This window comes from Protopterus annectens, chromosome 8.part0 (genome assembly GCF_019279795.1).
Source record: "Protopterus annectens isolate FY-2018-M chromosome 8.part0, PAN1.0, whole genome shotgun sequence".
Classification (NCBI taxonomy): Eukaryota; Metazoa; Chordata; order Ceratodontiformes; family Protopteridae; genus Protopterus; species Protopterus annectens.
In genome coordinates this window covers 1,594,910,434-1,594,982,522 of record NC_056741.1, presented here as the reverse complement: position 1 = coordinate 1,594,982,522, position 72,089 = coordinate 1,594,910,434, and positions in this window count along the sequence as shown.

Below are 72,089 nucleotides of genomic sequence, written 5' to 3'. Positions count from 1 at the left end.
CCAGGGAGGTCCTACACATCTTCCACATTCATGTGTATGCCTCCGCTGCTTTCCTTTCTTCCACATTCATGTGTATGCCTCCATGGCTTTCCATTCTTCCACATTCATGTGTATGCCTCTGTGGCTTTCCTTTCTTTCACATTCATGTGTATGCCTCCATGGCTTTTCTTCAGAGCATAGCCACATTGATCTCCTAGCCATTTCTGACATTCTCCAATTCTCCTGTAGAGGCCAGCAGTCCAGAATGTCAAATCTCCTCTGTCCTCCCATGTTTTGCAAGACAGCATCATCCACTCACTCCCTGCTGTGGTCTTTTAACACCAAAACCACTAAATGAACACAAGTTATCTAGGTTGAGGCCAGATCATTATCACTGTGCACCACAGGGCTAGGGCTGCTGTCACAAATGCTGACAAGCCTTTAAATCAATGAATATCCCTGGAGTCTGAATCTTGTATTTGGATGAATGCCACCAGGCAGGAATATAGATATAGTCTGTGTAACATAAACATGGCAGGTGTTTTTCTGCCTGTGTTGTTTTGATTTTTACCAACTTAATGTTGAACAAAAATATTTTGGAGCAATAAAGGATGTTGATTGGTGTGTGTGCAATATTGTGTTTTAATGAGGGCTGTAGAATTTGATAGAGTGAAGTACTTCTATCAGGACAGAGAAAGTTAAACTTTTTAGGTGGAAAACATCAGATCAAGTGCAAAAACAGACAAAATGGTACTGAAGTTGTAGCCCAAAGTGTTAATGTTAGAAGGTGGAAGGACTCTTCAGTACTATTTTGTCTGTTTTTGTACTGGATCTGATAGGCTGATTTTGCTTAAGAGTGGCTTGCATGAATACTTAAGATCACACTGTAAGGGTGGGAGTTAGGGTTGGAGAGGGTACTGAGTGCAGATGGTAACTCTGAATCTACCAACCTGTTTTTGTTAAGAAGTAGGTAAAAGACAATGATTTTCAAAGTATGTGGTTATAGCAAGATATATGTTTATTGTTATGGATTAGTACAAAAACATAATAAAATGAAAATGTGGTCTAGATAAAATGGCGCTTTAGAAGCATGGTGCATGTGCAGCTGAGCCCATCACCATCTCCAGTGGTGCTATGGACAGGATTGTGCTCATATTAGCCAAGCCAAATCATTATTAAAGTATAGAAAGCTTGTTTCTGTGTGAAATGCTGCATGTCTGAGTGCTGCAGCATTACAGAAAATGAATTAGTCTGTATGATACTTTAGAATATAGAGCCCATATGGCTATGGAGCAGATGCACACAACATCTGCATGCAAACCATTATTACATTTAATACAGTTACTGATGTTTGAAGCTACTGGTTTTTATATCTGCATTATATCTGTCAAACTGGTGCCAAATGTGGCTGATATAGAGGGGTATTTTATATGCTAATAGCTGTTTAAGTAGGATAGAGATGACAGCTATTTGTACTCACTCATTGTAACCATGCTTTTGGGATGTCTAAGTAATTGAGCAATGTATGAACAACATGTGAACAGGGACCAGAGACTAATGAAGACTGCAAACAAACTAAGACATCAGCATGAAGGAAAAACCTGACGGATGTAGACAGGTGCTAAGGGAAAGTATACCATTAATTGAAAAGTTATAGAATCTTCACAGAACAGTCCCCTAAGAAATAATACTTAGGTAGGCAGCAGATGAACTGAAATAAGTAATTGACTGTAGTATTATGAGTGGAAATGGTTGACTACAGATTGCAAGATAATGTACTTTTTTCTTAGTTAGAGGCCTACGGAAGGACATATGTTCAGGAAAATAGACCTGTTAACTGTGTAAACTATTTATGACAGCAGCCTTGCTGTAAAGATGAACAGAGGTGTACAGGAGAGGTATAGGACGTTATGGATGACAAACTTAAAGGTGTGGCAGAACATTTAAAAAAGATGGTTGATAAAGACTGTATTATAGCATGTGGTCTGAACTCAGCTGTGTAATGAAATCAGTAGCTGCTGAAATGCACTTTTTCTCAAAGCCGTTGTTTGTTCTACAGTGAATACTTGTCAGCTCTTAATTTTATCAGTCATTAATTATCTGTCACCTGATTAGTCCCTCTCAGTATTCCATTAATATTCATCAGTCATGAATTGTCTATCTCCTAACGTGTCCCAGTCAATATGTTAGAGCCATTTAGCAAGCATTGCAGATTATGGATTATCATAGATTTGTGCTGTCAGGTGATATTGCTATGATAATTTTGAAGTAAAAGCTACAAAAGATGTTTCATATGCCTTACCTGTAGAAGACAAAAAGCACAGTGCCACAGTAGCACACTTGAATAACATACTGCATATTTAGAAAGCAAGAGAGAATACTGTAGTCAACAAAAAAGAATGAAATATTGATGGTTAAAAATACACACAAAAAATTAGAAAATCTTTCAGAAATCATATATGATTACAAAAATGGGCCCCATAAAGAATGTATCCTTTGTTTCCTTGCTGCGTTGCAAACAAACTTCTCAGGCTTTGCTGCTTAGTTTATATACTGAAGAGGCTTACCTTACACAGGTGATGTATTATACTTTACAATGATTTCAAACACCACGTTCAGAAAATGCTGGTTTAGCTCGCATTATAAATTATATAATGAATGAAATGTGAGCTTCCTGTGACCAGCAGACATAGATTTGACATCAACATTGTCCTCTTATACATTGTTCATTACAGAACAAATGCCTTAAATGAAGCAGAGCTATTTTTGACCTGAATTGCTAGGTAAAATAATGTAAATAAAATGGATATTCATAACAAAAGGCAACTACTTTAAGCATGATTTAATGAACCCTGAGAGCAGTGTTGTCACAACCAACTCAAAGCTCCCATAGCCATGAAAACGATGCTCATGTCTGCTGGGCCCTAATTAGTTACAAAAGACTGGGCACGGTTAATTAATTAATCAATTAACAGTGATTGAAATACTGCAGATATGCTCAAGTAAATACACTGAAATCATAACTCTGCTGTAAACATTATCAGCCTTGGATATGTGACATGACTACATATATATATATATTTTTTTACAGACCTGTTTAGACTAAGTAGTTTATTTGCTGCTGGCATCTTCCTTGTGAATCTACTGTGGGCATCTCTGCATGCAAGAGTTATAAAAAAATTATAGCAGATCCACAAATAAAAGTAAAAAAATAATTCAGATTTAATATGCATGATCCTGCAGATAACTTGGTATTAAACAAGTCACCCAGAAAATATGTCTCATTCATAAAATGGAATACAAATGCACCCATGTAAATGGAAATGCTTAACAGAGTGTTACTATTTTAAAAAGGTGTTGATGTCAAGATTCCTGTAGGTAGTTTGACCTGACAGAGCTTAAACAAAGGGTAGCTGCACACCAAACCTCTCCTTCTCACCCACCTATACCCAGAGGTCTAGTTCTGCTGCCTGCCAAAATCAAGAAAAAATATGTATTATTCACTAAAACTCCAAAAGCTAATTTTCTCACCAATCTGTGCTTCCAGTCTTTATTAAAAATTTATATCCTTCATTTTTCAGCTTGTAATATTCATTTATATGTCCTTTTCCAAAGGCATAATGCTGAGTATAACTGCTATCATCTTCCTTCTAACTAAACCCCCCAGTCCTTCCCTTTCAGCACCTTGCTGCCCCTGTCTTATCCTCACTGACAAACATCTTTGAAAAACTTGTATACAAGTAAAACCTTCTCTTTAAAGCACGGCAATCTAACAAAGAAGATCAAGGGACTCCAGCATGTGCCTCACACACAGACTGACTAAAGTCCCCTGTCACTTTATTCAGTATTGTATAGACTTCTTAGGGGAGATTTATGCCTGGTTACAGAGCAATCTCTGATCCAAACCTAATGAATTTGCTGCACATCCATAAATCAAACGGGACTGTAGCTACCCATTCCAGGGACATAAATATGGCCTGCAACTTGAATAGGACATGTTGGAGGGATAGATTTGTCTCCCAGTGACTACTGCTTTTTTGGAATAGGCTGCCAATTCATGTCATGCAGAGCACCTCTATGACACTGTAAAAAAGGAACCTGGATGAGTGGATGGTGAACTGTAAATTGTTACCAAGGATAGCACCCACAGTTCTCCTGGACATGGGCAGTCATTACTAAATACAATCCTGGGTATTGACTAGTGTATCATTGGTATTACAATGGAATGAAACAGCTAGGCTTGAAATGACCTCCTGGTTGCTAGCCTAGTAACCTCCTATGATCCTATGACAACATGGCTTTCATCACAGCTTTAATACTTCCACTGCTCTTTTATCAGATCGCTAGCACCATATTCATGAACACTGACAAAAGTCTCATCACCACTGTTATTTTGTAGATTAAAACATGACTTTTTGTTTACACCCTCCTAAATCATCTTGGTTCATTTTGGTCCTCCCTGACTTTATTAGATGGTTCAGAAACTATCTTCAAATTAACCACTTCTAGTTTGTGTAGATAATGTGTCTGGTACAGTTGCCCAGAGTATTTAAAAGCCATAGAATTGTATTTGTGCATTTATCAGTTGTTAACCAGCTAAGTAGGATACTTCATAGACTGTTTTTTTGCCCACAATATTAAATGTACTGGATGGATATATGGATAGATAGATAGATAGATAGATAGATAGATAGATAGATAGATAGATAGATAGATAGATAGATAGATAGATAGATAAATAGATAGATAGACAGAAAGTTTAGTCATTCAACCAACCATTTACATAGTACCTCATACAGACAATGGGAGATGTGGTTTGAACACTGAAGCTGTGGGACAAAGATCTTAGCACTAAGCTACCATGATACCCAAAGCTACCATGATACCCAAAGTTATTCTTATAAATACATGTAAACTTCCTTGTTACCTTGACTGACTAGGACTCCGTATAGTAAACATAAGACTATTTGTAGTCTAGCTGGCTTACCTGTCTATGACGTCACTGATGAGTAGAGCTCTTCTTTGACTGGTAATGACTGGCTGGCCACCTAGAGGTAAGACTACTCTACAGGCAGCTTTCTAGTGGCTGCTTTCTTTATCCGTACTTTACCTAGAACTGTACCCTACCTTCAGGGGTTCTCTTCCCGATCATACTGTAGATTAGAACTTCAGCCGCAAAATGCCTCCAAGTGATCTCACAGGTACCTTTATCTTAGCACATATTATCCACAAGGGATTTTGTTTCCAGGATAGGCAGTACCCTCACAGTTATATGTATGTATTACAGGGGCATTTTATGGCTGTTTGAGCCTCTGACTGACTTTGTCATCCACTTGGAATGCTGCCAGCCCTGCCTTTTTCCCATTTTCTCTGCTACATCTGGCTGGCTGGCTTCCTCCCTGTTACTATAATGTTAGCTTCATCGCATCATGCTATGCTACATACATATGCAAAGCTTCATGATGTTTACAACCACGTGTCTTATCCACCTTAATTGACAGGTCTTTCAGATAATGGATAATTCAAAATCAGCTCAGTTTCTCCTGACAGCAGCATATATAGAATCGTGTTTCATTCTGAAGTACTACCACCTTTTTACAGCTAAAGTGCATCCCTAAAAGAGCTATAATAATATTTTACTTAACATAGTTGGCTTGCCTGTTATGAAAGTTTCCTACTCTTAAGGCCAACAAAGGCCTCTTGTCTATACTACAGTATAGTGGATAAACCATGTCTTACTGAACCATATTTACCAGCAAGCAACATGGCTGTAATTTCTAATCAAAAACGTTTTTTAATTAAACTGCTTCAGAGTATGCAACTTTTATCATCTGTGTCTATTTTAATGAAAAACTCCCCAGCTATATTGCTTCATGATATGTAACAATATGCCTTCCGTAACTATACAGCATTTCTGTTTGTTCTAAAAACATGTCAACTGACTACATCCCAGTATATTATAAAGTGTTCATAATTATTATAGAAGTTGTGCCTGTTCAAAACATGGTTGTGTTTCCTTGTTATATCACAGTATTAATTTTATGGCATGTTTGTTTTGTCATTTGTTGAGGATAATAGCGGAAAAAGGTCCTTTGACCAGTTCACTACCCATTTAACAAACATTCACGGCCATGTGATGACATCGCACCAGTTTCTGATCAGTGAATGCAGTTGAGTATGACTGGTCATGTGATCAAGTATAAGAAGATCAGTGCTACAACCCAGGAACGCATATCCAAAAGTGTTCACTGAAGGACTTCCTCCCCTGGACAGTTGTACATCCATTAGCAGCTGATGAGTGTAAGCTCAGTCCCTTCAAAACCAGTTAACAGTTATTACATGGGTGGTCCCAGAGGTCATCAAACCTGTGAACGTGGCAGTGGGAGGATGCATTACTGACTACTTCTCTGTCTTCAGTCTTTTCTATAACTTTTAACAGAGATCAAGCAAAGCAGCTTCCTGACGATCCTTGTACTGGCTGCCCCCACTACAGCTACTCTACCTCTGTTAAGGGATGCCTGAAGCTTTTCTCTCCCTCTTTGGTGAAATGTCAGGTTCAAGCTCTGGCATTTTTACAAGACAAAACATTGTGCTCTGCCTGCTTTCCTGGGCAGCCAGAGTATCTTCTGTGATGGTGTGACTGGTAGTATGTCACTGCACACTCTCCTGAATGCCTTGTACTTTTTGATTTTGTGACATGATTTTGTCGCATCCTGCTATGCATGCTAAGACTGAGATCTAAACTCTGAAAGCTGCAAGGCAGTACTAGGAAATGTGGTTCATTTTTTGTCAATGTAGTGATGCCGTAGCAGATACCAATGGGAAATGTGTGCTCTGAGTAAAAAAGATGGAGGACATTGAAGTTCTATAATTAAAAAAAAAAAAAACATGCTCAAGGAGATCCTAGCATTTAGTCACCATCGGTACGAGATCTGTGATGATGTCTAGTCTTGTTGTCACAAATAGGAAAGTGTGATTGATATGTTTTGGTCTTGGCCTAGGGCCAAATTCCTTATGGACAAGATTTGTTTGCAGTCTAAAATTGTTATAGGCCAAGCAGAGTTCTTCACCACAGATATGTTCAATGTTTGTGGTGTGAAATACATACTAAATGCATTTATTTCAGCTGTTATCAGTGGATTGCTCCTGAAATCATACAAGAGCACACTCAGCAATTAATATACTAACAGGTATAAAGAAGCAACTGATTTCCATAGGGCAGAACTCCATCTGCTAATATTAAAACTAAGGGGTCTACATTCAGTCATCGAATGAGAAGTCCATTGAAGCTCTGTTCATCGGACATAAAACACTGAACGTTCAGTTCAGCGAATGTTCAGTCATCAAATATTTTACCCAGGGAAAAGAGACAGTGGACCAACATGCATATCAAAACACACACCAAAGTATATCAAACCCACCCAGGTGGGGGGGGCTACACCCCCCCACATCCCCCAATATGGGGGATTATGCCCATCATACCCCACTTAAATGTACCAACTCTGAGATCGCACTACAGTGGGGAAAAGGGCAAACTTCCTAATGCTGACCAGCCAACTCCATTCCCTAGGTAAAATATTCAATGACTGAACATTTGCTGAAGTAAACATTCAATGTTTTAAGTTCGATGAACAGAGGTTTGATAGATTTCTCATATGATGACTGAACATAGACCCAAAGTACGTTTAAAACTACTGTCTTTAGAAAATGCTGTTACCCTGCCACTGAAGTTAAATGTTGAATGTCTTATGTTGATTTACTGACTAAAAATTGCACATATTTTGATATTTCTTTTGTTTTAATCAGTACAGGTGCAGTTCCTGTGGGGAGTGTTTCATTAATAGAACTGTTAAGTATATTCAAGGTAATACTAGAGACTGGAAATACTGGTATAAAGTTAAAATGATGTGATAAGGATCTGGTTTATTCATAAATCTATGCATCATTGTTACAGGGTACCATATTTCTGTAATGTCTGAAGTTACTATTAAAAACAACAAAGCTAAACATAAATTAAAAGAAAGGGTGCTGCTGCTTTATAAATCAATTAGTTGGACATGGGTAAAGAGTTGTGGGGATGCCTCCCAACACCCATATGAATAAGAAATCAAGTCTATATTTTTTCTCTTGATAATAAGCTTAAATGTGTAAATGTGAAATACGAGTTCTGACATCAGCTTTACTCATTTCTTCTTAATCACTTATTTATGAAGGGTTTAACAGTATCGAATAGTTACATTTAGTGATCAGGAAATAGATGAGAACTAGGATATTACATTTGAATTATTAACCACTCTCAGGATTCACAAGACATTTGCTACAACTGCGTATACCAGAAACTGTGCAGTGGCCCACAATTTTACCCTACTGATGTGATCATGGTTCAAAAAATGGGATTGTATTTTTCTCAGCATATGACCATAACGCCACTGAACAACTTATGGGCTGTGCTATGCTCTCACTGAATGCTGCACATGGAAAAGAGAAACTAACATTACAGGATGGGTCCTGGATAACAGGCAGAGGTGTGTGTGTGTGTGTGTGTGTGTGTGTGTGTGTGTGTGTGTGTGTGTGTGTGTGTGTGTGTGTGTGTGTGTGTGTGTGTGTGTGTGTGTGTGCATGGGTCTACTTCACATTACCTAAATCTCATTTGATGGAATTTCATTTGACTGAGACCAAATCACTTAATTTTCAAAATACTGAAAACTCATTTGATTGAATCTCATTTCACTGAATTGTAAGCCATAGACATGATGGGGTTTTCCCTTCACCTGTGACTTGTTTCTGATAAAATGAATTTCTGTAACTTACAGTGCTGACTGTCAGAATACCGATAGTCATGTAGAAGGTAGTGCTGTAATGTTTCTAAATGTAGGTTTGTTTCTTTACATTTTGATGTGAAGTATTTAAAGTAATATGGCGGATGTGTTGTGTGTTCCCAGCAGTGGTGGCAGCGTGTAGAGTACTGTAAGGCAAGTACAAGGTATATGCCATTTTCCCAACTGTAGTGTGATCCTGGAGTTAGTATATATAGTTGAGGGGGAGCACAGCCCCCCACTTTGGGGGGTGTGGGGGGCTGTAGCTCCCACCTAGTTTGGTTTTATATTTTCTGGTTTCTGTTAAGAGGGTAAGTAAGTACTTTTTAAATTCTGGAAAGAGGTAGTCATTAGTGTTGTAAGTGTGTATGTCTTTGGTTTAAAATTTAGACTTTTGAAATTTAGCATTGTAAGCTTTCATTAAAATGAGATTCAGTCAAATGAGTTTTCAGTATTTTGAAAATTAGGTGATTTGGTCTCAGTTAAATGAAAGTCAGTCAAATGAGATTTAGGTGATGTGAAGTAGACCTGTGTGTATATATATATATATATATATATATATATATATATATATATATATATATATATATATATGGGTCCCTATGAGTTGATCGACAACTCAAAACAGCGACAGTGACTTCACCGAAAAGTCACATCGCCGACATCGCAAAACACGGAGGTTTACCGAGTAACGGATGCAAATTCGCTACTCATGCCTACCATGGTTTGTTAAGTGTGGCAGTGTCATGCAACCATGGTAGGCATGAGTACCGGATTTGCATCCATTACTCGGTAAACCTCCGTGTTTTGCGATGTCGGCGATGTGACTTGTTGAAGTCACTGTCGCTGTTTTGAGTTTATCGATCAACTCATAGAGACCCATATATATATATATATATATATATATATATATATATATATATATATATATATGTGTGTATACACACACACACACACACACACACACACACACACACACACACACACACACACACACACACACACACACACACACACACACACACACACACACACACGACTTCTGGTGTGACCTAATGATAACACACTGCTCATAGTCTTCACTCTGATAGGCTTTAAGAATTTCAGTAGTAAAAGGTGCATCTCACAGACATATTGGTAATGGTAATATGGAATCTCCCTCTGTGTCACCCCCTCCCCCTTTGCATTTTACAGGTCTGTTTCTCTGTGTCACGTCTGCTTTGTATAGGCATAGAGATGGCAATCTAACAGGCAGTTTGACATCATAGCAGTGTGCAACACATTCAACATTGTGGTCAGCATGAGTACAGAATGCACAGCATACGCAGCTAGTGTGTCTGATAGAGCGCACTGGCATCGCTGCTAGAATTATACTACTCCAGCATTCATAAGTGAATAGTTTATAGGTGGGCCACTGACTAATCCTTTCTCAGACTAGTGTGGCACTTCTGTGGGCAATGTAACAACAAGGCACTGGCAGTTCTCATACCACCATAATGTTATCAAATGCAGCAAGAGCAATTTGTAAAATATTGCATGCTGCACAGAATTCCAGGCTGCAGTTGATAAAAATCATACACCAGTAAGTTCATTATTAGGTTGCTCTGTGTGCCACAAAAAAATTGCAATATCATTTTTATTTGTGTCCCTCACCTAATGTCATTCTTTTGGGCATTTTAGCAGGACATACTTTAGACAAATGCCTGGTAGTATAGTAATAAAGCTCAGTGGCTTATGCAGCAGGACAATACTTGGGGTATCTTGGGAGTGCAGAGTATACCCAGCTCTACAGAAATGTATGCTGGTGTCAGTGTGAAGAATTATAGATTTGTAAGTGCGTGACTGCGAACATATATGAGCCATCTCTGTGGAGCTTCAGATGGTTACTGATGATATGCCCATAACATGGATGGTACACTCCCTTAGGCATTTTGGAGACAGCTTTTATGCCAGGCAGCTATTTCATTACTTCAGTGCCCTACTGAAATGTTGGCAATCATAACACTAAATGCTGGCACACTAAAAATGTAGGAGAAGAGAAAATATTGTACATTACTCTTCTCCTTTAAATTTCTTTTTGCAGGGGGCAAGCCCCCCTCCACACATGTCATGTGGGAGGCAAGACACCCACAAACTGAGACTTATATAGCTCAACTTCAAGATCACCAACATACCTTGGGGAAATGGGAATATTCTAGGAAATGGCCATCTCAGACTTCATATATACAAGTCCAGTTTTTATTTCAGCCATTCAGTCTCCATATTTCTGGACTCCCTCATGCAAGTACCATCATTTCAAATGGTTACATGTTAGGGGCTGTATATATACATCTGGGACAGCTGTTTGGTCTGTCCCCTGCCATACCATGTTCGCATGCTCCAGAGTACCCCCCACCTTAGTCTTACATAATCCGCACTGGTGGATGATGTACTGCTGTTCATGCATGCGGTCTACTTTATTCCCATATATCATGCTTAGCAGTTTTAACTTTGATTTACAGTAACATAGCATTTGTCCATTCAGTGATTTTAGCTTTCTCTGCATTGCACACAGGCTTTTGCAGTGATTTTCCCAGCACATAATGACTCCTTGTGATGTATCATGTCTATAAATCTCAAACAATAAGTATATTATAAATTATGTTGTGCAATAAATCCTAAAACCAAGAGTTATAAATAAAAAAATCCAGAATTTAGGTGCACAGATGTTTATTAACACTAAATATTGCCTGCCTGTTGCTGGACAGGTTTTCTGTTACTTAAAAATGCCCTGCTTGGTTCTTCTTTTTCTGCTGAATTGAAAAATGTAGATAGTAAAGAAGAATGTCCTTATCCCAGATCAAGTACATCCCATTCAGCAGTTGTACATCATTAACAGGATTTGTATTATCTTTCCACTTCTTATTCACATTTTACACCAGTTTTTTTTAATGTAATTAACATTTTAGATGGATACCTAGATCGCTCCATTTCTTTATTGCCTTCCTTCTACAGACTAGTGCTAAAGGTGTTGCTGAAATCCAAATGCGCCACATTCAATTAGTTCCACAGCTGAAGAAATCCATCAGGACTGCCTGCCCTGGCTCTCCCCCACCGAGTCGTAAAACAAGTCAAATCTTCCTTCATTTCTGTGTCTACAGGATTGAAGATATAATGCAGTCATTTGTCTTCCATTAACTAAGATGAATCTCACCTACTAGACAGCATCTGCTGACCTCCCTTCCCATTGTCACTCCTTTATTGAGAGACATTGTTCTTTTTCACCTTACCAGAAAGTTTCCACCAGCATGCTGTTGCATGCAGCTATCAGTATAGTGTGTATTATCTGCTGGTATTTGTTTCATATCCCTGGCTGTATCATTGTGGGCCATATCTTTTTATCTTATTATATACATTTGTTTACTATGTTTACCAGGTGAATGGACTGGTCTGCTGACCTTTTTCAGCCATGACCTAAGCTCAAAGACTGAAAAATATTTCAAGTCTGTCTAATAAAAAATATTTTGTACAGATGAGTACATAATTTCAGGACATAATCATAAGATTCAATGCAGATAGGATAAAATGAAAAGATCTAAACAGAGTTCATTGAGAGAAAGAGAGAATATATATATATATATATATATATATATATATATATATATATATATATATACATACATACACATGGGTCTATGTCAGATGATCAACTTTTTGGAAATTCAAAAAAGTATTGAAGAGACCATATGATCGAGTTTCCAAAAACGCGAACATCAACCCCCCCCCCCCCCCACAAAAAAATCTACTTTTTTTTACATTTTTGCAGGGGGGACAAGCACCCCCTGCGCACACACCCCCTGCAAATTATATATACCAACTCCAGGATTGCAGTACAGTGAGGAAAAGGTGAATTTCTCAATCCTCACTGTACCGGGATCTCCATTCAAAGGTTTCGAGTTTTCAAAACTTTTCCATTAAAAGCACACTGAGATGACAGTCACTCTGGGGCTGGTTTCTCCCTCTTTCTCCGGATCCACAATAAGACTCCCCACTGACACAGCTATAGATTTGAGTGGCCAAGCCAAGACCTCCAACACTCTCGCTGTCCAACCAGTGCTTTGTGTCCCTGCCCAAGTAGCTGACACACACACACTTTGAGGTTTGATTTATACACACACACACCTGGGAAAGGCTGGCACAAGTTTACTAGCTATGCCCCCTTCTGCCCAGACTGTAAGGTAATTATTACTGCCACCAGCCATCTCCTTATCAGCTACTTTAAGGCCCTTAACAAAGGGTGTCCAGTTTAACTGTGTAAGGACTGAATGTTTTCAGGACTGTTGCTTTAACATCAGTGGTCATGAAGACTTTTGAGAGGCTTGAGTTAGCTCACTTGAAGAATATTACAGGAAGAATATTGGACCCCCTTCAGCTTGCTTATCGAGAGAACCTGTCAGTGGATGATGCAGTTAACATGGGCCTGTGCTATATCTTGCAATGTCTTGACAACCCATGGACATATGCAAGGATTCTGTTTGTGGACCTCAGCTCTGCATTTAATACAATTATTCCAGAACTTTTTCACTTGACACTCTTCCAGCTTTCTGTTCCTGCTTCCAGTTGTCAATGATCACCAGTTTTCTAACCAATAGGAAACAGCAGGTGAAACTGGGGAAATTTACATCTAGCTATTGTACGATCAGTACAGGTGCCCCCAGGGGATGTGTGCTCTCCCCACTGCTATTCTTCCTCTACACTAATGGCTGCACCTCTAAGGACCCCTCTGTCCAACTTATTAAATTTGCAGACGATACAACTATCATTGTGCTCATCAGGAATGGTGATGAGTCTGCATACAAATGAGAGGTTGAGCCGCTGGTCCTTTGGTGTAGTCAGAATAATTTGGAACTGAACACTCTTAAAACTGTGGAGATGACAGTGGACTTTTGGAGTGGTACTACAATATTTTCCCCCCTTTTTATATTTAATACTACTGTGTCAATTGTGGAATCCTTCAAATTTTTGGAATCTATAATCTCCCATGAATTGAAATGGGAGACCAGTGTAGGGTCCATCATAAAAAAGGCACAACAGCAAATGTACAACTGAGGAACTTCAACCTCCCACAGGAGCTGTTGATTCACTTCTACACAGCAGTCAATGAGTTTGGATCTCTGTCTAATCATGACAAAAATAGGTTACATTAAATAGGTCTGCCGAAAATGTCATTGGTGCTAGTTTGCCCTCCTTACAGGACCAGTCAAGGTGAACCCTAACCAAAGGTATTTGGAATAGGGTCCCTCCTAAAGCTCTGACTGGAGTAGACTGCCCAAGTAAGTAGTGCTCCTCTTTAATCATTGCAGGCTTCACAATGGTTATTTCAGAGGCTGTCTCTCTTAGCAGTGGCCTGTTTCCCATCTACTAAGATAGGATATAACCTCTTGTGGTAGTTTGGTACCCTTGTTGTCTCCAGACAACTTACTGCTGGCATTCTGTATTTCCCACTTACTGGCTCTCCCACCTTTTGTTCCCCACCTTGCCTCTGTGGACATCTATATGCTAATTGGCCCCGCTGGTTAAAATTTAAAACATTTAACCCTAGACCCTGGCCGTGTACCTGAACTAGTGGCTTCCCCCGCTACTGGCAGACTCTGTTGGTGCGGTCTGGGCTGCACACCACAGGACTCCTTAGACTCATGAGAAGCACTGGTTATCCCTTTCCTGTGCAGCGATGCCCTGTTTGCTAGGTATAGCTCATCTGCTGTGTTACATTCTCTATCGGCCAACCAGATTTTCATGTCCTCAGGCAAAGTGCTAGGTGCTTGTTCCCTCACCAAATGGTCTGCCAGCCCTTCAAAAGTGGTGACCTGACACTCACTCACCCATCTATGAAAGTAAGTGCTTAACTCAGCTATATATTCACACACACTTTCATCTGCCTTGCGTTTGTGCTCACGAAACTTTTTCCTATAAGCTTCAGGTGTTAACTTAAAACACTATAATAAAAAATGTTAACAGTATTGTAATTTAAGCAATCAGTATCAGACAATTCAGAAATAGGCGTTGCAGCTTTACCATGGAGTAAAGGGGTCAGGAACTGAACCCATAGCCCTTTGTCAACATTATACTGCTTACATACCCTTTCAAACATATGAATAAAACTATCAAAATTATCACCCTTTGTAAATTATGGAAGAAATTTACTGACTTTTGCTGCTTCTGGGTTTAAGTTATTCCCTTCCACATTACCTCCATGACCCTGATGAAGAGTCAGCATCTCCTTTTCATGTTGCCTCTGCCTCTCATTTTCTTCATCTTCCAGATGTCTCAGTCTCTCTGCTGATTCTAATGCCATCTGTTTCTCCTTTTCTTCAGCCCCCAAATGCTGCAGTCTCTCTGCTGATTCTAGTTCTAACCGTTTGGCCTCCAGTTCAAGTCTCTTTAACTCCAGATGGATTTTTAAGTCCTATGTGGAAAGGTTGAACTGCCCATTTTTTTAGAGTTGTACATCCCCAAGGCCAGTCTGGTTGTCCTCCTGGTTGCTGGTCTGTGATGCAGCTGTGACTAATGCTGCAATAATTTCTGCTTTAGTCAGGTTGGCATACACCAGTCCTTTGGCTTGGCACATCTCAGCCAACTGGCTCCTTATCAGCTTGCTATACTGCTTTGCTGGCATCCTCGCCTGCTCACCATGACTAACTAAGCTAACAAAAAATAAAACTATTGTGATGTGAAACTCTGAATGTGCACTGTGTGGCTAATTGAAAGTAGAAACACCTTATTCAGTGATCACTGTTGACAGGCTACAGGAGTTCAATAACCGCACCACTGAATCCTAATATGTGATGTGGTGATCCTACCACTGCCAACCAATAAATGTGATGCCCCACCACTGACCCAGTAATCAAGGAGCCTCAATCTTCACCACTGGCAACAGTGGGAAAAGTACATTGGGAGGATGACAGGTACACACACAGTATCTCCAGATGTAGCTCTCTGCATCAAGTGCAATTTCCCTTAAGAGCACACAGAGACCACAGTCAGTCTGGAGATGGTTTCTCCCTCTTTCTCTAGATCCCCAGTAAGACTTCCCACTGGCTCAGCTATAGAGTTGAGATCTCATTTGAGTGGTCAAGCCAAGACCTCCAACACTCTCTCTGTCCAACCAGTGCTTCATGTCTCTGCCCAAGTAGCTGATACACACACACTTTGAGGTTTGATTTATACACACACACACACACACACACACACACACACACACACACACACACACACACACACACACACACAGACACATGCACCCACAAACACATGGGAAAAGCTGGCACAGGTTTACTAGCTATGCCCCCTTCTGCTCATACTATAAGGTAGTTATCACTGCCACCAGCCAGCTCCTTATCAGCTACTTTAAGGCCATTAAAAAATGGTGTCCAATCTTACTTTGTAATATTAATATTAACACAAATGGTAGTTTGACCAAAAGCAAGGCTATTAGGAGTAGCCCATACAGTGTCACCAAATAAATATGCAAGTACTGTCAGAGCTTAAATATATGTAGACAGATCAGCCACAATGAAACGTTTAAATGTATTTAATAATAAATATTAAAAGAACAAGAAAATACTCAGTATATATTTACAGTGATAGTAGAGTTCAAAATCACATGAAATATTTAAAACAACATTACAGGATAGCCTCAAATAAAGAAAGAAAAAATATCTAAAATAAACTTTGCTATATTCCTGACTATATCTAAGAGAATTATACTGCTCCCTAGACTCATTTACTCATGGCAAGCCAGATGTGTGGTGAATGGATCTTGATGTTGTCAGGTCAAAGACAGAATACAGAATGCAGAGTCTTTCTGAGAGTTCTTAAATTAATATCTCAAATATTAATGCTGGGATAGCTTGCAAAATGACATCATTTCTTGTCACCTGACTCTATCCCAGGTAACCTCAAATATGCTGAAAGCTAGCAGAATTTAGCATTTACTTGTGAAAATACACACAAGGGCTTTGCCCTCAGATCTTTGCAGATCTGGGAAGTTAGAAAACAATAAAACACTTCCAAGACAGTACAGAAAACTTCTCAACACAGACATTGTGTATGTTGCTGCACTGAAACTGAAAAATAATGGGCCAGATTTATGAAAGCTTGCACGGAGTGCAAGAAGAGTGTAGGAGCTCATGCTGGCAATATGTCTGCCGTGTGATCCAGGTACAGATGGCAGGGGCGTGCACAAGAGCTGCTAAAGCTACTCTTGCACGGACAGTATCATGGTATGCAAATTAACACATTTTCTAGTGAAAGCCATGCAAATGAGGTAAATTTGCGATCCAGGAAACACTAACATGTCCGTGGCAGATTAGTGTTAGCTGCAGAAATGTACTCCGTTGGTAACGGAGTACCGTCCTGCAAATAGCTAAATGGAGCTATGACAGCTCCAAATAAAGGATGCATACAGTTGAGGAAGTATGCCAATGGCCAAATATAAGGCCATTGGCATTTATAAATGTTTAAAAATATAAAAATCTAACTTTTTTCCCGATCTCTGATGTTTAAGCATAGTGCAGCACCGCGAAAACGTGCAGCGTTTATAAAAAAAGAAAATAATTAAAAAAAAGCCAAAAATAGGCATTTTCACTAAAAAGCTTATTTTGCCATGCAGGTGAAGGGCAGGCTGAAGACAACATGGCCACTGAGTAGTGGTTGCTAAGGGGGAGAAGCTCAGTGTCACAGATGTAACCATGCATTAGTAGGCAATCCTATGCAAATGAGGATAAGGATAGTGATTCCCAATTTTCCCCAGCATGTGAGCCATGTCCCAAGAGTGTAAGAGTAGGAGTAGGTGAGTAGTAGAGTAGAATATAGGTGACATCATGAAGGGGTATGTCAGACAGGCTGTAAGCTAATTGGAGCACAGTGACTTATGTTTGCTTTGAGTTGCTCAGGATTGCAAGAGGCGTGCCTACAATTGTCTTATTTGAAAACCTCAAACCAAAGGTGCACAATGTTAAAAGATAGGAAACTCCTTGCAAACATGCTCACAGTGCATGCACACATGTGCGCATGTTTGCGCTTGTTTACATGGCACTTCCCCCCAGGCAGAAACAGAAAGGCAAGAGGAAGGAAAAGAAGTAGTAGGAAGTTAACCAAGGAGAACTAGCAGAGCTGCCGGGTGAAATATATCAGAATCAGCCAATTACACAGGCAGCAGACTAGCCCAACCCAGACCAGCACTTTAAACTCTGCAAACAGCATCCCCCACCCTGTTTTTTTTTTCCCAAGAACTCTGCAACACTGCAGTATACAAAGAGGGAAAGCTTAAAAAGCTTAAGTCAGTGAAAATGTTAGGGGCTGTTCTTGCTATCATAAACCAACATGTGCAAGGTGCTGAGGGTGTTGATGTTGTGAATGCTGCTGAGCAACCCACAGTGAGGAGATGGAGAAGAGTGTACAGACCCAGGGTAACCTACCAAGGGCTACATGAGCTGGAGATAGTGGAGCGCTACAGGGTGGACAGAGACCTCCTACAGCAAATTGCTGAGTTGTGCTGGCCACGCCTCACACACAGAACCAACAGAGGGGAACCCATCCCAGTGGATACTAAGGTATGTGTTGGCCTAAGAATACTAGCTACAGGTACCTTCCAAAGACCAACTGGTGATATGATGGGGATTTCACATGCATCAGCATCCAGGTTACTCCACCAGTTCCAGGATGCCATGTCAGCACATGTCGGTGACCATGTATATTTCCCCAATTCCCGTGAGGCATTGGCCAGCAATATGCATCTTTTCCACCAAATAGCAGAGTACCCTGAGGTAGTAGGTGCAGTAGACTGCACGCACATATGCCTCAAAGCACCACCCTGTGAGCAGGGTAGGGTCTACATCAACCACAAGGGCTTCCTCTCCATCAACTGCCAGGTCATGTGCGATGCCTAGGACATAATAATGAATGTGTGTGTGCTGGATGCCCTGGAAGCTATCATGATTCCCACATCCGGCATCTGACGTAGCTGTACCAGAGATTTGCCAATGGGGACATCCCTGATGGTCACCTAGTTGGGGATGCTGGATACGCACTGGAGCCATGGCTGATGATACCCATCAGAAATGCACACACACCTGAACAAGAACTCCATAATGAGGCACACGCACAAACAAGAAACATAATTGAGCGTGTGTTTGGGATGCTCAAGTCATGGTTCTGGTGCCTGGACACATCTGGTGGAGCCTTGCAGTACTCACCAACTACGTGTACCCAAATTATTATGGTATGTGCCATGCTACACAATATGATCCTGTGAAAACAGCTGCAGCAGGAACAGCATGGGGCAAGGCCAAACAGCCCTCCACCATTGCCAAGGCCTGCACAGGCACAGCGTGACTCAGAGGAGGAACAACCTGAGCCTGCCCCAGTAGGCAGAAGGAGGTGTGCCCAGTATGCCCTGGCAAAAAGGCAACACATAGCACATACACTGACTCAGTAGGAACCCTGGAAATGGCACCTCTCCCTGACTCACACATACAGTAAAAGGGATGCCTAACTTGACACTACCTGTTTTCAAACATGTATAGGTAGTGTACTATGTGCATCCAGCATAGGCAGCCCTGCATCACCACCTGAGGCATGAGTGCCCTATTTTAAGCAATATAAAGCAATGCTAAGCACATTTTACCAGTATTGAGCATATTTAAATACAATTGCGTGTAGCTGCACACCACGTTAACCAGCGCAATGTCGGGCAACGTCGGGCAATGTTGGGCAATGCTGGGCAATGTTGGGTAAACACGGTCACACCTGCTTTACTGTTCCTTAACCAGTCAGATCTGCCCAGCAGGAAAATAAAAATCAGTGACAGAGCTTGAACTCAGGACACTGTGGACTATAGTCACAATACTGAACCACTAAGCCATGACAGCATTTCACTGGCACAGACATAACTTAAGTCACTCACACATATCAGTTGGGGGGCTCACATATCTAACAGTCAGAGCCAGCAGGACAATTGTAGACAAATGCAAACACAAACAAATGCTATATCATGCCCTCTGAAGAGGCATATGAGTAACCTCCCCCCAGGCCTATGCAGACAGATAACAGCAGGCCAGGCAGTGTGATGTGGGTTGGGTAGGCTATGAAGTCATAAACTAATATGCGTGTAATTGGAAGCTAAGGTCTGTAGCACAGTGGTATGCCTCAAGCCAGTATGATAGGCAATAGTACAGACTGAAATGGAGTACCTGACATAGCAGTGTAGGCCTAGCAAATGTGTATAAGTGTCAGGTGTACCCCTCATCCTATGTACACCCACAGTAACAATCAGGTGTGCACCCCTGGGTAGAAATGTACAAATAATAGCTGTTCCCCCTGTTTGTAGAAATGTTGATAAGTCTATGCAAATTGACTCATGGAAGCCCTGCAGGCACAGCCTGTCGATGTACAACAAAAAGGTGAGCCCTGAAGTAAAAACCAACTTGAATTTTCACACACATATATAGTATATATATGCCCATAGTGGGCATGCTCACACACTTAAACAAATTTAGCAGATGTCAGTCAACAACATACTGAAAGGTCATACTGGGCATGCTCACACACTTAGGCCATGTCTGAGTACAGCAGTGGGCCACACATATCTGGCAGTTGCAATTCTTACTCCAGACACATGTCACTATTCACCAATCCTGCCTTGCACACACAGTGATATGCAAACAGACCCATATAATATATTGGACCCCTGTCATAATCAAACTATGTAATACAAGTACTTAAGTTGTTCAAAGAAAGTGAAAATCCAAAGAAGATCGATAAATCTCCAATCAGTATCATCAAGAAACAATGAGCACTCCTAACATTATCCAAGCCATGTTCTGGCAAAAATATTGCCAAAGAGTCCATAGAGAACCATGAAGCTTTCTTTAGCTATGTCATAAATATCAATATAAACTCATAAATGTTCTGAGTCAGTGCAAAGTGTAAATGAATACTGTACATGATTGACATTGCCAACATCTTGTCAGACAGGTTCATACATATTTACCCCCCTCTCACTGACAAAAGGGCCCATTACCATACCTGGAGATTGTGAAAAGCCAGAAATCACATATACAATAGTTAAACAGCTCTATCCAAACCTAAAAACACTGTGTCTATGGGATGACATGGTGTCCCTGGCTGTGTCATATGTGAACTCCAAAACAAACAGACCCTGCACCTGAACAGTCTGTTGAGACTCTCCCTCTGTACAGGATATGAAACTGTTGAATGGGTTACAGCAACATTTGGCACACTCCACAAGTGTTTGTGCACAACAGACCATGGGAACTATTGTCTTATAAGCCTAATAAGCCTGATCTGCAAGGCCATGGAGTCCATCATTATGAAACTCATAAACAGAGTTATTGGGAGCCTACAAACACCCAACACTACCCATTTTGGTTTGGTCAGGGGCAGAGCATGGTCCCTAAACCTGCTAGACAGTTTTCAAGGCAGTTACCCAGGACATACATCAATGAAATGAGCTCCACACAGCCTACATAGACCTTGAAAAGCCCTTTTCCAACATGCCACACACGTCGTATCTACAAAATCAACAACCTGTGCATAAACACGTATGTCATCTGATGGATTGCCAACTGGGGCACAGACAGATCCCACAAGGTAAGAATTGTAGTCTCCCTGTTGGACTGTAAGCTGGTAACAACTGCTGTCCCCCGTGGTTCAGTCCTGGCACCCCTCCTGTCTGGTGTATACTTTTCAGAAATACAGTCAAACACACGAGGGCTATGGTTAGCGAAGTTTGTCGATGACTGCAAAAAGGTTGTCATAATCGATGTTTGGGACAACAGAGACATCCTTAAAAAGGGTCTCAGTCAGACAGATGTGGTGTCAAAATTATGGCCTCGAGCTACAGTCATACAAATACCACATATGTGCCAACACCCTAAATATGGAGGTAATAATAAGGGATCTATGGACACATGTGGATAGTCATCTCTACTTCCAGAAACACATTCACAAAGTGGTTAGAAAATCATGCTATGTGTTCCCACAAATTGCCAATGTCTTTGCATGTAGGTCAAAGGAGGTTCCCTCTACTCATCAGTCATCAGACCCATCAGAGAGTATCACGGCACACTTGCGATGAATCTGACTAGGCACCTTCAGCAGCTGGAAAGACCACTGAAGTACCTCAACAAGAGGATTACTGGCCTCAAATAGTTGCCCCATGCAACAAGACTGAAGTAACTCAATCTGTACTCTGTTGCATGCTGTCTACTCAGGTGATCTCTGCCCAACAGACAGGTTCATGTCCAATGCAGAACTGATGTACATGCTCTATCTGAAGTAAACCCAAGCTCACTGTGCCACATGCTCTAGGGATATAATCATCACAACAATAAATAGAACATGTTGGATGGATACATTACTAACTCACAGACTTCCCTTGCTTTGGAACAGGCTCCCAACCTACATTAAGCTGAGTCCCTCACTGACACTATTCCAGAGGAGCCTTGATGAGTGTATGTGAAACTGAACTGTCACACCATGGATCACTTGATCAGCTCTATTACACAGAGGCATAGGGAACTAACCCCATGTGTGGTGATAGCTGCACACTCTGGCCATACTAATATATACCTTCAGGCAGGTAACCTATTACCTACCTATGTACCTATATATATGTAGGGGAAATACAGTATAATAAGCCAAAGATGGATGGGCAGAGATGTGTGTAAGAGGGTGACCATGACAGGGAGCCATCCAGGACTGTCCCACCCAGCACACATCCCAATGGCACAAAAGACATGAGGTGCACATCTCACCCACTGTACATAATAGCCACCAGTATCTGTAAGCATTAGAGTGTATGTGGTGCATGTGTCTGCTGTACAACATGACTGTACAATGAAGTACACATCTACTATCTGTAGACATGTACCTGTCACATGGAAAATACTGCCAGTGGAAAATACGGCCCAAACAGCAGAATCCTTTGTAAACGCATTCTATGGACACCTTCAGGAATGCATGGATCATGCAATCCCAAATAAAACCAAGACCCAATCCCCCAAAGGCAGGCGTCCTGTCTGGTGGACCCCAGCCATAAATAAACTATACAATAGAAGAAGGAAGCTACTACATGATAGAGCAAAATCCCTAAAAGGGAAGGCATCTCTGATCAGTATAAGCAAAAAACTACGGTCCCTCATAAAATCATCTAAGGCCAGCTTCGAGAGAAAAATTGCACAGGACACTAAAGATAATCACAAGGCTTTCTTTAGTTATGTTAGGAACCTGGGTGGTAACTCCCAGATATGCTCAGAGTTAGTCCAAAATGACAAAGACTACACTGAACCCACAGACATTGTCAACATACTGGCTGACAGGTTCAGTGCAAACTCGCCCCCCTCCCCCCCAAAAGAGCAAATATCTATCTCAGAAGAGTGCTGCCCCCCTGACATCTCAGATGCTCAGGTAAGAGCCACCCTCTCCAAAGCAAAAAACACAGCATCAATGGGACTAGACGGAGTTCCGGGCTGCGTCCTACATGAACTCCAAGAAGAGCTGAACCCCAACATAAAGCTACAGTTCAACCTCAGCCTTACTACAGGATATGTACCCAAAGAATGGTGTACAGCAACAGTGGTCCCTCTCCACAAAGGTGGTGCCTCAACAGACCCTGGTAACTATCGCCCCATAAGCCTGACTAGCTTGGTCTGCAAAGCTATGGAGAGGATCATCATGGAACTCATAAATAAAGATATTGGGGACCTACAGACACTGGATCCTTCCCAATTTGGCTTTGTTAAGGGTAGATCCTACCTCTTAAACCTGGTCAATTTCTTTGAATCAGTCACCAAGGCCATTGACGAGGGGAAGGTGGTACACACAGCCTACCTGGACCTTGTAAAAGCCTTTGATACAATACTCCACTCGGGCATCATAGATAAGCTCTCCAGCTTAAATATAAACCTCTATGTCATTAGATGGGTTGCAAACTGGCTCAAGGACAGAACACACATGGTCAGAATTGCTGGAGCCATGTCAGATTCCAAACCAGTCACAAGCAGCATCCCACAAGGCTCAGTCCTGGGACCTCTCTTGTTTGGTATATATTTCTTGGAGGTACAGGCCAACATGGGTGGACTATGGCTGACCAAGTTCGCAGATGACTGCAAACTTGGTGCCATAATCGACTCTCCAGCTGACACAAGCATCCTCCAAAAAGGTCTCATAGAGACAGACAACTGGTGCCAGAGCCATGACCTCAAGCTCAATGCCAAAAAGTGTATAGTCATCCCCTTTGGCAAAAACAAAGTGCCCACAAATTACCACACAGGTGGTAATCCGTTAAGTACGGAAGAAGTAATTAGGGACCCAGGGACCCAAGTTGATAGCAATCTCTCATTTGACAATCACGTGGCCAAAGTGGTTAGAAAAACCTTCTATATAGCCCACCTTATCATGATGGGATTCACATCTAGATCAAGGGAGGTCATCATGCCTCTTTACTCATCCCTCATCAGGCCCATAATTGAATACAATGCCCCATTCAGGATGTACCTTACCCGACACCTGCAGCAACTAGAAAGAACCCAAAAGTGCCTCACCAAGAGGATCAAAGGGCTCAAACAGATGCCATATGCTGCTCAGTTAAAGAAACTCCAGCTCTACTCAGTTGCATACCACCTACTTAGAGGCGATCTGTGCCTGACGTATAAGGCCATGTCCAACCCGGAATTGATGGACATGCTTTACCTCAGAAAATCCAAATCCCTTCGAGCTACACGCTCGAGGGACTTGAACCTCAGCACAGAAATAAGTAGAACATGCTGGAGGGACAGATTCATAACCCAGAGGCTCCCTTCACTCTGGAATAGAATCCCAGTCCAAGTTAGGCAGAGTCCCTCACTGACTCTCTTCAAGAGGAATCTTCACGAGTGGATGGGAGATCATAGGTTTACCCCGGGGATCACTTCTGTGTCACTGTTAGACAGAGGCACAGTAAACTAACCTTGAAAAAAGGCATAGTAAAACTAATTTAAAATGGGTGGTGAAAGTCAAACACTCTGGCTAGGCTTACAAATGCCCCAGGGCAGTTAGCCTAGTATGAACCTATGAACCTATGAACATAGGTTCATAGGTATGTAGTAGACTATCTTCACGAAGGCATATATTAGCCTAGGCAAGTTGTGTAGCTTTCACCACCCCATTGGTTAGTCTCCTAAGCCCTAGTTTTAATAGTTAGTACCCTAAGCCCCTTTCTAGTGGGGCTGCTGATGTGTTGCCTGGCGTGAATTGTCTGTTTCCCATCCACTCATCAAGGTTCCTACTGAAGAGTGTCAGCGAGGGGCTCTGCTTGATGTACATTGGGACTCTGTTCCACAGTAAGGCAAGTGTCTGGGATGGTACTCTATCCTACCAGCATGTTGTATTCATTGTTGTGATGAGGTTCATATCCCTGGAGAGTGTAGTGCGACTCAATTTTGTTATCCGTAGATTGAGCATGTTCAACAGTTATGTGTTGGACATGGCTCTGTATGTTAGGCAGAGTGTGCCTCTAAGTAGGCAGTACGCAACAGAGAACATATTTAGTTTTACCAGTTGTGTTGTGTAACACAACTGTTTGAGGCCAGTAATCCTCTTGGTGAGGTACCTTTGTGGTCTCTCCAGCTGCTGGATATGCTTAGTTGAGTACATCCAAAATGGTGCATTGTACTCAATGATGGGTCTGATGACTTAAGAGTAGAGGGCCACCACTACCTATTTTGATCCTGATGCAAACCCTTTGTTGATTAGGTGGGCCACATAGGATTTCCTAATCACTTTGGCAACATGGTTGTCAAAGGAAAGATGACTATCTACTTGTGTTCCCAGATCCCTTATTACCTTGCCAGTTTTTAGGGGGTAACACCTATGTGATAGTTTGTGGGTACCTTGTTTTTCCCAAAGGGAATTACTATGCATTCTTTCACATTGCGCTTGAGGCCATGATTCTGACACCACACATCTGTCTCATAGTGTCCCTTCTGGGGAATATTTGTGTCATCTATTATGGCAAACACTTTACTGTTCCCAGCAAACTTAGTCAACCACAACCCTCCCGTGTTGGCATGTACTTTTGAGAAGTCTATACCAAAGAGGAGGATTTATGCCCAGGTTGGTGAGTTCATCTATGATACCTGACTGGGGAATGATGTCAAAGGCCTTAGCGAGGTATAGGTAGGCTGTGTGGAGCTCCTTTCAATCATCTGTAGCCTGGGTAACTGTCTCAAAAAAATCCACCCAGTTCAGGAGGCGTGATCTGCATTTGATGAAGCCAAACTGGCTGCGCTCAACTGTGTGAAGGTTCCCAATGTCTTTATTGTTGACTTCCATTATGATTGGCTCCATTGCCTTGCAGATCAGACTTATCAGACTCATAGAGTGTGAATGCCAAGGGTCTTTTGTGGCCTTACCCCTGTGGAGTGGGAAGAACATTGCTGTGCAGCATTCTATGGGTACATATCCTGTAGAGAGGCTGTAGAGAGAGGTGTAGGTATCCTTGATGAATATGGATACATCCCCACCCTATGTGCTATGATCCAGGTTCTGATGCTGGAAGGTATGGAATGAGTAGTATCCTGGTAGTGCTGGTGTGCTCTCCGGAGCCTTGAACTAGGTTTCTGTTACTGCACAGATATCAATATTCTCCATACTGAGAAGTGCCTCGAGTGTGTGCATTTGGAGGCTGAGACTTCTTGCAATGAGTAGCATTTAGCTCACTTTGTGGTTATTTGTGTTGGTTACGGGGTTTGGTTTGTCCTGAGTGACCGGTGCTCCACACCTGAAGTTAACACCTCATTGGTCCGATCCAACCATAAGCTAATTACCCTACATATCCACATTATGCCCCCACCCCACCCCCATTAAGGAAACCATGTTAAAAAATTTCTCCAAAGCCAACTTCATGCTTCTTAAGACAGAAGTGGTGAACTTCATGACGCCTATGCAGATGGACAATACAGTTACGACTACTGAATCCTACGCAGTTGCACTTTATAAGCACTTACATGAGTACATGGATTGTGCTATCCCAGACAGAACCAATACACTATCCTCCAAAAAAGGAAGCCAATCTGGTAGTCCCCTGCCATAAACAAACTGTACAACAGAAGGAAGAAACTGTTGCAAAAGAGAATAAAATCCCATGAGTGGAAGAGCTCCCTGGTCAGCCTCAGTAAGAAGCTGTGATCCATGATAAAATCCTCCAAAGCTAGTTACGATAACAAAATCGCTACTGATTCTAAAGACAACCACAAAGCATTCTATAGCTATGTCAAGAATCTCAATGGCAATACTCAGATCTGCTCTGAGTTACAGTACAGTGGCACTAAATATACAGACCCAACTGATATTGTCAACATCCTGGCAGATAGGTTCAGTGCTAACTTTACCCCTGTCTCACCCATTAAAGAGCCCATCTCTATACTGGAAGAATGCAAAGTTCCTGTAATCACAGGTAAAATCCACACTCTCCAAAGTCAGGAACACAGCATTCATGGGACCAGACAACATCCCAGGCTGCATTCTACATGAACTACAGAGCAAACTGGCACCATACCTAAGTACCATGTTCAATCATAGCCCCACCTCAGGCTTTGTGCCTGCTGAATGGTGCACAGTGACGGTTATCCCACTACACAATGGGGGAGCCACCATGGACCCCGGGAACTAACGCCCCATTAGCCTGATGAGCCTGGTCTGCAAGGCCATGGAACTTATCATCATGGAATGTATAAACAAAGACATTGGTAATCTCCAAACTCTAGACCCCAACCAGTTTTGGTTTGTAAAAGGCAGATCATGTCTCCTAAACCTGATAGACTTCTTTGAAGCAGTCACCAAAGCTGTAGACAAGGGTAAGGTGGTTCACACAGCCTATCTAGATCTTGCCAAGGCTTTCAACACCATCCCCCACTCTGGAATTATAGATAAACTCACTAAACTAGGTATAAATCCCTATGTCACAAGATGGGTTGCCAACTGGCTCACTGACAGAACCCACACTGTGAAAGTAGCAGACTCCAAATCCAACTTCAGATCAGTGACAAGTGGAGTGCCACAGGGTTCAGTCCTGGGTCTTGTCCTGTTTGGTATCTACTTCTCTGAAGTACAGGCTAACACAGAAGGTCTTTGGCTAATGAAGTTCGCAGATGACTGCAAACTAGGAGCCATAATCGAAACTACTAACGATGTGGGCATCCTACAAAAGGGCCTTACTGAGACAGATGCCTGGTGTCAAAGCCATGGCCTCAAGCTCAATGCCAAAAAGTGCATTGTCATCCCCTTTGGTAAAAACTCTGTACCCATGAACTACAACATAGGCGGTAGTATACTTAACACTGAAAGTGTGATAAGAGATCTTGGGACACAGGTGGACAGTAGTCTCTCCTTTGATAATCACATTGCCACAGTAGTCAGGAAATCCTTCTACGTGGCACACCTAATCACAAAAGGTTTCTCTTGCAGAAAAAAAAGAGGTCATTGTTCTCCTCTACTCATCACTCATTAGATCCATTATAGAGTACAATGCCCCTTTTGGTATGTACCTCACAAGACATCTACAACAACTGGAAAGGCCACAGAAATACCTCACAAAGAGGATTACCAGCCTCAAACACATGCCGTACTGTCTCAAAAAACTCCAGCTTTACTCCGTCGCATATCGCCTACTCAGAGGTGATCTCTGCCTAACATACAAAGCTATGTCAAACCCAGAGCTGTTGGACATGCTCCACTTAAAGAAATCCCAATCCCTCCGAGATACACGCTGTAGGGACCTAAACCTTGTCACCACAATAAACAGAACATGCCGGAGGGATAGATTCCTGTCCCAGAGACTTCCCATACTCCAGAATAAACTACCTATATATATCAAACAAAGCTCCTCATTAGCACTCTTCAAGAAAAATCTTGATGATTGGATGGGAAATAGGAAATTCACCCCGGGGATCACTTCTGTGTCTCTGCTCGACAGTGGCACAGGAAAATAAATTTCTAGGGTGGCAAAAGCCAGGGTACCTATTTGGCTGGGCTTGTATAGGCCCCATGGCTGATAGCCTAGTACCTACCTATGAACCTATGAACCTTTGAGCCTTGCCTAAAAAAGGTAATATGGGGACAGCAAGAGCCTTGGCCAGTATTCAGAAACATAGGGGTGACAGGTGCAAACCATCTGTAGTGAAGCAACGAGACTTGTCTATCATGTCATCACAGGCAGACAGAGACTGGATCCCTTTTGAATGACACCAGAAGCTCAGCCAATTGTTGAAGTTTATCATCTTTCTGTTATATTGCAGTATCATGTAGGTGAAGGTAAGATGCTACTCAAGGTCAGGGTCCTACCAGCCTGGGCTATATGATCATAGAGCTACTATATATCTCTTGTCATATTGTCCTGGGAGGTATGTCTCAAATCATTCACACTGACATGTACAAAAACATGTCATATATGTACCTGTTCTGGAGTGATGTAAGTGCTTGTGTTATGTGGCGGATCATAGCACCTGACAGACAACTGACAATAACCTTCCCCTTGTCCAGACGTGTGAGTGGAACATCTGTGTGCCTGACTATGGAGTCACTTATTACTAGTGTGTTGGGTATGTTGTTTTGCCTTAGTTTTGCCTATGTGTTGTGAGGCACACTGCTTTGGTGTATTATGTGTTTTCTGGCGTGTGCTTGGAGGTGCATGTTCCGTGCTTGTCTGCTTAGGAGGACACTCTCTCTTTTTCAGATTAATATTTGTATTCTCCGAGTATGGTAATATGTATTTATATGTGTGTTTTGCTGGTGCTTATATTGTAGGTCTATGTGAGACTGTTGGTGTTGTGGTTGTATGACCCTACTCCTCTTGACTGTATTGTCTAGTATTGGGTTGATAGAGCTTAGCCACCGGTTTGACCCTGTGTGTGCCAGCATGTGGTGCATCAACCCATATATGATATGGTCATGGCCTATGCATACAATACACTCACAATACACCTAGTATGATAAGCCTGCTGAGGTTAGCAAATGTGAAAAAACCTTTGGGCAAACTGTCAACAAGTAATGTCTGTATTGCACCCTGTAACTCCATATTGCTTGCTGAAGTGTAAAGACGTACTTAGTTTGAATTAAGAACCCTGCACTTGCCAACTTTTTGGAGACTATTCACACCCCTTAAAAGTGGTATACTCATCTTTGTCAAGTCTGATGATGTCACCATCCTACAAATATACCTGTGGAAAAGTGAAAAACCAGTAATGTGGATAGCATGTTGTGTAAATGCATACTGCCATAGTATCAAAATGTAATTAGACAGGGATTTGCTTCCTGTACTTGCCAACTGAGTGTGTGTGTCTCCTTGGGGAAGAGAAAACTTTTTGGAGACTGCTCACACCTCTTAAAAGTGGTATACTCATCTTTGTCAAGTCTGGTGATGTCACCATCCTACAAATATACCTGTGGAAAATTACAATCCCAGTAATGTGTATAGTGTGTAGTGGAAATGCATACTGCTGTAATACCATAATGTAATTAGGTAGGGGTTTGATTCCTGCACTTGCCAACTGTGTGAGTGTGTGCGCCTCCCTAGAGAGGAGCAGCCTTTTTGAAGACTACTCACACCTCTTAAAAGTGGTATACTCATCTTTGTCAAGTCTGATGATGTCACCATCCTACAAATATACCTGTGGAAAAATAAAAACACCGTAATGTGTATAGCATGTTGTGTAAATGCGTACTGCTGTAGTGTCATAATATAATTAGGTAGGAGTTTGATTCTTGCACTTGCTAACTGTGTGTGTCTCCCTGCGGAGGCGCAACCTTTTTGGAGACTACTCACACCCCTTAAAAGTGGTATACTCATCTTTGTGAATTCTGATGATGTCACCATCCTACAAATATACCTGTGGAAAAGCAAAATGCCAATAATGTGTATAGTGAGTTGTGTAAATACATACTGCTGTAGTATCATAATGTAGCTAGGTAGGGGTTTGATTCCTGCACTTGCTAGTTGTGAGTGTGTGTGTCTCCCTAAGGAAGAGCAGCATTTTGGAGATTACTCACACCCCTTAAAAGTGGTATACTCATCTTTGTCAAGTCTGATGATGTCACCATCCTACAAATACACCTATGGAAAAGGGAAACCCCAGGAATGTGTATAGCGCGTCGTGTAAATGTGTACTATTGCATTATCATAATGTAATTAGGTAGGGGTTTGATTCATCCACTTGCGAGCTGTGTGTGTCTCCCGGGGGAGGAGCAACCTTTTTGGAGACTACTCACACCCCTTAAAAGTGGTATACTCATCTTTGTCAAGTCTGATGATGTCACCATCCTACAAATATACCTGTGGAAAAGTGAAAAACCAGTAATGTGGATAGCATGTTGTGTAAATGCATACTGCCATAGTATCAAAATGTAATTAGACAGGGATTTGCTTCCTGTACTTGCCAACTGAGTGTGTGTGTCTCCTTGGGGAAGAGAAAACTTTTTGGAGACTGCTCACACCTCTTAAAAGTGGTATACTCATCTTTGTCAAGTCTGGTGATGTCACCATCCTACAAATATACCTGTGGAAAATTACAATCCCAGTAATGTGTATAGTGTGTAGTGGAAATGCACACTGCTGTAATACCATAATGTAATTAGGTAGGGGTTTGATTCCTGCACTTGCCAACTGTGTGAGTGTGTGCGCCTCCCTAGAGAGGAGCAGCCTTTTTAAAGACTACTCACACCCCTTAAAAGTGGTATACTCATCTTTGTCAAGTCTGATGATGTCACCATCCTACAAACATACCTGTGGAAAAATAAAAACGCTGTAATGTGTATAGCATGTTGTGTAAATGCGTACTGCTGTAGTGTCATAATAAAATTAAGTAGGAGTTTGATTCTTGCACTTGCTAACTGTGTGTGTCTCTCTGCGGAGGCGCAACCTTTTTGGAGACTACTCACACCCCTTAAAAGTGGTATACTCATTTTTGTGAATTCTGATGATGTCACCATCCTACAAATATACCTGTGGAAAAGCAAAATGTCAATAATGTGTATAGTGAGTTGTGTAAATACGTACTGCTGTAGTATCATAATGTAGCTAGGTAGGGGTTTGATTCCTGCACTTGCTAGCTGTGAGTGTGTGTGTGTCTCCCTAAGGAAGAGCAGCATTTTGGAGATTACTCACACCCCTTAAAAGTGGTATACTCATCTTTGTCAAGTCTGATGATGTCACCATCCTACAAATACACCTATGGAAAAGGGAAACCCCAGGAATGTGTATAGCGTGTCGTGTAAATGTGTACTATTGCATTATCATAATGTAATTAGGTAGGGGTTTGATTCATCCACTTGCGAGCTGTGTGTGTCTCCCTGGGGAGGAGCAACCTTTTTGGAGACTACTCACACCCCTTAAAAGTGGTATACTCATCTTTGTCATGTCTGATGATGTCACCATCCTACAAATATACCTGTGGAAAGGTGAAATCCCAGTAATATGTATAGCATGTCGTGTAAATGCATACTACTGTAATATCATAATGTAGTTAGGAAGGAGTTTGAATATTGCACTTGCTGACTGTGTGTGTGTTCCAGGTGTGTGACACCATTGGTCAATATAGAGTGGGTTTTGCTTTTTCTAGTGTATGACATATCACAATGACAACTGTATGTGCATTACACATGTAAGGTAGCTGTGGGGCAAAGCCATATACATACATGTGACCTAAATTATTTCATAGGTGGGTACTCTGCTTTCTCCATGAAAGCATCTGTTATCTTTGCCAGAGCATGCTGGCACTTTCCAGACCTTAGGTCACTTCTGTATGCTCGTGACAAGCTTAGCCATTGCAGTGATCCCTGGGCTACGTCTTCTGTTTCATATCCACTCATCATGGTTTCTACTGAAGAGTGTTAGTGAGGGTTTATGCTTGAGGTATATCTGAATCCTAGAAACTAAAAACGGATCGTAGCAGTAATAAGAAGCAGGAACAATAATGGCAGTAACCAGGACAGTCTTTATTCCAGTAGTTTGAAGCGCTTTTCGTCTGCCAGCATCTGCAGACTTCTTCAGACAATAAAAATACTTACAACTGAGAAGCTTAAATAATACTAAGCTAATCAAGAGTAACCAATCAAGTAAAAGCAACCTAATATAAACAATTAAAATTAATTGACTTGGTCATACTATTAAAATCTAGTGGTAATTCAAAACAAAGCAACCTTACTAAGTAACATACCATAAACCCTAGCCTCCCTGACTGATTAAACAGAACAGAATGAACACTGCAAGTAAAAAATACAAGAAAACTGTGTTTATCCTAAAAACAAGATTCTAAAGCTGTAAAGACAACTAATCATCTCAGACAAATAATTATCTAGTCAGATTTTTAAGTTTTAAAAGGCTGCTAATAGAGCAGCTGTCATTCAACCCTGGTATTACATATGCATTTAATCTAATTTGCCAACGTAACTCTGACAATTCCAACAGTAGGTGTAAGGGGGCCCCCCTCTTTCTCTCGGTTATTGGATCTATCACCATAAATCTAAAATAATGGTCATTTTTCTGGCTGATATGTTTGGCAAGAGCGTTTTCCAGTTTACCTTTATTAATGGCATATTGATGTTCATAAATACGCTCTTTTAGTTTACGCTCTGTCTTGCCAATATAAAATCCTTCACTTTTTTGACATTGGGCAAGGTATACCACCATCCTAGAGTTGCAGGTGCATCTACAGTGTAGATCAAACCTAGTGTGATTAATAATGAATCTATTAGATTCATTAATATGTCTGCACTGGTTACAGTTTTGGCATTTAAACATACCAGGCGTTCGTGTTAGATTGCTTTCAGGTAGTTCTAATAGTGCTTTCAAATTTTTACCTCTCCTGAATGTAACCCCAGGATTCTCACCTACTTTGCCCATCACTGTGCTATTGGAACGAAAAATGTTCCAATTCTTGTTAATGATGTCCAAGATGAGGTAACTGTTAATACTATATGTCAAAATTAGTCTATTTTTGAAACAAGTATCTAATTCTAGACTTTCAACATGTGTAGGTTCAACAGCGTTATGCGTTACAGAATGTGGGGCAACACTAAGAATGGGTTGATAAATGCCATTCCTTCTCTTATTGGTCACCTCCTTAACCAAACATTCCAGCAATCTAGGTGGATACCCTCTATGTGTGAACATGTTCTTTAGTCTCTCACATTCAGCCATAAAATCCTCATCCAAACTTACCATCCGAGCTGCTCTAACGAGTTGCCCCTTAACTACTGACCTTTTTTGGTGGTTAGGGTGGCAACTACTAAAGTGAAAAAAGAATTAGAGTGGGTAGGCTTCCTATAAATTGTAGCCACATAACCATTCAACTCCTCATTTTTTGCTAACCAGATGTCTAAGTATGCAATGGCATCAGTCCCGAAGTTTGAGGTAAAGGATAGAAAATCCGTAGACATGTTGAAAAAGTCTAGGATAAGCTTAGCGTCATCTTCGTTGCCCTCCAATAAAATGAAAATGTCGTCCAGATAACGAGTATAATACCTGATCTTGGACATAAGAGCATTATTGCTCAAGACTTTCTCCTTTTCCCAATGTGCCATGACAATGTTAGCCAAACTGGCCCCACAGGGTGACCCCATGGCCACACCTGTTTTTTGAAGATAAAAATTATCACCTAACATAAAGTAGTTATTAAATAAAACCATATCAATAAGTTCTACTACGAGTGAAATTTCATCTGGTGGGGCATCCTTACTGGTAAGAAAAAAGGCCACCCATTCTATCGCGGTTTCTAAAGGAATGCAGGTGTACAAGTCCTTGACATCTATTGTCAAGAAGTTATAGTTGTTATTAAATGTACACTCTCCAACTTTAGCTAAGAATGACCACGAATCTTTGCAGATTTGTTCTTCATCCTGCAAATATTTCTGTAAAATGGTGTCAACAAATTTGGCACATGGGTAGGTGAGGGAACCTCTTCCATCGACTAGTGGTCGCATTGGAGGGTTGGAGAGATCCTTGTGGATCTTAGGGATCCCAAAAAGACAAGGAAATCTCGGAAAAAGGGTGGTTAAATATTTGTGTTGTTCTTGATTTAGCCTACCTTCAAAGTGCATCTCATCTAAGTTGTTTTGAATATTGCGATAAGCTTTACTGACATCGGACTTAGAGCTAGCACAATATGCCTCATCGGCAAGTAAATCTAACATTCTGTCAAAATAGTCAACCTTATCAAAAACTACAACTCCCCCTCCTTTGTCGGGTTTACAGATACGTAAGCTATGCAGTTTCACAAATTCTAGCAATGATTTTTCCTCCTTACATATATCATTAGTTCCGACATGGGACAACCTGTCCCTTAAATCCAATTCGCACATGTTTTCGAAACAGTGAATTAATGGATGTAGGGGGGGTTGAACAAACTGGGGAGCCTAATGGAGTTGACGTGTATATTGTTACTAGATACATTGTTGCTTCCATTGTTAGGATAAAAAATCATGTTGAAATTCAACTTGCGTGTGAACAATTTAATGTCTATAATAGTCCCCACTAAGTCCGTCTTACGTTGAGGGACATAAGTATGCCCTTTTGACAGAAAGTCAGCCAGTTCTCCGGGTATAGGCACAGAAGAAAAATTGTATATTCTGAAGTCTCCTATATGGTTAGTGGAAATAACAGGTCTAGAATTCTGGTCACCAAAAGTATAGGGACTTCTAACCAAGGAGTCAACCGGGGGAGAAACCGAGTTCATCAAGGGGTGGATAAGGGTAGTACCAAAGTCAGCATGCACAAGGCCTGTCTCTAAATAGGAGGAGAGGGCATTGTTGCTGACAGTACTAAATGTTACAGTCTCTGTTGGTTGCGTTTCTGTTGGTAACCCTTGTGTAATGGCTGGTAATTGTTCCTTTTCTTCGGTATAGCACCTTGGTGATTGGCATGGTGAAAAACCTGCTGCTGATCTGAGTGCAAGGAGGTGTTGTTGGTGTTAGATTGTAACCTCCGGTTTTGGAGCCTCTCACTTCTCCTCACAACTTGTTCAGGTTGTGTAACTTCAAAAGTGTCCAAGGCTCGTAAGTTGTTATCTAAAGGTGCCCTAGAATCAGGACTTGTAGAGCCATGAACATTAGTGGTGTTAGATTGCCAAACTTGTGACTGTGCAGGGGGAGGATACGCCACCCCTTGTTCATAAGCTTTAAGGTCACGCTCTAATTTTTTAATTTTATTTGACTTCAGTTTATTAAGGTACTGTTCGATGCTACTAAAGCATCTATTATAGTCATATTTGTACCTTGGGAATTCCTCATGTGCATTGATAAGCTTGTCCAACTCAGTAATTTCTAAAATTAGTTGCTCTACCCAAATTGAATAATGCTTGATCATCACATGTAGGAGTTCGAAACCATGATGGTCGAACAACTTCACCAAATCTTTATGGAAGTCAGAGTTAGGAATTAGGCCAGTTGGGTATTGAAAGTGTCTAAGGCCCTTAGGTATCACCTTACTTTCGATACATTCCTTAAAATAGGATATTTCCAATTTAAGCTTTTTGATTTTGAGAAGCAATTTGTCAAACAGTTTCAGTTTATCAGATAATGAATTATTATTTACCTCTTGTTCATCACCCTGGTTGGTATGCCTAATGTCCGCTGTACCATCGCTGTGTCTCAGGAACACAAAATCCTCAGTTAACCAAGAACCTAGAATGGGAGCTCCGTTACAGGAGTTCCTGATAAGCTGAGCGTTGGCATTCTCATAAGGTTGTTGCAACACAGGGTCGTTCTGTGTATCACTATGAGCGGCCAGACTTTGTAAACATTCCCCGGAAGTTGAAATAGCCCCTCGGTTGATGAAATTGTTCGTTTCAGAGCGAGGAAGAGGGACTGTAGAAGTTAAAGCAGGCAGACCATTGTGTGTTGGTATAAAGTCACTTGTTGAGTCTCGGACGTTCAAAACATCGCGTCCGTTAGTTAAACCAAGTGGAACGTTAGTCTCTTGGAGTGGTGCTACGCCCCCTGGCGTTAGTTCAGCTGGGAGGATTCTAAGGTTGCTTAACGAAGGGAGAATGAGATTTTTCATCTCCTGCTGTTGACTATCAAGTTTCTCTAACCTCGCACAAAGCGAGTCCATACGTTCAAATAAAGAATGAAACAAACCATCCTGGGCTGCCGAGAGTGGTGTAGCTGGTGCCGGATAGGCACTATTGCAGCTCCTGAGTAATGCTGGCACAGCATTAGGGGAGAAGTCATCACTGCTACGAGATCCGGTAGCCATAAACTCCAAAAATAGTAAAAAGCACAAACCAAGAAACTAAAAACGGATCGTAGCAGTAATAAGAAGCAGGAACAATAATGGCAGTAACCAGGACAGTCTTTATTCCAGTAGTTTGAAGCGCTTTTCGTCTGCCAGCATCTGCAGACTTCTTCAGACAATAAAAATACTTACAACTGAGAAGCTTAAATAATACTAAGCTAATCAAGAGTAACCAATCAAGTAAAAGCAACCTAATATAAACAATTAAAATTAATTGACTTGGTCATACTATTAAAATCTAGTGGTAATTCAAAACAAAGCAACCTTACTAAGTAACATACCATAAACCCTAGCCTCCCTGACTGATTAAACAGAACAGAATGAACACTGCAAGTAAAAAATACAAGAAAACTGTGTTTATCCTAAAAACAAGATTCTAAAGCTGTAAAGACAACTAATCATCTCAGACAAATAATTATCTAGTCAGATTTTTAAGTTTTAAAAGGCTGCTAATAGAGCAGCTGTCATTCAACCCTGGTATTACATTCAACCCTGGTATTATTATTATTTGTCTGAGATGATTAGTTGTCTTTACAGCTTTAGAATCTTGGTTTTAGGATAAACACAGTTTTCTTGTATTTTTTACTTGCAGTGTTCATTCTGTTCTGTTTAATCAGTCAGGGAGGCTAGGGTTTATGGTATGTTACTTAGTAAGGTTGCTTTGTTTTGAATTACCACTAGATTTTAATAGTATGACCTAGTCAATTAATTTTAATTGTTTATATTAGGTTGCTTTTACTTGATTGGTTACTCTTGATTAGCTTAGTATTCTTTAAGCTTCTCAGTTGTAAGTATTTTTATTGTCTGAAGAAGTCTGCAGATGCTGGCAGACGAAAAGCGCTTTAAACTACTGGAATAAAGACTATCCTGGTTACTGCCATTATTGTTCCTGCTTCTTATTACTGCTACGATCCGTTTTTAGTTTCTTGGTTTGTGCTTTTTACTATTTTTGGAGTTTATGGCTACCGGATCTCGTAGCAGTGATGACTTCTCCCCTAATGCTGTGCCAGCATTACTCAGGAGCTGCAATAGTGCCTATCCGGCACCAGCTACACCACTCTCGGCAGCCCAGGATGGTTTGTTTCATTCTTTATTTGTACGTATGGACTCGCTTTGTGCGAGGTTAGAGAAACTTGATAGTCAACAGCAGGAGATGAAAAATCTCATTCTCCCTTAAGCAACCTTAGAATCCTCCCAGCTGAACTAACGCCAGAGGGCGTAGCACCACTCCAAGAGACTAACGCTCCACTTGGTTTAACTAACGGACGCGATGTTTTGAACGTCCGAGACTCAACAAGTGACTTTATACCAACACACAATGGTCTGCCTGCTTTAACTTCTACAGTCCCTCTTCCTCGCTCTGAAACGAACAATTTCATCAACCGAGGGCTATTTCAACTTCCGGGGAATGTTTACAAAGTCTGGCCGCTCATAGTGATACACAGAACGACCCTGTGTTGCAACAACCTTATGAGAATGCCAACGCTCAGCTTATCAGGAACTCCTGTAACGGAGCTCCCATTCTAGGTTCTTGGTTAACTGAGGATTTTGTGTTCCTGAGACACAGCGATGGTACAGCGGACATTGGGCATACCAACCAGGGTGATGAACAAGAGGTAAATAATAATTCATTATCTGATAAACTGAAACTGTTTGACAAATTGCTTCTCAAAATCAAAAAGCTTAAATTGGAAATATCCTATTTTAAGGAATGTATCGAAAGTAAGGTGATACCTAAGGACCTTAGACACTTTCAATACCCAACTGGCCTAATTCCTAACTCTGACTTCCATAAAGATTTGGTGAAGTTGTTCGACCAGCATGGTTTCGAACTCCTACATGTAATGATCAAGCATTATTCAATTTGGGTAGAGCAACTAATTTTAGAAATTACTGAGTTGGACAAGCTTATCAATGCACATGAGGAATTCCCAAGGTACAAATATGACTATAATAGATGCTTTAGTAGCATCGAACAGTACCTTAATAAACTGAAGTCAAATAAAATTTAAAAATTAGAGCGTGACCTTAAAGCTTATGAACAAGGGGTGGCGTATCCTCCCCCTGCACAGTCACAAGTTTGGCAATCTAACACCACTAATGTTCATGGCTCTACAAGTCCTGATTCTAGGGCACCTTTAGATAACAACTTACGAGCCTTGGACACTTTTGAAGTTACACAACCTGAACAAGTTGTGAGGAGAAGTGAGAGGCTCCAAAACCAGAGGTTACAATCTAACACCAACAACACCTCCTTGCACTCAGATCAGCAGCAGGTTTTTCACCATGCCAATCACCAAGGTGCTATACCGAAGAAAAGGAACAATTACCAGCCATTACACAAGGGTTACCAACAGAAACGCAACCAACAGAGACTGTAACATTTAGTACTGTCAGCAACAATGCCCTCTCCTCCTATTTAGAGACAGGCCTTGTGCATGCTGACTTTGGTACTGCCCTTATCCACCCCTTGATGAACTCGGTTTCTCCCCCGGTTGACTCCTTGGTTAGAAGTCCCTATACTTTTGGTGACCAGAATTCTAGACCTGTTATTTCCACTAACCATATAGGAGACTTCAGAATATACAATTTTTCTTCTGTGCCTATACCCGGAGAACTGGCTGACTTTCTGTCAAAAGGGCATACTTATGTCCCTCAACGTAAGACGGACTTAGTGGGGACTATTATAGACATTAAATTGTTCACACGCAAGTTGAATTTCAACATGATTTTTGATCCTAACAATGGAAGCAACAATGTATCTAGTAACAATATACACATCAACTCCATTAGGCTCCCCAGTTTGTTCAACCCCCCTACATCCATTAATTCACTGTTTCGAAAACATGTGCAAATTGGATTTAAGGGACAGGTTGTCCCATGTCGGAACTAATGATATATGTAAGGAGGAAAAATCATTGCTAGAATTTGTGAAACTGCATAGCTTACGTATCTGTAAACCCGACAAAGGAGGGGGAGTTGTAGTTTTTGATAAGGTTGACTATTTTGACAGAATGTTAGATTTACTTGCCGAAGAGGCTTATTGTGCTAGCTCTAAGTCCGATGTCAGTAAAGCTTATCGCAATATTCAAAACAACTTAGATGAGATGCACTTTGAAGGTAGGCTAAATCAAGAACAACACAAATATTTAACCACCCTTTTTCCGAGATTTCCTTGTCTTTTTGGGATCCCTAAGATCCACAAGGATCTCACCAACCCTCCAATGCGACCACTAGTCGATGGAAGAGGTTACCCCACCTACCCATGTGCCAAATTTGTTGACACCATTTTACAGAAATATTTGCAGGATGAAGAACAAATCTGCAAATATTCGTGGTCATTCTTAGCTAAAGTTGGAGAGTGTACATTTAATAACAACTATAACTTCTTGACAATAGATGTCAAGGACTTGTACACCTGCATTCCTTTAGAAACGGCGATAGAATGGGTGGCCTTTTTTCTTACCAGTAAGGATGCCCCACCAGATGAAATTTCACTCGTAGTAGAACTTATTGATATGGTTTTATTTAATAACTACTTTATGTTAGGTGATAATTTTTATTTTCAAAAAACAGGTGTGGCCATGGGGTCACCCTGTGGGGCCAGTTTGGCTAACATTGTCATGGCACATTGGGAAAAGGAGAAAGTCTTGAGCAATAATGCTCTTATGTCCAAGATCAGGTATTATACTCGTTATCTGGACGACATTTTCATTTTATTGGAGGGCAACGAAGATGACGCTAAGCTTATCCTAGACTTTTTCAACATGTCTACGGATTTTCTATCCTTTACCTCAAACTTCGGGACTGATGCCATTGCATACTTAGACATCTGGTTAGCAAAAAATGAGGAGTTGAATGGTTATGTGGCTACAATTTATAGGAAGCCTACCCACTCTAATTCTTTTCTTCACTTTAGTAGTTGTCACCCTAACCACCAAAAAAGGTCAGTAGTTAAGGGGCAACTCGTTAGAGCAGCTCGGATGGTAAGTTTGGATGAGGATTTTATGGCTGAATGTGAGAGACTAAAGAACATGTTCACACATAGAGGGTATCCACCTAGATTGCTGGAATGTTTGGTTAAGGAGGTGACCAATAAGAGAAGGAATGGCATTTATCAACCCATTCTTAGTGTTGCCCCACATTCTGTAACGCATAACGCTGTTGAACCTACACATGTTGAAAGTCTAGAATTAGATACTTGTTTCAAAAATAGACTAATTTTGACATATAGTATTAACAGTTACCTCATCTTGGACATCATTAACAAGAATTGGAACATTTTTCGTTCCAATAGCACAGTGATGGGCAAAGTAGGTGAGAATCCTGGGGTTACATTCAGGAGAGGTAAAAATTTGAAAGCACTATTAGAACTACCTGAAAGCAATCTAACACGAATGCCTGGTATGTTTAAATGCCAAAACTGTAACCAGTGCAGACATATTAATGAATCTAATAGATTCATTATTAATCACACTAGGTTTGATCTACACTGTAGATGCACCTGCAACTTTAGGATGGTGGTATATCTTGCCCAATGTCAAAAATGTGAAGGATTTTATATTGGCAAGACAGAGCGTAAACTAAAAGAGCATATTTATGAACATCAATACGCCATTAGTAAAGGTAAACTGGAAAACGCTCTTGCCAAACATATCAGCCAGAAAAATGACCATTATTTTAGATTTATGGTGATAGATCAAATAACCGAGAGAAAGAGGGGGGCCCCCTTACACCTACTGTTGGAATTGTCAGAGTTACGTTGGCAAATTAGATTAAATGCATATGTAATACCAGGGTTGAATGACAGCTGCTCTATTAGCAGCCTTTTAAAACTTAAAAATCTGACTAGATAATTATTTGTCTGAGATGATTAGTTGTCTTTACAGCTTTAGAATCTTGTTTTTAGGATAAACACAGTTTTCTTGTATTTTTTACTTGCAGTGTTCATTCTGTTCTGTTTAATCAGTCAGGGAGGCTAGGGTTTATGGTATGTTACTTTGTAAGGTTGCTTTGTTTTGAATTACCACTAGATTTTAATAGTATGACCAAGTCAATTAATTTTAATTGTTTATATTAGGTTGCTTTTACTTGATTGGTTACTCTTGATTAGCTTAGTATTATTTAAGCTTCTCAGTTGTAAGTATTTTTATTGTCTGAAGAAGTCTGCAGATGCTGGCAGACGAAAAGCGCTTCAAACTACTGGAATAAAGACTGTCCTGGTTACTGCCATTATTGTTCCTGCTTCTTATTACTGCTACGATCCGTTTTTAGTTTCTTGGTTTGTGCTTTTTACTATATCTGAATCCTGTTCCAAAGCAAGCAAAGTCTGGCAAAGATGACTAATCATTATAGGTGTGCAACAACCTCTGTGGATCTGCATGCAAACCCTTTATTGCTTATGTGCTCCACAGAGGGATTAACAAAACCCTTTGGTAATGTGATTATCAAAGCAGAGATGACTAAACACATGACTCTATGAATACATTAGTACCTGTTTCACATTTTGGGGGCTACTACCTATGTGGTACTCTGGGGTACTTTGTTTTCTAAAAGTGGATAACTATGCTTTCTTTGGCTTATAGCTTTACAGCATGAGTTTGACACCAGGTATCTGTCTCTATGATACCCTTTTGGAGGATGTGTGTGTCATCTGGAGAATATAGTATAGCCCACAGTATGCATTTTCATCAAATATGGCCAGACATATCCCTACTGTATTTGCTTGTACCTAAGAAAGCTATATGCCAAACAGGAGTGGTCCCAGGACTGAGTGCAGGTGAATACCACTTGTTACTGACATAGAATTGTACATGGAGGCTGCAAATGTTACTGTGTGTCCTGCATCTGTGCATCAGTTGTCAGTCCATCATCTAACAATCGTTTATGGTCAGTCTGTTAAGGTTATGTATAATCCCAGAATGTGGGATGGGTATGAATTGCTGGTGAGCTATAGCTTGGCTGTGTGGACCTCCCCTCCCTCACCTATAGCCTTGTTAACTGGCTTGAAGTCTACTAGGTGTAGGAGCCATGATCTGTATTTTAGAGAACCTAAGTTGGTATGGTGCAGTGTTTGCAGGTTCATAATGTCTCTGTTAATGAGTTCCATAATGCTGTGCTCCATAGCCTTCCAGATAACATTTGTCTGGCTTATAGGGTGAGAGTTTCCAGGATCTGTTGTAGTTCTACCCTTAATCAATTTATGTTAACATTTGCACTGGGTGTGACAAGTGTGGACAGGATTAGGAATAAGTATATTAGAGGGTCAGCCCAGGTTTGAAGGTTAGTAGACCAAGCCAGATAGGCAGGATTATGTTGATTTGTACATGTGCTGAGGAGGGATGCAGAGTATATTGTGAAATAGATGCTAAGGATGAAGCCGCCAGGTAACAGGAAAAGAGGAATGCCTAAGATGAGGTTTATGGCTGTGCTGAGAGAGGACATGCAGGTGGATGGTGTGACAGCGCAAGATACAGAGGGCAGGAAGAAATGGAAACAGATAATCTACTGTGGCGACCCCTAATGGGAGCATCTGAAAGCAGAAGAAGAAAAAGACATTGTAGCTCAACCCTTGTGGACTGTGAACACCATTACCATGCGTCAAGTACATAACCTGTATAGAGGCTACATCTGGACAGAGAGTTTAGGTGAGTGGTGACTTCATATGTCAGCTTGTTTATGACACAGCCAGGGACACTGTCCAGTACCATTGCCACTGTGGTTTGGACTTTGGTAAAGAGATGTTTTAACTAGAGTGTCTGTGAATCATCAGGTTTTACATTCTTCAGGTCTGGAAATGTGGCCCTTGTGTAACGACACTGTGGTGAAATCTGCATTCAAACTGTCTGACAAGAAATTGGTAATGTCAGTTAGATAAGTGTACTTTGTGACCATTTACATTAACTGTGACCCGATCTAAGATTTCCCCTGTAGATTATAAACAACATTAAAGAAAGCTTTAGTGTTGTCTTTGTAATCCTTGCCATTTTGTATTTTGAAGCTTGCCTTGTATGTTTAATGAGGGCTTGTATTTTCCCAATGATACTGACCAGAGAGGTTATCCCTTCTTGGTATGTAACTGTTTTTTGGTACAACTTCACACCTTCTATTATATATTTAGTTTATGGCAGGGGTCCATGAGACTAATGCACTTTTACTGTATAAGTGAGAATTTCTTGTGTTTGTGATAGCATGGTCCATGCAACCCTGTAGATGAACAGTGTGCATTACTAAAGGATTATGCAGCTGGGACAGTGTTAACCTTAGTAATGCAAACCAATGACAGATAGCAACAACCACATCACCCACAGCACAGTGTCAACCCGTGTCATACACACACATGCGTACTCAAGTTCCAAAACGTGTTTAGTACAATGCATACTGGCCACCAGTAGAGACTATGGAGTGTTAACACTGGCCAATACAGGGCATGTCACCCTGCCCATGTCTCCAATATGCATGTACATGCAGACCGTGTACCTCCACCATGTTCACAAATGGACACCTGCAAATGTGTGTTGCACACACCTCACACTTACTGTCCACTGTATAACGCATGCTGACACAACTACACACATCAGCCAAGTGGCACATGGGCAAACAAAACACAATTGGATTAAACACTGGTGAAAACAATACAACATTGCTAATTACAGCTTTAATGCATCATGCCTGCTCAGCTACACCTTCAAGGATATCATTACACTTTACTGCTGACAACATGCTACACATCCAACCATTGCTATACTTTATTAAAGTCACCCTGTTCATCAGCACCATGTTAGCCTGTTCCTGCATCAATGTTACAGATGACAGGAGGTGGCACAGGTTTCATCATATGCACAGGGTGTGTTGTTGGTTTGCCAGAGGCCTACACTGAGCCATACAATCGACATGTGTGTGTGAGTGTGTGCGTGAGGTATGTGTGAGGGCCATGAGTACTGTTATGGGCCAATGTTGATGTCATGTGTGCGGGTATGTGTTTGCCCTAGGTTTCTGGTTTATGTGTGTGTGTCTGCATGCACACAGTTTCACCATGTGGCTGCCATATACAGGGATTTGTGAGACAGCTATAGACTGTACCTGGCAGGCTTTACAGATCACCGTCTCTGGCCACGGATATGGAACCTGTGCCTGGCAGGGGGTGCTACAGACAGTATCAGGTACTAATCCAGATTGGGTACTATCCGAAGAGGTTGACATATGTCCACTGGATCCATGTCCCTGCTGGGACTGGCCAGAGCCACCTGCACATGGTCTGCTAGGACGGTCTATGGACAGACCCCCCAACATTGCCGGGGCTAGTACTGGCACTACGGGAGTGGCTGTGAATTGCTGGACATCCACGGCAACCTCCAGCTGGTGATGCTGTGGGTGTATGTCCACGTCGACGTCTCAACCGCCCCACACTGTCCTGACGCATGGACATGACATTGTGGAGGACATCCAATGTCTCACCCCAACGTTTATCTGTGACCTCAGTGTAGTTATGTATGGCACCTGCTAGGTCACGGATACTGTCATTTACAGAGGTGTAATGAGCCCTTTGTGTCCTTAGCCCCTGTCTGGTGTACCGCTCCATTCGTGTCTGTGCCTCCATGACAGCCTGGAACATGCATGTGGTAGAAAGAGGTTTGGCACGTCTGCCAGGGGCATGATGACCAGCAGTGCTCTGACGAGAACCCTTGGGCATCTGCCTATGCGGTACCATTCCAGACATCTGGCTATGGTTGCTGTGTCCTGATACATGTGCCATAGATACCACACTGTCCTGGCCAGTGCCAACCATACACTGTCCCTCAGCAAAGGGCAATGGTGATGATGGATGTACAGGCAGTATGACTGTGTGCATGGATGGGGTGGAGACTTGTGTACTGTCAATTGGTGGCCCAACAACAGACCCTGGCAAACCTGCCTGTGCCTCAACACATCTATCCTCATCATCACTGTCTGTCTCAGTGACATCAGGTTCCCTGCTGTACTGAACCAGCCCCACCTCGCCACCTGTGAGAGGAAAACAGGAAACACATTTTTAAGACCTGAACATGACTTCAGACCACATGCACACATGCACACATGCATACATGCACACATGCACACATGCACATGCACACATGCACATGCACACATGCACACACACAAAACTACACTCCTCCCGAGAGCAGACACACAGAACACCAGCAATCACAGAACATACACAATAGCAGGTGATGGTGGAGTACAATATCACAAGCAAAACAGTCATATCACACATGTCAGCATGCAGGGCATGTGTTGCTCAACAGCATGCAGTGCAAGTGTAGTTAGTCCTTGTTACTAACAGTATACATGGCTTTGATGCATGTGTTTTGTTATTAGATGATGGCCCTCCCCCTGGAACACAATGCATACATGGACACAACATTGCTGTGCAGGTATTCATAACCCTGCGATGTACTGTTCACCATAACTCACAGGTATACATACCATTGCTGGATGTGTATCTGTGTGCCAGATAGATATCCAATGCTGATTACAGCCTCTGTGTCTTTAGCAAATAATTGTGGACACATTTTTAGCACATGCATGATGAGTATTCACACAACATCATCAGTGGTGCATGGATAATTGATGGAATACCATTCGGTCACATACCCAATGTGCGATACTTATGGTGAGTGTAGATCATATTGTGGACATGCCAGTCCCATACATGACATGGCATGCTAAAACACAACTGCATATTTAAACACTACACATACCCAATATGTGCCATATGACCTAGCCACTCAATAGCATCACAAGACATATATGTGTCAGTTGTGCAAATGGTGATTGGTATGCATACTGTTTTGAGGTGCATATGTCTGCACACATGCATCATTATGGTGTGTAGCAATGACAGCTATATGTAGTACTGTGGTTACAATAACTGGATGGGGTATAGTACCATAGGCCATCATCATGAAGCATCGGGTGGTCACTCAAGGCTACAAATGTTTCACAAACCAACACTAATCATACTATGCCAGAACTGTACTACCTTGGCTAAAGTCACCATTTCACAACCAGTTGTTAAGTGAGTTTGTAAGGAGGCCATTAAGGAGCATTCCCTGACATGAATGTGTAGTGTGTTGCAGAGTGTTTAAATGCCCCAGGATAGGCCTCTACCCCTCAGGTATATTATGTGTAATGTGTGGATGAGATTTTGGATACTGGAGTGTGTCTTTACATAGGGTTTGGGAATCCTTTATGTGCAGCATGTTAAAATGCTCTGTGTATGACATAGATGTGCATGTTATGTGCATGTTGAGTATCAACTGTGCCTATCCAATGGTCACTACAGTCTAGCCACATTTGTTTGAGATGGTCTGGGTATTGCATGTGTTTGAGGCAGCTAATCACATTAGTGATATGTGCGTACTCTTACACCAAACATGCACAGCATGCATTATGGGTAGGTGTGTTACATGTGTACATGGCCTACACCTTAACTATGACATGCACTTTTTATTTACAATAATAAATATAGAACACACTCACCAGCATCTGTCCGCTGCCTTGATGTCACCCCAGAGAGACCTACGTAGAGATGAGACAGTTTGTCAGTGGCCACAACTGTGGCACTGCTACTGTGTGTTTGCAATCTTACAGTACAACAACAGTTTACATTCACAGGGCTACAGATTATGTTTCAAATGATTAGTACTGCGCAACAGCAGGCTCCACATCATTGAACGACACACTCCACATCTCACATATGCATGATCTACCAGTACAGATAACAGTGGTCTACAGATATGCTATGTTACCTGCATGCTCCATGTGTGCTTGCTGGGTGGCTCCAACCTCCATCATGGTGTATGTCTGCTGCTGTTGTTGGGCAAGTGCCACCAGGCTCATGAGCAGCTCCTCCACTCTGGTGAGGGGGGGGGTGGATATTAATTCTACCTCCTGTTGCAAGCTGTTGTCTATGCACATCAGCAGCACACTGATGGACATATCTGAGAAGATAGAAGATCACTGCAGTGGTGGCGTACTTGCTCATATGTTCAGTTATGCAGGCTTACCTCATTGACTCTGCGGACAACATCTTGCCACATTGCAGTATGCTCCTGCTGGTCCTGGCTAGTTCGTGAGAACATGAGACGGTAGTGTTGAATCATACTGCTAGTAATGATATCATCTTTGGCACTACTGTAACTCAGGTTCCTGTGGTGGGCCATGATCCCTGGAAGACATAAATACAAAAATATGCCTGAGCAAGTCATATGGCACATTTAACATTATACAGTACAGATATCACTGAACTGCCATATATAGCAACCTATAAGCTAACCGAGAGTGAAACACTGTAACTGCCGCTTATCAGTGCTCACCCCACAACTGCTTAAAAGTGCCTTGCTCACTCTCTATCTAATGAACTATGTTCTGCACAGCAACAAAATAAAATCACTATATAAGACTATACACGAGTACCTGGCACACTGTATGCAACACAATGCACCACCTAGCCACAGTAGATATACATCAAGCTGATGTGTAAAGAAATATATTATCCATCACAATCAGTGTAAGGTCGAGTAAATGTATAACTATTATACCACACAACTTGTTAATGCCAAACCCGTGGCCAAAATATGTGCACAATTGGGAATATAGGTCACATACTGCTGTAGTACACTATGAATGTTGCTAGATACGCAGTTATATGTATTACCACACATATGTCAAAGGAGATGTTACAGACATACCCACACACACATCAGACATAATTACAGGACACAAAGGTATGACAACCCAGATACGCTTTCAGTGTGTACTATACAGTACTGTGTGCCAGTACTTACACAACCTTAATCTTGAGAAATGTAATCTGTGATGAATACAGGGCCCACACAAAACAGTGGATGCAAGCAATATGGACATACACCATACTTTGCTGTACAGGCCCAGAGCTTCAATTAGTACTACAGTACACACAGGATTTGCATTCAACATCAGTACCAATCAATAATTATAGCTGTAGTGCTTTAGCCTCCAATGACACACCCTAGTTAAAACCAAGGGACTTAATCACACTGTATGCAATAGCACTTGTTCTGCCTAGCAACAGAATATACAGCTTTTGCTAGGATCAAAGCAAGGACCCATAATACCATAACATAAACAGTTTCCCACTAAGCTATCCCACAGATACATATCTTTGATGTATTCACAAACATATTGACCATCACAGTCAGTCAACAGTACAGAGAATCTATTGCAACAATATGTGGGTATATATACATATCCATTTGTCTACATATACATATATATGTAGGCACATATACATTTCACCTTTCAAAGTGAGAATATCAATTATACAAAGGATGTAAGGTGTACAGTAATGTAATAAAATCGCACAGTCTTGGGATAAATGCATTGAAGGTGTTCACAGCCCAGGTAGCTTTAGCAGGCCTTACTGGCTTCAACATTACAAACTAAACAAACCACCAACAGTGTTTAGCCACCACATGTCATATACCAGCACTGTATGCTGTCTTGTTTGTCACACACTAAAACCTACATACAAATATGTGCATACTAACCTTCACCAACATATATATCTCCCCCCTTCGCAAACAGTTGCAATATGTCCCCTGCTCTATGCACATATACAGATGTGAATATATATGACACATATATATTTTTCAGTATGTGTGTGGCATACACACACATGGTCCACACTGTTATAAGTCCCTGAACCTCACAACTGAACTGTTAGGCCTTGCTGCAACACAAATATGTGTCACATATGAACACAGACTAACATTAGGGGGGTATATATGGCAACAGATGCTAGATAAGCATATTAGACTGCTACAGCAGTTGCCAATGCTAAGCTACACTTTAATATGACTAGCATGCATGTGTTGTTCTGTCACACCCATGTTTATATAATGTCAGTGCTAATCCCCCCCAACAGCCATTGGCCACACTACTGTACAGAACACAGATAACATGGATCGGATCTTTGACATTTAATGCTGAGTTACACATTTCACAGGTATGTCCCACTGCCCACAGGTACACACAGTATTGTCCATAGCAGTAGTTAAGCAGAACATCTGTGCATAAAGAAGTACTGCTGCCACATATGAATGTTTCACATTATGTAGATTATTCTTCAATAACATCTACTACATGCCAGTAAATACATATGTGTCACATACCTTTCCTTTGTATAATTTTGGCAATATTTATTTTTCCTTTTCTCTGTCTCTCTCTCTCTCTCTCCCTCGCTGTCAGTCTCTGCAATAGAGTGATTGAGTTTGTTGGCAGAGATTGCAGCCTGCTTTTGTAGGAATTTGCACATGAGCATGTGATGGCCTCTGCACCAATTAGTGGCCACCATTTGCTAACTGCATGCAGCCTGCTGTGTAGTAGTTGCAGTAATCACTGTCATAGCAACCCAGTACTATAAATTGCTGACTCATGTAGGCGTGGCCCTTTCAGCTTTCCAAGATGGAGATCATCCTTGTTTGGTGTGGACATCATTGTTTAAGACAGAAGGTTGGTATAGTTCTTATATCAGAAGCCAGGGCTGTAGCCAGAGATTTACATGTTGTACTCAGACCTAAGCTTCCAGTACCCACTTGTCAGTGTAGAAATGTACTCACCCGTCAAAATGCTACCCCAAGATACATGGAAAGATGTACTTTATTTTCAGCTGTTACAATTAACTGCCATACAAAGGTAGTTATAGAGATGTATTCCTTTGGCACAAGAATTGTTTGTGAAATGCTATACTGTGAATATTCATTTACTCAGTTCTAAACATTTTGTGCTTTTTTAGTGTAGACAGCACAAGCTGTTCAGAAAATCTGGACACATTTCAGTACAGTGAGTATGCTTACCTACATCTTTGGTAGACCCTGCACACACAGGTATATTCTACATTTGGGTAGGGTTGCAGAAGTACAGAGAGCGTAAATAGTATTGTGTGGATTTTATCTTGCTGGACTTACAGAGTTGCTGTGTACATGTTAGTTTATTACGGCAAGTAGTCTGTCTGCGTAACTCCTAACTGTGGACCTATCCACATGATAGCCAGAGAATAGCCTGTTATTTTTTGTCTGTGCACCACACAGGTCTTTTCAGCAATAGAGCAATGACATTCTTACAGTTGGTTGCTACCAGTACATGGCTACATCCATTTGTATTTCAGTGTTGTATTCCTACATAAGTGTATGCTTCCAAAACTCCTTCCAAAGCTATTTGTGTAACAGCAGAAAGGCTAATATGCCTCTGTGTTTCTGCCTCTGCCAGACCTCTCAACCAATCAGGTACATATTTGAACAGACTCAGGGAAAAGTCAAGAAAAAGTCAGGGACAATCAGGGACACCTTTAAAATATTAGTGCCATTAAGTTGAAACATTGAGAGAATCAGAGCATATGAATTAATACACCTTTTCTGAAGTAAAAGAAGTGTCTAACTTTTAATTATTGTCATTATTTATTAAGTGTAATCCACCACCTTTCTGGCCAAAGTCAGTAGTTTTAGAAGGGATTCAGAGGGACAGAGCTAAAATTTGTGTCAAAATCAAGGACATCCCTGAAAATTAGGGACAGTTGGGAGGTATGGTCTCTGCCCTAAACAGATATGCCAGTGTTTGTCCTGCTGTAATACTGTGTGGGGTTGTAAAGTGATGGTGTAACATTATTTCCTGCTAGAATGGCTGCTTCTCTTATCACAGTCATGTAATGTAATCCCACAACAACTGTTGGTCAACATCCACAGAACAAGTTGTGTGGCATGGTATTCCTAATTTTCCTTTACATTCACTCATTCTGATGCATGATATAATTATTTAAGCACCAACTTGATGTATATCTACTGTGGCTTAGTGGTACTTCATGTTGTGTAGTGTGTGCAAGGTCAGGGGTTCGAGACTTACAGTGGTGTTTTATTTTGCTCCTGAGCAGAACAAGGGCCCTCACATACAGAGTGACTAAGGCACTTTTAAGCAGTTGTAAGCAGGTTTGCATGGGTTTGCGCATTGCTTAGCCAAGAACAAACAAGCGCAAATTCACACAAACCCGCTAACTACTGCTTAATAGTGCTTACTCCCGCTCACCCCCGCGCTAATTTCTTTGAAAGAAAAGGAAAATGGAGAGATATGAAAGTGGTGAAAAAGGGGCACAAAGAGGGAAAGACAGTATGGAAAATAGCTCGGGATGTGCAGGACGGTTGTAGGGAAGGTCCATAGCTGCCCATTTCTTCAACAGCAACAGCTGTGCATATGCAATAAATTTGGAGGTGCATATGAACCCTTCAACCCCTGAGAGAGCGGTGAGGACAACAAAGTATGTTGTAATGCCAATTAAATAACATTGCATGTGTCCATGGACATGTGTGCAAAATGGGCAGCTATGTATGGGGCGTAATTTTTTTGGGGGGAGCAGATTGCCCTTTTTTTTTTCAGGTGAGAGTGGAATGTGGGGTAGGGGAAGTAGGTATATTTGGGGAGGTAGGTTCGGGAGGTAAACAGACAAGACAAACAAGATGCATACAGGGGTGGTATATGACACATGTGGTGGGTGAACACCTTTGACGGGGAGGGATGTTTGGAAATTGTAAGCCCATGAGCCCCCAGATGGAAACAGTGGGACTGAGTTCCCCACCCATAGGCAGTCACCACTGCACCTTCACAGCCCAGAGGGTGGCTGTGCTGGGGGCTGAGTAGGAGGGGCAGGCTGACCCACGAGTTGCGCCACTCGGGCCTCAAGCTGGCATAGAGGTTCTGCAACAGAACGTTCAATCTCTCTACACACCACAGCCAGACAGTTCGAAGGGTGATAGGTGCCCCTCCACCCATGCTTGCACGGGGGGCCAAGCCCCATCCCCTGCAGCACTTCCACCCGAAGGTGGCACAGGGCCAATGGAGGAGGAGTCCCAGGCTGGGCACCAGATCTGCTGGTGCCAAGTACCATGGCCAGCTGAGGTGGGACAGGTGGGTCCGCTGGAGCCGGCCTTCCCATGTGAACTATGTTTTGGAGAGTTTAATAAAGATATGGGTTAGTAACAGTCAACAGCATTCCCAATTAGTTATAACAGCATGCAGAAGTATTCCCATTAAACCAACACACCAGAATTTCAACAGTTGAAAAGCAAGCATAACACATGCATATATAAATATATAAATATAAATATCTAGCGACCGTATAACTGAATTATATCCCACAATGCATGTAATAGTCACATACAATAGGTATGTCCGTATTTCACATACCAAATGTGACAGGAAATAGAATAAGCATGTAAACGAAACATAAGGAGCATATAAACTGCTACAACAATAAGGAAACATGTAGGCGGAAAGGAACAGTATAATCCATAGCGTTGACTGTGGGTATGTGTTGTCCAGTACAATCGGATATGTGTCCGGAATATATCCCATCCTGGACATAGGAAAAGGTGGCATCCTACCAATGATTAGAACAGTCGGCCAAAATCCGCACATCTGCGGTCCAAGCCGAACTTGTCAGGATGTGTCACAGTTCAACGCGTGTTACCCAGGTATACCAACCATGTCATGAAAGTTAAGTATGGGCGTGTACCTATGTGCGTGAGGTATAGCATGTGGAAAGTCAAACATGGCAGGGTAGTCCACACAACCATACAGGTACCTGACATATGTAGGGTATGCAATGTGTTACCTTGACCGTGTCATGGGCCATCAACCAAAGTAGTGATGGATGGAGTGTCAGGAATATGTGTGTGGGGGGGATGGGTAATGGTATAATCCTCAAAGGCGACACTGTGTTGTATGCAGAATAGGTGAACTGGAGGTGTATGTGGGAGCAGCGGGTGAAGCAGAAAGAAACACAAAAACATGTATACACATCTGCAATACAACCAGACAGGCCATACTGTAGAACACAATCCCACAAACATATGAATATTACAATGTGCGATACAAATGTACAGACATGTCACTGGCACATACCCACAGATTGGTCCTGATGGAAGTGGCCATATCAAATGCAACACACCTGGGATGCATAATGGACTACCCAGCATCCCCTCCACAGCACACAACCCTCCCCCATACTTGAATGTCCACCAAATCCAGCCATACTTGGCCTACTAGTTTGGTGCAGCCACATCTACACATAGTGACCACTACGCATATGTAGTAGGTAGTGTCACCCTAGGCAGTTTCAGGATTGCAAAGTATGTATCCCTTGCATGTAAAACCCCCAGCACATTTTTATAATGCCAGAAGAATGTTCAGTATCGGTCTTGTTATTATCGGTCTTTTTAAATTTTTGGGATATCCCTCATGGGATAAGTAACCTGTGTAAACATTAGAATGGGTATGAAGACACGATGTCCAGTCCTGTAGTCATCTGGACACAGGTTGGAATGTGCAGTAGTGGTGCACGAGACTGTCCAGCCCTAGATGGTCATGCAGAACTTACTACCCAGGATCAAACACCTGCCTGTGACGCACGTGCCCCAACACGATTAACCGAGAGAATATATTACACACATTCGCATAGTGGCACATGGTATAAGGGTGATGAAGACACTGACATAAACAGGATACCCCCTGATCCACTGTGTGAGGGACAATTAATGTGTGTAGGTGTGACCTGACCAACAATGATACAATGCCAAATGTCCTGTGATTGTAGGAAATAACTGTGTACCATACTGCATGTAACAGTTGCCTAAAGCGGTCACGTCAGGATAGAATAAACGTAATTCATACAAGAAACAGGCAAACAACAAAAGTGCTAAAGGTATAGGCTCACAGCTAGGAAACTAATGAATGTTCTAAACCTGCACTGACCGTGGCTATGTGTTGGCCCAAACAATCTGGTGTCCCCAGTAGGGTTACCATCTGTCCCACTTTGCGAGGGACATTCCCTCTTTGGACAGTTGTGTCCTGACAAAAAATATTAAAAATGGCAAATGTCCTGAGATTGTAGGACATAATTATGTCCCATATGTTATGTAATAGTTGCATAAAATAATTATTTCTGAATCTAAAATACCTAAATGTTACAAGAAACAGAATAAGCAACTAAACCGCTACAAGAATAGGCTTTTATGTAGGCAAATAAGTAAAGTTCTATCCTTTGTACTGACCGTGGGTATGTGTCAGCCTGTAAAATCTGATGTGTGTTCTGAAAATGTCCCATCTTGGCCATTTGAAAAGGTGGCAACCCTAGTCCCCAGAATATATCCCAACCTGTACATATGACAATGTCAATGCTACCAATGGTCAGAGCATTCACACAATAACTGGCCAGCCTCTTAACCACTCACAAAGCCAGTGACCTTTGGAGGAAAGGTGCTGAATGAGAATGACTACTTACAACAATGAAGAGTAAGAGACGCATTTAACTGCAGAAAATTAGTAGTATTACGAATCTGTCAACACGTTCCAAGTTAATAGTACTAATATGGTAGAAGTGTCTGTGATTGTCCCTGAGTTGTCATAGCCTTGTCCCTGTCACTATAGAAACGAGTCCCCGAGTATCACAGAGGTCCGTACACATAAGTACACCAACCAACTGTCACATCTGTTGACAGGACTATTGCATACCTGTAGTGAATTTATAACTGATGTCCAGAATAATATTCATTGTATCTATAAATGAATGAAATAGTCAAATGGGAAGGAAAAAACGTAGAACCCCCTCCCCAACATATAGTGGAACCTCTCCCCACCCTAAATTATGTAGCACCGACCTAATAATGTGGTCACAGGTGCCCAAACACCTGCGTCTGTAAACACAGGTAGAATGTTAAAATCTGGACTAACTCTATCCATGTGCTACATCTGATATTTGAACAGCACCAGGGCAGTTCTAGTCACCAGTCAGCCGAGCCTAAACCCAGATCAGCACATGAACACCCTGACAATCAAACACGCGTATGTGCGAGGACTATAAGCGTAGGAGTTCTGAATATCCTTGGAGTGAGTAGACATGCAGCACGGTCCAGAGCAGTAGGAAACAGGGAATGTCCTAAGTGTAGTACTGCGGTTTTCCCAGCAGGAGAATGGATACCTGCTGTGTAAGGGAAGCGGTGAGGTGTATGTCAGAGTAGCTATGAACCATGGGTATACATATAAATGAGCCAGGACAACAATAGTGTATTGGTTACAACATCCACCTAACGTAAAGGCATTCCCGGTTCAAGTACAACTATAGCACATATTAATTGTGTAATGAATGCCTCTGTGCTGTAAAGCCAACATTTATACATGTAAAGGTGACTGCGTTCGCATGGGTCCGTTAAATGGATTCCATCAATCAAAGTGGTACTTTCATAAGGAATAAGGCACATGTAATCCCAAAGAAGTGCCTGTAAACATATGTAACTCAGAATAAGTAGATGCAAGTGCGCCTGCGCAGGTGTATGCAGCTATTAGCATAGCAAATGTATGTTGTCTTGTACAGCTGTAACTTTTATATATATAGATAGATGTGTGTATAGATAAATATCCACAGACATAACAGAAATATGCAATTATATATCTACATATATATCTATATATACATATATACATATATATATATATATATATATATATATACATACATTACATATATATCTATATATATATATATATATATATATATATATATATATATATATATATATATATATATATATATATATATATATATATATATATATATATATATATATATATATATATATATATATATATATATATATATATATATATATATATAAGGAACGCTGAAAGACGAAAGCAAACATAAAGGTTGTGAAGGGAATCCAGAGCAAGTAAGGAATTATAAAGTGCTCGCAGCGTATGTCAGATAAAGCTGCACAAGTGTGAGTAGAGCACTGCTCTTCACACCAGAGGCAGGGTTATACCAGTGGCCATAACATCGTTGAAGTGCTACATCAACATTGTAAACAGATGGAATGTAGTACATGTTGCGACCACCTACACTTGTAAGCCCGCAAATCGTTCATAATCCATAACACCAGGAAAGGCACATATATGCAAATATGAATGGATGGTGAGCCTGTGAATACACGAGGTGGTACAAAATATTTGTAGGGCCCCAACGCTCATGAGAGGGCAATGTGTAAAGGTGTGTCATGGCTGCGATATCAGGTGTATAATGGCTGTTATGCGTGGAAACTCAACACGGGTGTGCAGGAGAAACTATGGATATGGATACAGGAGTGTTAGGGTATGTTGCGCCAGGTGCAATGGAGCGGCCCGTGGAGGTCAGCTAGTACGTAGGTGCGATTCCCAGATAGGGAGTCATTTGCGTGGAGACATGCGTGAATGGGCGTATCATTGTCAGACGTTGTGCATCAGGGCTGACAGCCCGGCACGTAAAACCTATACACCACCCATGAGCGGAACTGAGTTCTGCTGTGACAACCCCAAACCAGGAAAAGCAGAATGACACAACTACATGAAGACATCAATATGTTGACGTACAATCACAGTAACACAAACACTCATTCAATCAACTGTAATAATATGAATGTGCACAGAAACAAACACAGCAGCAGGAATAATAGGCTGCGCATACGAGTAATAGGTCGAATGACACTGTATCACATCCCAGTTAGCAGCGGCACCCCAGACATGAAAGATGTGTGACATCTGTCTGCTGTATAACGTGCAATATACTGATCACAAGTTCACCGGAGTGAAGTGTCGGTGTCATAATGACTAAGGCAATAGTATGATGTCCGGGAAATTTATAGGTTAACGAACACACAGATGTATATATAGATAAAAACGTGTATATATATATATATATATATATATATATATATATATATATATATATATATTTATATCTCTATATTAATTTATATACACATATATATTCATACAGATATATATATATATATATATATATATATATATATATATATATATATATATATATATATATACACACACACACAAGGATATACTACGGATATATATAGCTAGATATATATACACAAACAACAGGTATTGATATATACACATACACACAAAACAAAATATATATGTCAGTGTAGATATACACATGTACATAAATAGGTTACTTCACAGCAATTAGGGGTAACATATTTACAGCCCGGGCATATGTGACTGGGAGGTCCAATAAATAAACGTTATACCCCCCACATCGCCCAGCTAGGCCGGACAGACATACAGACAGGCAATACAGATCAATACACTGCCGCTGTCCAAAACACCGGTAGGAAAGTACCAGTGGGAGAGATCCGCAAGGTCTACACTTTAAACATGGATAATGGTGTCCCTTGTGGGACCCAAAAAATTCAGAGTATGTGTGAATCTGCTGACACTAATACGAGCAGGATGTAGGTGTACATGGAACGGTAGATTGTGCAAGTGTGATAATACATGGGTTGACAAAACGTACGACATGTGTCCCGAGACGGGGAGAGTGGGCAATGTGTAGGGGTGTGCTCATACCCCAGCAGCACTCGCAGTAAGTATTTGTCATGACTGCTGTAGAGGGGTGCCAGGTAGGTGGACCATGGGTATGCAATAATGGGCTCAAGTGTGCAGGTGCTGGTTGGCAGAGATGTAGTAGGCCCGCCCAGTGGAAGTCATTAATATTCCTATGTGGGCATAGCATATGCCTACACCTCCCAAACCTGAAGAGCACATCTACCGGATAGTCTGTAAACCATCAGGGGAATACATAGAGACCAAATCAGTGCCATGTACCCGATTAGCATGGACGTCCATAGTTATGTATCAGAATGTAACAAAGTCCAACTAAACACTTCCAGAACTAGTGATATTAGGTGAACAGGTGGCGGAATACAGGTAATGACAGATGACAACATGTATGAGTCATAAACAGCATGTACCTCGACAAACGTGAATAAATACATATGCTCTGTGACTGTAAATGTGTCTGGTTAATAGAACCAATCATCTAAATGTGTCCCACAGGGTGTTATGCATTGTTCCTGATACAGTGTTCATTCACACCCATTCGTATGTGAGTTCTGCTAGTGACGGAAAGTGCATAATTTGCTGACCACCTTAGGTAGATGATAGCATAATAGAAGTGGTTCAACACCCGTATGCCTGCAAGGGACACACCCGTCTGGGCAGTTGTGTCCTGCAAAATGACAGTTACGGCACATGGCCTGTGAGTTCGGGAATGGAGGCTATATAGTGTGTGTAGTGGTGTCAGAAATTAATTTGTTGTATCAGAAACAGCTACATGTAATAGGAAACAGTATTATTAATTCTAATGCTACATGAATAACCTTAATGTATGCAAACCATGGAAGTCATCAGTTTACTACTGGCTGTGGGTATGTGTTGCCTTGACACATGTGATAGCTCTACATATAGGGTCTATAGGGCCGCCACCATTCTGAATGGCCAAAGTGGAACCTGCTCTGTAGAAATGTCAGACTTACCAGGGCAGAACATACCTATAGCCATGCATAGTACAGAAATATACATATCGGCACAAATCAAAGCGTAGTCTAGCAGCAGTAAAGTTGCTTATGCTGCTACATATAACATATTGACGTGTCAGGTATACAAGACCTGTAACAAGCAACCAGTACAGACACGTACAACATGAGAATGTCCCCTAATCAGGACAGTTGCAATGGCTAGAGTATTGTCCATACCTCTCAACTGTCCCTGAATTTCAGGTACGTCCCTGAGTTTGACTGAAAGTTTAACTCTGTCCCTCTTAATCCCTCCTAAAATTAGTGACTTTTGAAGGAAAGGTGGTGAATTACACTTAATGACTAATGACAATAAGTAGGAGTTATAAACTTCTTTTACTTCAGAAAATGTGTATTAAGTCATATGCTCTGATTCTGTCAATGTTTCAAGTTAATAGCACTACTTTTGTAAAAGTGTCCCTGATTTTTTCTTGACCTGTTCCTGATTCTGTAGAAATGTGTCCCCGATTGGTGGAGAGGTCTGGTATTGTCACATGAGATATGCCTAATGAGGGACTGCCCCATGCAAAGTGGGTAAGGTGTCACTCCTACAGTCACCCGTCGTGCAATCTGAAAGGTGGAAAATGTACAGTAGGTATGCGGTAGCATGACTCGGCAGACAGCTGCGTTAACAAAATCATAGTCATATGTCAGCATTGCAGAGTATCGGTTCCTATGTATCAGGCAGATGGGAGCAGATCATATGAGGAACATGCATATAATATGATTACGTCACAGGACAGGCCGCCGAGTCCGTACAGTCAAACGCCTGCCATCGCAAAATGGTTACACATACCCAATACTGTAGTCATGTAGTCCGATGTAATACGCATCACAAGGGATCGCTCACACCTAGCGTGAGTGACAAATGTAAGCAGAAATATTGGTGAGCGAGTATGCCAGTAGTGTACTGTCAAAGAAATGTGGAGTCTAAACGGGTATAAGGTGCTGTGACCAGAGGTCAGCAGTGCTTAACACTGTGCAAACCCACGCACAACTGCTCTCACCTGCTGGAATGTGCCTTACCCAGTCTGTATCTAAAGGCGTCGGTCTGTCCACAAACAAAGAACCGCCCTATTCACATGTTGGTAGCAGTACCCTGCGCACATAGCTCATGTGAATTAACAATAGACCATGGCATATGTACAGACAATAGACCACACACACACCATACAGCGCAGTCATCCAACAGTATAGCAATGTACTGGCAGATATGTCCAGACCACTGGTGTATGCATGCCTGGCCGTCCTGTGTTTCAGTGTGTGAGCATGCCCAGTATGACTGTTACACATGTTGTCGACCGACATTACCATCATACCGTCATGTGTGTGAGCATGCCAAGTATGGTCAACTGTATCGCATATGTCACATGTCCAGATAGTTAGTACTGTGTTGCTGACCCCTCCGTTCTACACAGACAGGTGTCATGCTGTGTCTGCAGGGTAGCTAATGGTCATGTGGCATTGACAGTTGCTACATGTCTGCATAGCATGGTAGGACATCCAACGACAACCACAGTCCTACACAGCACCGTGGGTAGTGCACATGACTCTCACATGTGTAGATTTGATGGGGGGCACAGCTGACAGTTGTACACATCTGCCACTACTGTACTGGTATGCCAGGTACTCCATGTCAGTGTGTGGACCTACCTAAATTGCTGGTTGGAGGGATACCAGTGTACGTCAGTTCCCAGCTTTAAATACCAGCACAGTGGTGTTGGACGTCCTAGCTTACACAACCTACATCAAACTGCCTGGCCTGCTGTAGTCTGTGTGTGTCTTAGGGGATTGGGGTCATTCATTGGGCATATCCATACGCCATTGTATATCATTTGTCTGTATTGGTCCACATCTGTCCAGCTGCATGGAACGTGTGTGGGCTGTACGGACACACATGATGGTCAGCCCATAATCTGCAGTGGGTTAGGACACCCTGTGTACTACTGGCTACCATTGTGACCCCCATATGTGCTACAGAGGTCATGGTGCCACTATGGATGTGTACTGTCTGCTGCCTTAACATTCAGCCACCACAGTCACTTGTATGGTCACATATATACCATAGCAATGGGTAAATAAACATTCTAATACAACTGTCAATTGTTAGGTCAATAGACATACCCTGGGTGTGTTCTGGACTTGAGGACGGTGCTGGAGGGCTGCCTATGTCGGATGCACACAGTGCACCTCCTATACATGGCTGAGCACAGGTAGTGTCATGTTTGGCACAGGTAGTGTCATGTTTGGCATCCATTGTACTGTGTGCAGGTCAGAGAGGGGAAATCCGTGGGTACCTACTGTGTCAGTGCATATGCCTTGTGTTGCCTCTTTGCCAAGGGTGGGTCATACTGTGCACGGGCTTTCACCGACTGTGCCCTGCTCAGGTAGTTCCTTCACCAAGTCACACTGTGCCTGTACAGGCCTTGGCAGTGGTGTTGGGCTGTGTGGCCCTGCCCCATGCTGTTCCTGTTGCAACTGTTACTGCAGGATAAGATTGTGTAGCATAGCAAATACCATAACAACTTGTATGCATGTAGCTAGTGAATACTGCAGAGCTCCACCGGATGTGTCTGGATACCAGAACCGTGAACTGAGCATCCCAAACACATATACAAGTATATGTCTTGCCTGTGCATCAGCCTCTTTATGGTGTGAGTGTTCAGGTGTGTGTGCATTGCTGATGGGTGTCATCAGCCATGACACCAGTGTTTACCCAGCATCCCCCACTAGGAGACTGTAGGGGATGTCCATATTACATTGGTGTGGTACAGCTGTGTCAGAAGCCATATATCAGAATCATCATAGCTTCCAGGGCAGACAGCACACACATTCAATCTCATGCCCTGGCCATCGCATATGGCCTAGCTGTTGAAGGGTATGCCCCTGCAGTGACTGTAGGCCCTAGCCCGCTCACCGGGTGGTGCTTCAATGTGTATGTGTGTACAGGCTATAGCACCCAGTACCCCAGGGTAGTCATCCATGTAGTTGAACTGATGCATATTGCTGGTCTACTAATCACGTGTGTTGAGGACATGTACGTGCTCACTAGCATGTGTTGACATGGTGTCTGTGAACTAGCGCAATACTCTGGATGCAGATGCCTGTGAGATACCCATGATATCCCCAGTTGTGCTGTGTGAGGTACCTGTGGCTAGTACACCTAGGCCAACATATACCATGGTATCCACTGCGTTGGGTTTCCCTCGGCCTGTTTGATGTGTCAGGTGTAGCAGGCACAGGTCAACAAGCCGCTATAGGAGGTCTCTGTCCACCCCATAGTGCTCTACCATCCCCAGCCCATGTAGCCCCTGGTAAGTCACCATGGGTCTATAAAGTCTTATGTCACCCCAGTAAGGGTTGTTCAGCAGCATACACATTCTCACTGCCCCAGCCTTCTGCACATGTTGGTATATGTTGCCTGCTGCAGCCCTTCTCATTTGGTTGGACTGTGTCGTGAAATGTTCCCGCAGGTATACACCGGTGGTGTAGAGTGCAGACGAAACCTGTGTGTATGCTGCTTGCTCACATTACCGTACTGTTCATGTGCAGGCTGGCCATGTCATCTGCTGATTGTGCTGATCAACACCTGTTTGTGCAGCCTGTGCACCCTGACTACCCCATCACTGCTATCATCCCTCCCAATGTCACCAGGCAGGTATAGACACACCCCTAGCTTAGGCGTGCTAAGGCAGGAGCACTCCCGAGGCACAGTTCTGCAATGTTCTTACAGTATGCCTGACCCCCCTCCCATGCTGTCAACTATATTCGAGCCCTGCACCCGGCTGACTACACACATACACTTCAGGGACCTGCTTCACACCCTGATGATAAATGGGATACACTATTGTCAACCTCATCTGCATAGTATAGTCTTCTAATGAATAGTTATATGACCCATACCGAACCTCCAAATTAATAACCACTGCTCAGTGTTGCTCAGATCCGTACACAACTGGCAACAGGTGCCTTACTATCACCATATTCGGTATCCCATAGTCTTCCCAGCAACAAAATAACTGGTGTCTACACGACTACAACCCGTGACCATGCACACTATAGACGATGTGCATTACCACAACGCCATGGCAGATATACGTAGATCCCAGGTTATCACGTACAGATCATCCGGCACAAACATTCAATAGTGCTGATGTCCCCAGACTTATATGTTCACATCTATGTCTACCTCTATATCTACATATATCATATATATTATTTGTATACATATATACATGGACATATACATATATATATATCCATACACACATATACATGTACACACATATGTAGATATGGCATTTATATCACAACAGTGGACCACATGACAGCAAAGCATTAGACAGGAATGAAAAGGAAACTACATGTGCCACCTTCATCATGTAGTGTTGTTACTATCAAGGCACGTGTGTTTTGTTGCGTCACATGGGTCAAACCGTATCAAGGGTAAGAGTAGGGCTGCTGACATTTACTCACCAGACCTATTGGCGAATGTATGTGTTGACAGCCCAGTGTCTTGGCAGAATATGTGGGCTGTGGACACTATATAGTTCAGCAACAAAACAAACTGAACACATCCCACAGATACCAACACATACGGTATAACTTCCAAACACACACACCTGCCATGCCTTGAAATCGAGCACCTGCCTGTCTAGTCTACCACACTACAGCATTATGCAGTAACAGAATGCGCTACCGAGTTCCAGCATCACCGCATTCCCACAGGCATACTTCTAGGTGGATGACATCATCCGCAAAGGCAAAGACACCGATAGGGAATGTATGGGGAGTGAGCCATCTAAAAGCATTACTCTGTCCCTAGACAGCTGTAAACACACACTTGGCAGGGCTGGGAATCAAACATACACCTAACTACATTATCACACTATAGCATTATGCAGTTACAGAAAGCGCTACCAAGATTACTGGAACACATTACTCCCAGAGGCATACTTCTAGGTGGATGACATCATCCGCAAAGGCAAAGACACCGCTAGGGAATGTATGGGGAGTGAGCCATCTAAAAGCCTTACTCTGTCCCCAGGCAGCTGGAAAAACACACACACTTGGCAGGGCTGGGAATCGAACATACACCTAACTACTTTATCACACTACAGCATTACACAGTTACAGAATGCGCTACTGAGCTTACTGGAGCACAGCACTCCCAGAGGCATACTTCTAGGTGGATGACATCATCCGCAAAGGCAAAGATGCCGATAGGGAATGTATGGGGAGTGAGCCGTCTAAAAGCATTACTCTGTCCCCAGGCAGCTGGAAACACACACACACACAGTCACTTGGCAAAGCTGGGAGTCAAACAAACACCTAATTACCTTATCACGCTACAGCATTATGCAGTTACAGAATGCGCTACCAAGATTACTGGAACACAGTGCTCCCAGAGGCATACTTCTAGGTGGATGACATCATCCGCAAAGGCAAAGACGCCGATAGGGAATGTATGGGGAGTGAGCCGTCGAAAAGCATTATTCTTTCCCCAGGCAGCTGGAAACACACACACACAAACACACACTTGGCAGAGCTGGGAGTTGAACATACACCTAACTATCTTATCACACTACAGCATTACGCAGTGACAGAACATGCTACTGAGATTACTGGAACACAGCACTCCCAGAGGCATACTTCTAGGTGGATGACATCATCCGCAAAGGCAAAGATGCCAATAGGGAATGTATGGGGAGTGAGCCATCTAAAACCATTAATCTGTGCCCAGGCAGCTGGAAACACACACACTTGGCAGGGCTGGGAGTCAAACATACACCTAACTACCTTAATCACACTACAGCATTATGCAGTTACAGAACGTGCTACCGAGACTATTGGAACACAGTACTCCCAGAGGCATACTTCTAGGTGGATGACATCATCCGCAAAGGCAAAGATGCCGATAGGGAATGTATGGGGAGTGAGCCGTCTAAAAGCATTAATCTGTCCCCAGGCAGCTGAAAACACACACACACACTTGGCAGGGCTGAGAGTTGAACATACACCTAACTACTTTAACACTACAGCATTACGCAGTTACAGAACACGCTACCGAGATTACTGGAACACAGCATTCCCAGATGCATACTTCTAGGTGGATGACATCATTCGCAAAGGCAAAGACGCCAATAGGGAATGTATAGAGAGTGAGCAGTCTAAAAGCATATTACTGTCCCAAGGTAGACGTAGACAAACACATGGCAGTGGTGTGAGCAGGACAACTGCCTATCTACGGAGCACTATTACAACACTACATAGATATGAGACGCACCACAGACAGTACACCCTTCAAGACAGTCAACCAGTGTGTTCAATGTAGGAATCCATCCTGACGTGGGGTATGGACATCTGTTGCCTGGATGACCACCATCATTTTACAGGATGTCAATGGCCATGCCCATACACAGAGGCACATAACCGACACAAGGTGTCACTGGGCATGCTCACACACTTAGTATCACACGTCCGTTTGGAATGTACTGTGTGTCCATCTACACAACGGCGTACTGGGCATGCTCACACACTTAGTAGAAGTGAAGGGCTGTCTTGCATGCACACGGATTCTAAACACGGAAGGGCACAGTTTGGAATGTACTGTGTGTCCATCTACACAACGGCGTACTGGGCATGCTCACACACTTAGTAGTAGTGAAGGGCTGTCTTGCATGCACACAGATTCTAAACACAGAAGGGCACAGTATGGTGTTACTGTCCCCACGTACATGAAGGCCACTCACATGTACTGACCAGTACACACTCAAGAGCCATCTCAGATGTCTCAGGTGCAGATCACAGAGGTAAATGCCACATTCTACTATGTAGCCCTCAGACATCACCATGTCCTTGGACCAGCAATACACATCCATACATTACCACAACACCATGTGACTCATGACCAGTGGACTGTACATAGGTCTACAGCAACTGTGCAGACTGCACATGTACTGACAGGGTTCCATCATGTGTTATGCAATGCAATGATACCACTGTTCATAACCAGGTCGGCTCTACATATAACAGGGGCCCTGGGTCTTACACAGCTGTAAGATACCACTGTTCATAACCAGGTCGGCTCTACACATAACAGGGGCCCTGGGTCTTACACAGCTGTAACAGATGACTGTCGCTGTACACCAAAGAACACTCATGTTTGGATATGACATACATGTAATCGCAGTGGATATGTACATGGACCACACACACACACACACACACACACACACACACACACACAAAACACATATGTACATAGCATAGCTTTTGCTGTCCTCCGTGCAGACAAGTGGCTACAGCAATCACATGCATGCACATGGAAGCTAGGTCCATGGCTGTTGAATGTTAACAGTACATAAGGTAGCAATTTTGACTGGCCATCATATCATACAACAGTCCATGTGTTATGTATGTCATCACACATGTCCACCAATTGCAATGTATACAAACATGGCTACATGACAGGCATGTAGGACCAACACACATGTACATGTAGTGGTGTGCATGCAGCTACCATGCATGTGCAGTAGCTGATGTATGTAATTCATCTGTGCCTAACTACAACATGCAGTTGCAATGCAGCCCCATCATTGACACCTGTATATGGTGAAATACTGACAGTACGGTAGGATGTACATCAGGTATGGATGGATGTGTGTACATGAAGTGGTGATCCACCTTTGCAGATGGATGTTTGCCGAAGACGGCTCACAGGTGTGTCACAAGCCATCCTACCATTACATGTGCAAACAGTACGCTATGTTACTGTTACTTGACGGTGAAGACATGCAACCTACACAGTGGTCAGGGTGTTACTGACTATAAGTCACTTGACACCTGTAACACTTACATCCTCCTGTGTGCATATAGCAGCACAATTGCCAAAGGTAGTGTTGGTACACATAATGCGGCCAATACTGCTCCATGTCTGTCAGACGTATCATCATATAGCAGGTGTATCATTCACAGTACTGCCATGTGTGTTTGCTTGTGTGACCATATATGCCACATATGGTGGGGAATACATCCCAATTGTTACACACCCCTGTACACTGTTGTAGAGATCTGTACATACTGCAGTGTGGAAAGCATGACGTAGGCAGGGGTGGTGTGTGTATCACACACATGTCAGCTATCTGTATGTGAATGACATTTGTGGACTCCACAGTGTGTGTGTGTGTGTGTGTGTGTGTGTGTGTGTGTGTGTGTGTGTGTGTGTGTGTGTGTGTGTGTGTGTGTGTGTGTATATGTATGTATTGCTGTCTGGTGCATGGAGTGAGGGTGTATGCTACCATACAGAACAGACAGGATCCCTAACCCCTCATGGTGATGCAGTCTACTACCCTGTTGATGACATTGATCTCAGCCTTACTGGCTACCTGTACATGTTCATTCTCTCTGTCACGTCGTGTGGGTGCACAGTACTGTGAGGATGATTACCACATAGGTAGGGGTCCTCACCTCAACACTATCGAGTATGCATTATAGTGTTGTTAACCCCGTGAGTGTGGGCATGTTACTGCGTGTTTCTGTGTATGTCTGTGTGTGTTCTCATCCTGTAATGTGACAGGGTATTACTGCTACACAGTGAGGCCTCATGCTATCAAGTGGCCTCTAACGTTATCATTGGCCAGACTGCTGTGTAAACCCCCAGCACCATGTCAACATACCTGTGATGTGACCTGGTATGGATGTCACGTCTCTAGCCACTGTAGCCTATTAAACAGCCCACATGCTTCTGGATCAGTAGATGTGTGGACATCTGTGGAATGGTAGCCTTTCTAACAGTGAGGTTGAGGCTACGTATAGCATGCTGGTATTGCCATACATGCCTGTGAGTACTCCACATTTACACATGTGAAACTGCAAACACTGCTATTTATTGGCACATGCAAGTAGACCTTAAGGAGGGACGCAGGGCATAATTACCAACATGCTGTTACCGTTGTTACCAAGACACATACTGTGAACATATAACAATGCATTATAAACCTTACTACATGGTATGTCTGGTGCGTGTCAACAGTACACAACTAATGTAATATACACTTATCTCACTATTCTGTTCACCCTGTGCATCAGACCATATGAGCATGTCCCTGCACCGATGGTGTGGATGACAGGGATGCGGCACAGGCATCATTGTATGCACAGGGTGATAATGTTTGCCAGGGGCATAGGCTGCACCAGTGGATGACATCATGTGTGTGAGTAAGGTCTGGTGATCTGATTGGACATGTATGGTCATTATGCATGTGGGTGTTGCGGTGCCCTACAGATGTTTCTGCTGTGTGCATGTATGTGTGCACACAGTCCTGCCTTTTGTCAGGCCTACACAGGGGTATTATTGACAGCTCCAGATTGTACAGACCAGGATGTACAGCTCACTGTGTCTGGCCACGACCATGTGACCTGTGCCTGCCAGGGGTTGCACGGGCACTACCAGGTGGAGGTACAGATTGGCTACTGTCTGATGACACTTGTACACTGGAACCATGTCCCCACTGGGAACATTCAAGGCCACGTCCACATGGCCTGCTGTGTCCTGGTGTGGACAGCGCAGCACCAGCTGCACTGCTACTGCTACCGGCACTATGGGAGCGGGCATGTGAGGTGGCTCATTCATGTTGACCTGCACTAGGTGGTGTAGCTAGCCTACATCCATGTGGCCTACGCCTCACTCCTACCAGATGTTCCAGCACAGACAGCTCACGCTCGTGGATTGCCATGCCAAAGTCAAGGATTCAAACCATGTCACCCAATCGCCTGTCCAGAACATCAGCAATCTGCTGTTGAGCATTTGCCAATGCCTGGATGTTGTCGTTTAGAGTATGGATAGCAGCCCTCTGAAGCCTCTGCCCTTCACTGTTCTGCCATTCAGCACGTGCCTGTGCCGCCATTACAGTCTGGAACATGCATCTGGTGACACCAACTGCTGCGCTCTGTCCTGCAGGTGCATGTCTGCCAGAGGTCCTCCTATGAGCAGCACTGGCCACATGCCTGTGTGGCACATCTGCAGTCATTAACTTGACACCATGGTTTGGAGACACACCTTCTGTAGCCACCACACATTCCTGTTCCAAGCTAACACACGCTGACTGTCCTTCCTCTATGGCCACTGGTGATGGGGTATGTGTTGGCATGAGAACTGTGTGCGGGGAAGAGGGGGACATAACTGGAATGGCAACCATTGGCACAGATTCAGCCCCTGACAACCCTGCCTGTACCTCATGCATATGTTCATCACTGCTAGTATCTGTGGGGACACTAACATCAGATGGACCGCAGGAGGGTAATGCACCTACATCACCTGTGAATGCAAAGAAAGACTCTACATTATAATAGACACACAGACACACAGACACACCATGCATGTGATTTGACAGACGGCATGCAGCATGCATGTGATACAGCAGACAACATGCAGCTCAGACATTAATAGTGGTAGTTATCATACCTCCCTGGGTTGCACACAACAGCAAGCAGGTGTCATATCAGTAGCCATGCAGTTCACACAATCATGGTAGTAAGCATGCATCCCTGTGATACACCATGTGGACCAGCACAGGTTAACAGTACACATGGCTGAAGTGACCTTGACATGTAATCTGCTGATGTGTGCATTGACATGCATACATGTCTGACACAATGGTGTCCTGACACATGTACAGCATTGCAATGGGCATCACATTGCAGTGTTGTCTGTATGCCCTACAGATAGAATGCACTTTTAGCAAATGTGCATGAGCATTGAAGGGTAGTGTGAGGCATCTACATTGATATACAGTGTGAAGTACAGACACTGTGCCATTGCATGGCATCATGAGGCATCTATATTGCTATACAGTGTGTAATACGCACACAGTGCATAGCCATAACTGCATGCATACACATTACATAACTGTGGATTGTGACCCACGTCGCTGAGGTGTATACACACCAAACCATGCTGTGTCATGTGACAGGTCACTGGAAGACCTACGGATGACACCCCTGCACAACTACTACAAAGTCTTAGCTGCCTGGCAACCATGTCCACACATGGCAGACTTGTCAAAACACCATGTCCCACATGACATTAATGTACCACACACATGAGGTGCACGGCTGACAGTGATGTCCTACAGCAGCAGGGGAAATGTACAGTATCTGTGGCCTGATGTGGTGTCAATGTCTGTGGAAGCTGTACAGGTGACTGCTGTCATGCTATGACAGAGTCGTGATGTTCAACACATCTTTTATGGTTGAATTAAGTGACACCTCCACTAGCTGTGCACAGGCTTTTAGGATGTCCAGTGTTCCACATCAACTATATAATCAGTCAACTAAGGCTATAGTTGGACCATGTGTGGACAATGTGCAACAGGGTGTATACACATCACAACAACTGTATGGCTACATGTCTCTGGCCATCCTCCATGGCCATGTGTGAACATGTGTTGGCCAAATGTTTGTGATGGCCGTCTATCTCACATGTCTGTGTTGTCCCACATGACATACACCCATAGATGTCAGATATGTCACTGTCCACAGGGCTATGCCGACAACGGGTTGTATGTTTGGTATGTGGGGTATGTATTATCGGATAGTGAGACAATATTGCAGCTGGAACACTACACATCTGGGACATGTCAGATGGCACATCACAATGTGTGCACCCATTGCAGGGGCATATCACACAATAGTGACTCCTGTGGGCTGCCCATATCCCAGCTCACTGTGTGGTACTGTATGCGTACCACACATGTGTTGTTCCAATGTATAGTACATATGCCTACATTTAACACCTCCACCGTTGTATGCACAGCTGTCCACACATCTAGCAATGACAGATACTGTGGTTTCATGTCAGTGTTTCATTTAGTTTGTATATATTGCACATGGGTAGCCAGTGTGAATGATGACAGATGCGACCTGTATATCGTGACTGGACCATACATTATGTGTACATGTGTTAACTGGCCACATGGCATATAGATATATGCATTAACATGCCTGAAACTGATAACTGTTTCACCTGCAACGGACTGATGTCTGTGCGGCACACCAGAGGTACCTGTATAGGGGTAACACAGCAGTTTGGACATTATCCATGACTGTATGGCAGCCACAGGGTGCACTGTGCATGTTAACACATTCGCCTGTGCAATAGCATATAGTATGCACATGTGTGCATACACAGGGTAGCATAATGTAGTATGCGGCATGTGTGTAAACATACCTTGCATATGATGTTACATTACATATTGTACAGTGACACATGCAACTAAATGGGATATAATAATCATATGTGCAGTAGTGACTTACCAGGCAACTCCAGGCTCATTGGTTGGGAGACACCCACCTCCACGATGGCAGCTAGTGTTTGTGGATGCTGTTCTGAGGGTGTCCCTAGGCTGACCAGTAGCTCCTCGGTGGGTGTGAGTGGGGGCTGGGTTGGTGGCCCACCACCTGTTCCGCCTTGTTCTCTGGTGATTGCATTGG